Genomic DNA, 72,089 nt, shown 5'->3' with positions numbered 1-72,089 from the left:
CTCATCTCCGAATCCGTAAGGTTCTGGGTTGGAGTCCCCACCCTAGGGTTTAAGGATTAAAAACCGAAGCTGGCATTCCAGTGCAATACTGAGGGAGTGCTGCACTGTCAGAGGTGCTATCTTTTGGATGGGATGTCAAACTGATGTCCCAGTGGATGTAAATATCCCGGAGCACTATTTTGAAGGAATTATCCCTGTTACTCTGGCCAATATTTATCCCTCGATCAACATCACAGAAACAGATTATCAGGGTCTTTAGCACATCGCTGTTTGTGGAGGCTTGGTGTTTGTATATGGGCTGCCATGTTTTCTACATCACAACAGCGACTCCACTTTAAAAAGTACTTCATTGACTTTAAAATGCCTTGAGACATCGGGTGGTCATGAAAAGGGCTGTATAAATGCAAACCTTTCTTTTTAACTGAAATGGGCCCAGTGTATTTGTTTACCGATCGTGTCAGAGAGAACACAGAATACAAGTGTGATTCTGCACACAGTGAGAGTCTTCAGTCTCCACGGGACAGGCTGCTGAATGGAGGGCAGAACCTTTATGAAAGAGGGGCCGGAAAGGGAAGAAAGGGGTATCCAATGGGAAGTGGAGACCAGTTTGAGAGCGGCAGTAGCAATAGTGCAGAGCAGGATCACCTGACTCTAAAACAAAAGCAAAATACTGCAGATGCTGGAAATCTGAAATAAAAACAACTGGTTCTGCCATTAACACATTGTGCTATCTTACCATTATTAGCATCTTCTTTAGTCTTTAACATAACCATTAACACTCCCTTTGTCTTGTGTCCATTATATCTTTTGTCAATCTCCTCTGAGCTCCCACCTATCCCTGACCTGCACTCTTGCTCCAATCCCTCTTAAACAGTATAAAATCCATCACATTCCTGCTTCTCTTTAGGCCTGAAGTCATTGAGTCATACAGACTCAAAACGTTAAACTCCCAAAGAGAAGGCTGTCAGGCCTGCTGAGTTTTTCCAGCATTCCCTGTTTTTATTTCATCCGATTCTAAGTTGAAACAGTCACCAAGTAGCATCAGTGGCCTATTTCCGATTTGGTGTTGATTTTTTAACTGAGCATTCTGTTTTAAACAGTGAGTGCAGGCGGCGCTATCGAAGTTAAGAATGATTGAGCCACGCCACACACGGGACTGGAATTAAATGCGCAGTTCAATTATAAAGACTTGTGAAGCATCCTGGGTTAATAATTGCGTCTGTGGTTGTTAATCCAGCTCCCTCTCACTGTCAGGCTCAGTAACCCCCCTCCAGAGCCATGGGTGATGTCATCGCCAGTTTAAACAAATGAGGCAATCTGCAGCCAGCAAAAATTAAAACATTTCAAGAGTTTATCATAATTCATCCAGTCCTGAAAGGGATGGCAAGAATGTTTTTTTTTACGAATGCTAATATTTAATTATTTTGTTAAGTATCTTGGCCATTTTGACAGTAATAAGTGACTGACAACAGCCAGCAACTTGGATACAATGCACTGAAGCTGAATTTGCAGGCAACACGTATCTGTGATTTCTCTCTGCCACTGTCACTGTGCTTTATGTGTTGTTTCAACCCGGGCCAGGTTCCTGTTTTCAGCCAGTCCGCTAAAGATGGAGATTAAAAACTCCAAGGTGCTGGAATTCTGGCATGAAAATTAACAGAAAACCCTGGAAACAACGATTGTACCAGTAGCATCTGCAAGAGAAAAGCAGCAGTTAACCTTTTGGATAGAGACCCTTGTCCACCTGGCATGATGACCTGACAGTTCACTGTTCTAGTGGAGCTCAATGTAAACTGGGGGGAACAGCGCCCCATCTTTCGATTAGGCACCTTACAGCCTTCCGGACTCAGCTTTGAGCTCCGCAATTTCAGACCCACAATCTCGGTGCCCCTTTTGTTTCCTTTCCTTTGCTTGATTCGCTTTCTCCTCTTGTTTTTTATGAGAGGCGACCTTATTGAAACATGTAAGATTCTGAGGGGGCTTGGCAGGGTAGATGCTGAGAGGTTGTTTCCCCCTGTGGGAGAGTCTAGGACCAGAGGGCATAATCTCAGAGTAAGGGGGCGCCCATTTAAGACAGAGATGAGGAGGAATTTCTTCTCTCAGAGGGTGATGAATCTGTGGAATTCTTTACCGCAGAGGGCTGTAGAGACTGGGTCATTAAGTGTATTCAGGACTGAGATTGACAGATTTTTAATCAGTGAGGGAATCAACGGTTATGGGGAAAAGGCAGGAAAGTGGAGTTGAGGATTATCAGATCAGCCATGATCTCATTGAATGGCGGAGCAGACTCGATGGGCTGAATGGTCTACTTCTGCTCTTATGGTCTTATTTTTGCTCGTAGTTGGCAGCAGCGCCTCCTCCAGGCACAGCTTTGTTTCGTTGTTTCCTTTCTTGCCCCATCATCACTCCCTTTGGCCCTGGAAGACTAACTCTCCTGTGGTTCAATCTCTCCTGTTTTCCACCCTATCACAGACCTTCCCTTTTGTCCTTGTCCCACTCACCCCTGGCTCAAAACTGATTGTGTTCTTAACTTCTCCCAGTTCTAATGAAGGCTGGTGATGGGCCTGAAAGTGTTAACTCCGTTTCCCTCTCCACAGGTGCTGCCATAACCCTCTGGGCTTCTCCAGCATTTTCTGTTCTTACTTCAGATTTCCAGCATCCACAATATCCTGCTTTCGATTTTTGATAAGCTCCCCATTGTCTTGCAGATGCAGATTGGAAGAAAAGTAGCAGGGTGCGCACAGCGTCCGAGCATCCTCAATGTTTTAATTGCCAGTTAATCAACATCCCTTTGCCCCCTGGGCTGGGGGAGGGCGGGTGTTGAAGGGGAAGGGAGAGACAAGAAGGAAATTCTTCTCCAGTCAGGTCTTTTTTCATGAGGTACTTTCCTCTCCAGCACCTTTGATTTTGGTTAAGTGTGAGGTGAAGGTGGATGGAGGGGCCTCCCCACCCCCCACAATGGTGGAGCCTTGGCGCTTTAAGCACGTGACTGCATTTCTGACCCTGTGTTGTTTGGGCAGCATCATCTCTTGGTGGAATCTATCAAAGTGAAACCAGTCCCCATTGTCTTCAGGAAAAGAGAAGGGGTGAGCAACTTGAAAATCACATCAGATTTCAAACACCAGAAACAAATACCTCGCTGGAAATTATTTGTTTTTTTTTTAAAAAAACAGACCTTTTTTTTAATAATAGCATTCCTTAAATAGGTTGAAAATGCCAAATATTGGAAATGATGTTTCCAATAGAGGCTTAAAAATCGAGAATTTGAGGAGTCACAATATTAAAATTTTTCTCTCTGTTTGTCATCTGGAGTTTAATATTTTTTAATATAAGATTTTAGAGTTTTGAGATCCCAAGTCAATGTACAAATGTTTACTGCACTGCAACAGCATGCAAATTGCAATGTACAATAGTATTATAAAAACTGGACTGTCTCCTGAGCAATTTCCAACTGACTTTAATATCCACATTCGCTTTCATATCAGCATGCTATCTGAACACCAGGGTATTTAATCATTCACTTCCCATTCAGCCTGTAGAATGATCCACTCATCAATTGCACCCAAGCCCAGAGCATTTTAATGCAAGTCAGTGGAATAATGTTGTGTCTGTCTTTGCGGAGAGGATATACAAAATATGGAATAGCAGGAGGGAGAGGATTCCCTCTTCTATCAGTCCTTCGTGATATTATTTATGAACCTTTAGCAGCCAAAGTTCTTAACAACAGCATTTTACAAACGGCAGGTTAAAATTAATCAGTTGTCTCAGGACATGTGCGGAGTATTGGGTCTTTGAATTGATGTCGTTGTTTTGGTACAGTTGGATATCTGGGTGATGAGTGTTTTTTTGTGGCATGCACTTCACCGTGGTGGCACAGTGAACTGGGATAGGCGACTGTGCTTCAGTTATCACCAGGAAACACCGTCAAGACCAGCAATCAGCCTCACGAGTGGGAGTTAAAAAGACAGCGCCATTCTGAGAGGTGACGGATATCCCATTTATAACCGTGCAGTGAAGTGATACCAAGCATCACTGACATTTAAAATCACTTGGGTGAGACCATGAGCTCCCATTCCCCCGCTGTAATCTGTGATACCACTGGTCCGGTGTCAGAGAAACACTGGCAGAGCCCTGACACCAGCTTAGTTCAATGAGATTCGCTCTCAACTAGCATTGGTCCATAGTGCCAGGATACCAAGAACAAGCACGTCATTAAAAAAAAACCAAACGCAGCCTGATAGTTAGGTGCATTTGCGCAATGCACTGACAGGGAGGGGTTGTGGGTGCAGGAAACAAGTACAAAATTATCAGGATCACGTTAAGCAGGGTATCATCTACTCAATGGACGAAAATGGTGTTTGGGGCCTGTGGTAATCTGATGTGTAAATGTACCTTTAAGAAGAGCGTTATTATGGAAGATCACATGATCTTAGTATCCAATAGCAGAGTAGTGCGGGCTACTTCTGTAGTTAGTAGTCGGTAGTCAGTGGTTAGTAGTTAGGAGAGTGTGTGCCGATAGAGTTTGAAGTGTAAACACACGTTTAGTTGCTGCTGAATACCTTTGTAAATAAACAGAGTTTCTATCAATGAAGCGTCTGCTACTCAACTCTATCACTAGTACCAAACCGGCCACCCCTTACAACAAGCGTGCGAACAGGATCCAACAATCTGGGGTCCAACAGGGCCTGTAAGAGTGACTGAAAGAGATCAGGCGGTTTGAGAATGGAGAGTTTTGCTCTTCTTTTGTTTTGAATATTACCCTTACTCTCAGTGTTTGCATTCTTTTGGAGAAAAGACGTTTGCCTGTCACCTATTCCCTGAAAGGTTATGCAATGAGCTCTTTCCCCCACATTTACAGAGTGTGCGAGGGAAGGTCTCCGTTTACCACGTTTACAAATGGAATACGTTTGCTGCACTAACAAAACCTTTAGCCTGTCTTCGTGTGGCCGTACAGTTGTGCGTCTGCCTGCGCTGTGCGGGTGCCCTGTCACTCAATAATAAACGATATAAAACTTTGATGAGGGAATGGACCAATTGTGGAACCAAAGCTTAAACGATTGCGGCAGACACTTCAAGCCACTGCCCCTGTGTCTGTCACCACTGGCAGGTCTCAGTAAAATACAGAAACTTTTCCCCAGCTGTACACTGCCCTTGGCATGGCTCACACTGTGATAGCCATAGACCTCACAATAAAGCCTGCAGCTTGCTTAACCCATCAGCCAGACAGAGAGGCAAGCGATACAATGATCTTAAATGCCTGTATTTTTCTAGGAAACTTAGGATTCTCCTTTCAGGAGGAATGGATGTCAGTGATATGGAGATAAATTTCAAAAATCCTTGGCAGTTACAGATGTTTGTACTGTTTACACGATCCTCCTGATTTATTCCTCACTTCACCTTACAGCCGCATCCATTTTGTTGCTGTTGGTATCTTCAGAAGCGGAGAGGGTGGGGGGAGGGAGGTGGGGAGTACAGGAGCAGGTCCCTATTGATTTCCCATCATTCCCACTGTGGACATTTTATGGTCTATTATGCAGCAGTCATTGCTTATTCCCATCACAGTTGTAAAGAAAAAATATGGGCAGTCTGACCTTGGCAATATGTAGATATTGAAATAATATTAACAGCCTGAGTTGAAGGATCTTGAACTGGCCTTTAAATAAAGTGCCAGCCTGCGTACAACAAGCATTTGCTAAAAGTTGCAAAGATAAATGGATTATTTCTTACTCAAATTTTTCTTAAAAACTCAAATGTACAGGAGCACGTACACTTCCTCGCAGCTATTTATTAATGCATTGAATGTCGTTTTAAGAATCTTTGTATTATTTGTGAGAGAACGAGTGAAGGACAATCTTTAGAAACATATTAAAGAACGTGCAAGTACTTTAGGAATTGCTTTTGCGCAAATGTTTGTTTAAGACAATCGAGCATGTTTGTTTACCCTCTCCCGATGGGTCCAGTCCTGATGTGATACAGGCCAGAAAATCTCAGCTCCCATTCCCACTCTGTGCTGAAATCATCGATTTCAGACTGAACACTAGAATTGATATAAAAACAAAAAGCTAAAAGCTACTGCGGATGCTGGAAATCCAAAACAAAAACAGAATTACCTGGAAAAACTCAGCAAGTCTGGCAGCATCGGCGGAGAAGAAATCAGTTAACGTTTCGAGCCTTCATGGCCCTTCGGCAGAACTGCAGCATAGTTTCAACAAGGGAGAAATATAAATTGGTTTAAGGTGGGTGGGGGGGGGGGGTAAGTGACACATTGAGGGTGTGGTGTGATGATTGTGGAGATGAGCAGATAATCAAAAGATGTCACAGACAAAAGGGTCAAAGAGGTGTTGAAGGTGGTGGTCTTTGTCTGAGAAAAGTGCTAATTAAGAATGGAAGACAGGATATTCAAAGTACAGCTCTAGTGGGGGTGGGGTGGAAAGACTAAAGGTTTTAGTTTTAGATTTAAAAATAATGGAAATAGGTGGGGAAAGAAGAATCTATATAAATTATTGAAAGAAAAGCGGGGGGGGGGAAGAAACGGGGTGGGGATGGGGGGAGGGGGAGTTTAAGATCTAAAGTTGTTGAATTCAATATTCAGCCCGGAGGGCTGTAAAGTGCCTAGTCGGAAGATGAGGTGCTGTTCCTCCAGTTTGCGTTGGGCTTCACTAGAACAATGCAGCAAGCCAAGGACAGACATGTTGGCAAGAGAACAGGGTGGAGTGTTAAAATGGCAAGCGACAGGGAGGTTTGGGTCTTTCTTGCGGACAGACCGCAGGTGTTCCGCAAAACGGTCGCCCAGTTTGCGTTTGGTCTCTCCAATGATGAGTGAGTGATATAAACAGTGAAGGAGAGTATGATGAGAGAGTGATGTAAACAGTGACGGAGAGTATGATGAGACAGTGATATAAACAGTGAAGGTGAGTATGATGAGTGAGAGTGATATAAACAGTGAAGGAGAGTATGATGAGCGAGAGTGATATAAACAGTGAAGGAGAGTATAATGAGAGAGTGATATAAACAGTGAAGGACAGTATGATGAGCGAGAGTGGTATAAACAGTGAAGGAGAGTATAATGAGAGAGTTATATAAACAGTGAAGGAGAGTATGATGAGAGAGTGATATAAACAGTGAAGGACAGTATGATGAGCGAGAGTGGTATAAACAGTGAAGGAGAGTATGATTGGAGAGTGATATAAACAGTGATATGGTAGTCCTGAGTGAGAGAAACGGTCTAAAAAAAAATCAGCCAGGGTTCCACTCGCTGATTAGTGGGCGATATCCCTTTGCTGGACAATGTGCACAGTGTGCAAAGGGTTGGGCTCAGCTGGAATGTCCTCCGTTGTCAGTCAACCTGTCAACTCTGTCAGTGCGTGAAGAATGGACACGTGGGCCAGATACCAGGGGGTTTCTGTGCCCATGGGCCTATACCACATCAAGAAATAGCTTTGCTGAGGAGCGAAGAGAAGAAAGGAAAAAATATTGGAATTTGTTCTCTGCCCAACCATTGAAAATAGGACTTCTTAACCAGTGAATTGTTTGTGGCATTTGCCCAAGGTCCATTATGAATATATATTTTTAAAATATATATGAGATCACAACAAAGTCGAGAGGCACTTGTTCCACAGAGCCACCCAATGGCTGAAGGTTGCAATGGCATTGTGACAGTTGACATAGGAAATGCCAGCACAGAATGTGACTAAATATTGTAATGATGTGGCTTAAAAATTTTCTAAACAGGAAGTGCGTTCCCTGCATTGGGTTTTTAGTGATATATTTGTACAGCACTTAACACTCATTAGTCAGAAGCACCTGGAGGAATGAAAATTATTTAAAATATAGTACAAACATAGTAAGAAATACCAAGCTTGGATTTAGAAAGTGAAGATTTTGCCTGACAAATCTTATTGACTTCATAGGTACTACGGATAAACTGGGCCGTGGCACATGGTATTATAATAGCCCAGGAATATGGGGGGGGAAAATAACTGTGAGTTAAAGGCACATGCCATTATAAATGTGTTAGCTGAGCAATTTGTGGCGAGTAGGAGATATGCGAATGTAAATGATATTGCAAATCACCACAATTTGTTGGATGTTTACTTCATTCTGCCTCTCAAAATCCAAAAATCGACCTTAATCTCACTTAATCTCGAGTTTCAAGTAATTGCTGCTTTGCACCGTGAAAACAAATGAAACTCACCACAGAAACTTAGGACTGGTATTTCACCATATATATCTCATCATTAAAAGATTCCTTATGTTCCTGCAATGTCACTCAACTTCTCCTGCCCAGAAAAGGAATAATTGAAATGTGGAGTCATGTCCCTGCGGGTAGTAAATAGTCCCTGGGGGTTTTAAAATTTTTACTTTTTATATTTTTTTCTTTCTTTTCCTTTCCATCTCTTTCTTTTTTCTCTCCTTCGTAATTTAATTTTTCTTGCCCTATCTTTATTTCTCTTTCTGCACCTGATTTGACCTTTGTTATGATCCCCACAGAAACTGATAACTTTTCAAAAGAAATTCTAATGTAGAGTGACTGAAACAACGAGATTTCAAGTTTAAGACTTTTACTGTAACAAACTAACACAGAAGTAACAGTGACTAAATGTTATTTCAGTAGGCAACTTATACTCTAAACTACAGATAAGTTTCCCATTAACTTTTTAAATGACCAGAAATCAACGCCCCCCCCACTCCTTCCCCGCATAGTTTATACTTTATTCTTTTCCCTAAGTGAACACTTCATTCTTCAGGTATCAATCCAACATGATTCCTAAATTCTACAGGCTTGCTCCCTTTTTTCCTTTTCCAGGGGGCAATTCCTAATCCTAGATATGGACTTTAACAGCAAGGGATGAATTGGAGAATTATCCCTCTTCAAGCTAGATGAATCTTCCAATCCTGTGTAAATCCTCGCAAACTCGGTATCTTCAATCTGAGCAAAAGCTCCCACCCGTGTTTCGCATGGTAACTGACAGAGCCATCATTTTCTCTGCTTAGGGTGTAGGACTAGCTGCATCTATCTCTCTCTGGCTTCTCCCTCTCTCTTTCTCTCTCTCTCTCTCAGCTTCTTGCAGACTGCCCATCTGAGAGGTTCAGGATACCTTAAGAAAGCCCTCTAAGCCAATACTACAATGGGATTCTATGGCCTGTTCCCAGTTTCAAAGCCCAATCTCATGGCAACGCGAATCACATAGGCCTTGTATCCAGGTAGAAATGCTGATTAACCATCTTCTAAGCCCTCAACTCCATTATATCTTAGAATGAAGTAAACAGTTTAAAGCCTAACCATTTGAAAAATCTCACATTCCTATCATCTCCCTGTGGCTTGGAGGCTAACAGTCAATCCATTGACTTCAACATAGCTGCCCTGATCATTGTTTACAGTTGTGAATATCTCCCACCTTGTTCCCAATAAGACAAGCTTCATATTTGTAACACATTGAATTCACCCCCTTTAGTTTGCCCTCCTTTTCAGTCCTTTCTGTGTTTATTTTCTAATCCTTAAATCCTATTGATTTTAGAGATACTGTGTTGGTTGCTCTGTTCACTCATGTGCTAGATGTCCTGTTCTCCCTTGCTGTGTCGTTATCAGCTCGAACTTTCAGGAAATTGTGGGTAATAGTTTTTTGAGCTAAAGCAAGTCTAACACTCCTGTAGACAGTAAACTCCCTGAGGAGGTTTCTAAAATGTAATTTTTTTCTTACTTTTCCTTTGCCTTTTTCCTTTCTCTTTTTCTGTCCCTCTCTATTTCTCTCTCTGCATTTTATTTGACTTTAATTCGCCATATAAACGTATGAAGGCCTACAGCGTCGTAATTATTTCCTTTGCTCCTTTCTCTATCCTTAATCTTCATCGGTTGCTCACCAAACCCCCAGGTGGCCCATTGACCTCATCGCTTCCAACAATTTGCAGCACCAGAAATCTGAGCTGAAGTATGAAGAAAAATATCCAAATCACCCGGCACTCCACAAGATGCCCCAATCCAGCAAATCGGGGCCTATAGTTGCCTTTGGGCTTTCAGAAACTTTGGACTAAGTCATATATGGAAGAATGTTAATAAAGCTTCAAAAAGGATGATGAGCAGAGAATGCTTGCACATCATATCGTTTTGGGGGAGGTATTGATTGGAGAGTTGAAAGGATTAGTGCTTGGTTTGTCCTCAATCGATGATAATGGCCAGAGTATCAAAACCAAATGTAAAGATGGAAAATTCACCAATGACACTAAAATAGGGAGATTAGTGGGAGCAGAGAATGTAGCAAAATACTGAGAATAGTTGAGTAATTGGTGTGACAAATAATATTACATTTAATATTGATAAATGCAAGGCATGATACATCGATCAAAAATGTGTTTCATAAATATAAAATGAATTAAATTGGCAGGTGGAGACTTTGAAAAAGACTCGGGAGTGAGGGTACTCTCTTCGCATTCAATGTCTGGTCAATGTGGTGGAGCATTTGAAAAAGCAAATGGTCTGCTGGCGTGGTTATAAGTTACAGCAAAGTCAAAGTCTCCAGGGGTTATGCCAGGACTTAATGCAATAGTCAGATGACTCACTCTGTCCAATCCTGGTTACTGAGACAAGGAAACTGCATTCAAATATTGGTAAAGGTGCTGAGATGAACACCTAGAAAACCAAAAGTGCGGCGAGGGTCTAAAGAAGCTTCAACATTGTGTATAGTTGAGAAAGGAGGTGGTCAGGGAGGGATTCCTATAAATGTAACAGTGAAAATTCAAACTATGATATCAGAAAGAATTTCTTCGCTCAAAGAGTGATAAATGTTTGGAATAGCCTGCTCAGTGATTTGATGGAAGCAAAACATTAGGGGCATTCAAAGTGCTGCTGGTGCGATAATGGGAAGAGTTTGGTACTCAAGGGATGAACATCAATAAACACTGGTGTCCTTATATTATACTTGACTTCTCTTCCATTCTCTGACTGAGGGGGCACATTATTCTAAAACATTTGGCATATCTATTTATAAACATATCTATTTAATTGAACATTCAGCCCGTTTGCAACATGCCAATGCATTTGGAAATTTCATCATTCAACCTCATCTTCATCTCAGGTGTTGAAGTTTAATAGAAATATATGTTGCCTTTTTCAGATTGCTACCAAAACTACAACTGAAAGCTGAAACTGAGGCGTGGTGACTTAAAAAAATATCACTATGTCTGAAGTATGCAGGACAATTCAGTATCAGAATTGAGAAAATCTAAAACGATATCTCCCCCGCCATTTTCTGACGAGCATTAACATCACTTTATTGATACAAGATGTGGTAAAGTGGAGTATCATGTACCTTTAAGAGGATGCAAGTGGACTAACCGTGTGACAGTACTGACCAATCACTGTAGAGTACGAGCTACTGGTTAACTGTAAGTCTAGAGCTGAAGGTGGTTGTGGGAGCACGCAAGGATTTAGTGCTTTGCCTTCTGTTGCAATAAACAATCACAGTTTGTTCTCATGTCAGTCTCTGTCCGCTATTGATAGCGAGCATCAACTAACAGGTGTATATGAAGGTGTGCAATTCGAGTTTACTCAACTAGTGAACTCATGGACCCAAGACAAAAAAAAACTAGCTTTCTCCTTTTGTGAGGCACATGACAAGTTCGTGCACCACCTGATCCACAACACACCAATGCTTGGTTAACGTTTGATCCTTGCACAGGGGCAATGCTGCAAGACCTCAGTTAGTGCCAATCCTTAGTTGCCCTAAGAAGATGATGGTGGAGCTTCTATATCAATTGTTTTTTATAACTCAGTATCTTGTTAGAGCACTTTAAACAGCGACAGTGAAGGAATGGCAACATAGTTCCAATTGAGGATGGTGTCTGACTTTGAGGGGAACTTGCACCTTGCTCTTCTTGCTTGTAGAGGTTGTGTTTGGAAGGTGCTGTCGAAGGAGCCTCAGCAAGTTGCTGCAGTGCACCTTGTAGATGTTTACACTGATGTCATTGTAAGCTGGTGGTGGAGGGATAGAATGTTTAAGGTAGCAGATGGGGTGCCGATGAAATGGGTTGATTTGTCCTGGACGATGTCAAACTTCTCGAGTGCTGATGGAGCTGCACTCATCCAGGCAAGTGGGGAGTATTCCATCACACTCCTGACTTGTGCCGTGTAGATGGTGGACAGGCTTTGGGGAGTCAGGAGGTGAGTTACTCACCGCAGGATTCCCAGGTTCATTTGTAGCCATATATTTATATTTATAACTAGTTAAGTTTCTGATCAATGGTAGCCCCAGGATGCTGTTGGTGGTGTTTCAGCAATGGTCATCTTTTTGGATGTCATAGGGAGGTAGTTAGATTCTCTCTTGTTGGAGATGTTCATTGCCTGCCACTCGTGTGGCACAAATGTTTCTTGCCACGTATCAGCCTAAGCCTGAACGTTGTCCGGGTCTTGCTGCATGTAGGCACAGGCTGCTCCCTTACCTGATGAGTTGTGTATGCGACTGAACACTGCGGAATCATCAGCAAAGGTCCCAACTTCTGAAGATTGGGCCTGTAACACTCGCCTAAAGAACACCAGCAATGGTATCTTGGGAATGAGATCATTTGCCTCCAGCAACCACCACCATCTTCCTTTGTGCTAGGTATGAGACCAGCCAGTGGAAACTTTTCCCCAATTCCCATTGGCTTCAGTTTTACTAAGGTCACTTGGTGCCACACTCAGTCAAATGCTGCCTTAATGTCAAGGGCAGTCACTCTCAGATCAACCCTGGAGTTCAGCCCTTTTGTCCATGTTTGGACTAAGCTGTAATAAGGTTTGGAGCCGAATGGTGGTGGAACTTAAACTGAGCTTCAGTGAGCAGGTGAATGATGAGTAAGTGTTGCTTGATGTCCACCTTCCATCACTTTGCTGATGATTGAGGGTAGACTGATGGGGCAGTAGTTGGATTGGATTTGTCCTGCTTTTAGTGGACAGGGCACACCTGGGCAATTGTTCACTTTGTCCGATAGATGCCAGTGTTCAATTGGAACAGCTTGGATAGGGGTGCGGCTAGTCCTGGAGTAGAAGGTCTTCAGCACTACAGCCGGGATGCTGTCAGGGTCCATTGGCTTTGCTACATCCAATGCTCCCAGCTGTTTCTTGATATCACCACGTGGGGAATATTGAGTTGGCTGAAGACTGGCATCTGTGATGCTGGGGACCTCCTGAGAAAGCAGGTGGATCATCCACTTGAGCCTCCTGGCTGCAGTTTTGTCTTTTGCTTTCACATGCTGAACTCTGCCATCACTGAGGGAGTGTCATCTTCCCATCAGCTGTTTATGTGTCCATCATAATTCACGATCGAATGCAGCAGGACTGCAGAGCTTTGATCTGATCCATTGGTTGTGCAATCACTGTAGGATCCTATTTGGCATGCATGTAGTCCAGTGTCATCGCTTCATTAACTCGGTACCTGATTTTTAGGTATTAGGTGTGCCTGGTGTTACTCCTGGCATTCTCCTGCACTCCTCATTAAACCAGGGTCAATCCTCTGGCTTGATGGGAATGGTAGAGTGAGCTATGAGGTTATAGATCGGTGCTGCAGACAGTTTGCTGCTGCTGCTGATGGCTCATAGTGTCTCACAGAAGCATAATTTGGAGCTGCTGGATCGGGTCTAAGTCTATCCCATTTGGCACAGTGGTAGTGCCACACAACATGACGGAGGGCTTCCTCAGTTTGAAGGCAGGACTGTCTCCACAAGGGCTTTGTGCTGGGTTATTCCTACCAATATTGTTAGGGACAGATGTACCAGCGACACATGGATTGGTGAGGATGAGGTCAAACAGGTTTATCTTTCACACTGTTTCTTTCACCACTTGCCACAGTCCGAATCTGACAGCCGTGTTCATCAGGACGCAACCAGTCTGGTTAATAATGGTGCTACAGAGCTCCTTGTGATGTCGTGGGACTGGATGTTTACGCTGCTGGCTACCCAGCCTCTGCAGATAGGAGGGAAGCCAAGCAAGGCAGCCCCGATCTAAGGCCACTTTCCCCAGCACCGTGAGCGACGATAGCGACATCCACCCCGGTCACTACGGCCATTCCTGGGCCGGCAGCACCACCACGGGGCTGAAGCCTGGCTGGGTCAGCAGCGTGGCTATAGGGATCTGGCTGCTCGGAGGAGGAGGCAGCTGGACAGGCGATGGAGCCAAGATCTGCACCAACACCGGAGGAAATGGAGGAGGAGCAGGTGGCGGTGGCCCTGTCTCAGCTGCTAACGGTTACGAGGAGATGGGAGGAGGGCCAGGCGCCCAAGGGCAGCAACTCAGTTTGTGCTTGAGGGAGGGCAGCATCGCGGTCACTTCACTGACCCACTCGTTCACTGACCCACTCATTGCCCCTTCACTGACCCACTCGCTGCCCCTTCACTGACCCACTCGTTCACTGACCCACTCGCTGCCCCTTCACTGACCCACTCGCTGCCCCTTCACTGACCCACTCGCTGCTCCTTCACTGACCCACTCGCTGCCCCTTCACTGACCCACTCGCTGCCCCTTCACTAACCCACTCGCTGCCCCTTCACTGACCCACTCGCTACCCCTTCACTGACCCACTCGTTCACTGACCCACTCGCTGCCCCTTCACTGACCCACTCGCTGCCCCTTCACTGACCCACTCGCTGCTCCTTCACTGACCCACTCGCTGCCCCTTCACTGACCCACTCGCTGCTCCTTCACTGACCCACTCGCTGCCCCTTCACTGACCCACTCGCTGCCCCTTCACTGACCCACTCGCTGCCCCTTCACTGACCCACTCGCTGCCCCTTCACTGACCCACTCGCTACCCCTTCACTGACCCACTCGTTCACTGACCCACTCGCTGCCCCTTCACTGACCCACTCGCTGCCCCTTCACTGACCCACTCGCTGCCTCTTCACTGACCCACTCGCTGCCCCTTCACTGACCCACTCGCTGCCCCTTCACTGACCCACTCGCTACCCCTTCACTGACCCACTCGTTCACTGACCCACTCACTGCCCCTTCACTGACCCACTCGCTGCCCCTTCACTGACCCACTCGTTCACTGACCCGCTCGCTGCCCCTTCACTGACCCACTCGCTGCCCCTTCACTGACCCACTCGCTGCCCCTTCACTGACCCACTCGCTGTTATTTCACTGACCCAGTGGTTTCAAGTGCCCAGGTAGCTTCTGAAGAGGAGGAGATGCACTTTATAAAGTCTCACAGCAAAACCGTGACTCTCCTACAAAGATGATGGGCTGAGTAAAGAAGCTGGAGAATCTGTAATCTGTTTCGAGGGACTTCTGCAAGGAGACACAATAGCCTGACTTTCTTGTCTTTGTATCTACCATAAAAACATTCCTTCTGTGTTAGCATGAGTGACAGCTCACCTCCATCCTCTCCTACCATGGGAAAGGCAGGCACACTGAACAAGACCAAGGTCCCAGAAGGAGGGAGAAGCTGGTGCCTTCACTGCCAAGTTACCGGAGACTGAACTGGGTGACCATTGCTTCTCACATCTCTGGGAAAATTTCCCTGGAAGACTTTTGCCTTTCTACCCTGCCTCTCCTCTCCCAGCCCTCATGCCAAAAAGAGGAATTTGTTTGTGTATTGTCTGTGAACCTAGAAATAAGTTGGCACTGCAAGAGATTTTACATTGCTCATTTGTGATGTAGTTTTATTTTTAATAGGTAGTTATTTGTTTGTGTGTGATTTTTAATAAATGAGCAGTGTACCTGCAATGAATTTCTGAATGGATCATAAATATTTGAAATGAATTCAATTGATGGATATTGAAGTCCCCCACATTCTGAACATATTCTGTGCCCTTGCCACCCTCGCCGCTTCCCCCAAGTGGTGTTCAACATGGAGGGGCACTGATTCATCAGCTGAGGGAGGGCGGTAGGTGGTAAACAGCAGGAGGTTTCCCTGCCCGTGTTTGACCTGATGCCATGAGACCTCATGGGGTTTGAAGCCAACGTTGAGGATTCTCAGGACCGCCCGCTGTATGCCAGTGTGCCACCACCTCTGATGGATCTGTACTGCCGGTAGAAAGGACTTACCCAGGGATGGTGATGGGGGACTGAGACTTTGGCTGAAATGTGTGATTCTGTGAGTATGACAATGTCAGGTTATTGCTTGAATACTCTGTGGGACAGCTCTCCCAGTTTTGGCACAAGCCCCCAGATGTTAGTGAGGTGAACTTTTAACTCTCCACTTCTGGGAGTTGTCAGTCCACAGCTGCAACCATTACGTTACCCTTTGTTTGAAACAAAATTAGCATTAGTTCAACATCCGTTGTCATAATACCATGCAGGTACTGATAGAGAAATATCAACATTTAACGGTGAGTATAAATAGCACGATTCTACCACCCTTGGTACTGCACAATGTGACAAAGCTGAGCACATGAGGAGAGCTACAGAAGTAATTACAGAACCAGTCTCACATCTTAATAATCCAATTTTATTAAAAGAGCAGAATTATAATTTGTGAAAACACTGAATATTTCAGCAGCATGCCATCTAATGCTCTTTCCCAGTTTCATCAGATCAATCTAAAACTCAAAGGCACAATTAACAAGTCAGCAGGTATTAACATAGATCTTCAAGACAGACATTTTGAAAAGCCCGGCAATGTTTTGATCGCTTTGGTATTTCCATTGTTGTTGGAAGTTTCATTTTCAATGGATTTTCTACAACCTGTGACCATATCCCAGCCTCAGAAACAGGAATTCAACCTAATTTGTGCCTAAACTGGGTGCAGTAAAAACCAACAGGGACTTCCTCCTGATCTAAACAAGGATCTGGGTCACTACTAAATTGGCCGGGCCCTTTTTCTCCAGTGAAGGTTTTTTTTTATTCATTCATGGGATGTGGGTGTTGCCGGCCAGACCAGCATTTATTACCCATCCCTTGTTGCCCCCTGGTTCACAGGGTATTTAAGAGTCGACCACATTGCTGTGGGTCAGGAGTCACATGTAGGCCAGACCAGGTAAGGACAGCAGATTTCCATTAGTGAACCAGATGGGTTTTTACAACAATCGACAATGGTTTCATGGTCATCGTTAGACTTTTAATTCGAGATTTTTATTGAATTCAAATTCCACCATCTACCATGGTGGGATTTGAACTCAGGTCCCCAGAGCATTACCCTGGGTCTCTGGATTACTAGTCCAGTGACAATACCACTATGCCATCGCCTCCCCACGAAATGAGTTCCTGCAATGATTTTTGACTCAGACTACGATTAATTTTGCCCAGTCAGAGTGGCCCAAGCTCTTATGAGTATTTTGGATTTTGAGTCATCCAACGACCTTTACAAGGGGCCACTGGAGGTCACTTAAAAGAGGCCCTGGAAACCGTTCAGCAGTTTGTGGAAGAAGCAAGAGTGTTCCCCTGGTTCTGCTTTACAACTGCCGGCCACTACTGGCCCACCCTTCCTTCACCCAGGTGATGGGCATTATTGTCTTCGAGCACGTATAAGTGGGGGAATTGCTGGAACACTGGTTAGAATGAGAGGAGAGCTGTGAGGCCAAACAAGCCAATAAACACTCTCAATAAAGTACAGCTCTGTGTCTTGGTTTCAGCCTCACCAACCGGCTTGGATCCCATTAACATTGATCACCTCCCCTCACCCCTGCATTTACCTGTGAACCTCAGTGATGGCTGAAATTTATAAGACTTCAACAGATGACCTGCCTGGGTGGGTATGTGGTTGATTCCTGCTGCTGGCTCAATGTATTCTGAAAGCCCAAGGGAAAATCTACTTCAGTCCTTGCTTTTCTCCATTCAGGTGAATAAGCATCAGGGCAGAGAAGCACAGGGACTGTAGTCAGTTCCGATCAGGCACTGCCACGATCTCACCCAATTTGGGGTGCTAAGGGATTTAGGCCCCGAAATACCTCATTTCTCAGTTACACCTCTAGAGGAGTTTCCTCCTAGATTTTTTCTAGCTCCTTACCAACTTTGAAGTAAAAGTTTCTCACACAAGAATCCTTTAGCCTCTTAGCAAGTCTGTTTACAAGGTATAGTGGGTGGGTTGGCTGCAGAGACAATGTTAAGGGATTACAGCATTTCTAAAAAAAAATCCAACCTGCGGACAATCATCATATAGTGAGCTCAGTAATACTTACATGCATAATACTAATTTTTTTAGCACAATATACATTAACTGGATTCGCTGCACAAAGAAATAGAGGTTAGTCATTCTCCTCTCATATTGCAGACTGTAGGAGGGGCTGTTTATTTGCTATTGCTGCCATCTCTGGGACCGCGGCAGCTCAAAAATATTGATCTCACTTTGGCAGCCCAACCCAAATATGAATAGGGATGAGGGGCTTCTTGAGTTTGAGAATGATGGTTCACAGCAAGACACAAAAGGAATAGACCCAGGTCAAAGCAGCCTGGGTAATGCAGTAGTCAGGAGAGCAGCTTGGCCTGGGGGTTCCCACACCCGCGCAAAATGCGCATTGTGGCAGGTCAGCAATGGTGCATCACCGGGAGACGAATGGATATAATTGTGGGCTGGAATATCCCAATCAACCCAACTGTAGAGGATGTGGAAGATGGGGATGGGGGTAGAACTGAGGCAAACATATTAAAATAAATCAAGTTGAAGATAGCCCTCCTTACAAAGATAAAGACCATGTGCTACGAAGTGACTACAGTTGGAGAACACTTTTGACTTACCCAAAGACCAGCCCTCTAAGGGCTGGTAAATATAAATGATGTTGACCATTTAAGAGAGGTTCCCAAAGTGTGCCCAACCACCCAAAAAAGGTGCCAATCTTTTCTATTTGCATGGCATGGCATGGTAAAACTTTAAAGTGACTTTATCCTCCCACCACCACCCCCCACCCCCCTCCCAAGTGAAAACAAGCTACAACAAATAATTTCACAATGTGAGACCCAAGTCTTTGCTCTCAGTTAGATCCACAAATCAAGTCAAATGAAAGTACACTGAGAGAAAATAATGCAATTTAGAATAAAACCTAAGGAATTCGCAGCTTAAGTAGGAGGTGAGCAGGACTAACAGCTGTTTTCCATTTTGTCATTAAAAGCATTCCCTCTTTTTAATTTTTTTTTTGCTTCACGCTCATACTCATAAATATATTACACGTAAATGATACATCACTGTGAGGGATCGGCACCAGCCCATTTGTAACGCCGACATTTTGACGTCAGATTTTTAAAATTCCTAAGTAATCTTTTTGATTTATTAAAAGGTGTCCGGGTTTATCGAATGTGATTTCAGATTTATCATATCCTGTTCAGATTTATTAATGATTTTCAATTTGTAAATCTGATGCTGGTGTGTCAGAGCCCTGACAGCAGAATCACACCACACCGGGCTCAGAAGAGTGCTGTGCGCAAGCCACAGGTTTGACCAAAAAAAACTAACTTGTGTTATTTAGGGGGCAATTTTTAAATTTTTTTTTTTTGCTTTAAAAACAGACCCCCTGCAAAATACACTTTCCAATCTACGGCTGAATTTTCTTTTCTCTGTGAAATAAGGATTGGGAAAAGGACGCAGCTCCCCTCGCCATAACTTTTGTCCATTGTTTTGAACGTGGATTGCGAAACATACACATCTAATAAACAGGAGCATGGGACTAATTAGTTCCCAGTCAGCTATTTCTTCAGTATTTTGTCAGAGTGAAGAACAGCAAAAGACAGGGGACTCATTGTCACATTGGGGCAGGAATATGAAACGATCTGTTTCACAGAAGACTATGGAAAACAATAAAAACTTGCTGAAGGCAAAGGCTCTGAAGAAGAGTCACACGGACTCGAAACGTTGACTCTGTCTTTCTCTCCACAGATGCTGTCAGACCTGCTGAGTTTTTTCCAGCAATTTTTGTTTGTTTGTGAATAAAAACTTGCTTCTATGTTTAGCAAATAACAAAGTTGCTTGACTTGCGAAGCATGACAGAGCCAGGTCGGTATTTGGGTGAACGAAAAGGGTCCACAGAGAACTTGTTGCTCAGCGGGTAGCGTCCATGCCTTTGAGCCAGAAGCTCTGGATTCAAGTCCGACTCCCAGACTTGGTGGCCACAGAAAGAACATAAGAACGAGGAGCAGGAGTAGGCCATTCAGCCCCTCGAGCCTGCCCCGCCATTCATTACGATCATGGCTGATCTCATTTCGGCCTCAACTCCAATTTCTCACCCTCTCCCCATAACCTTTCAACCCGTTACTAATTAAAAATCTGTCTATCTCCTCCTTAAATTTACTCAGCGTCCCAGCATCTACTGCACTCTGAGGTAGTGAATTTCACAGATTCACGACCCTTTGAGAAAAGTAATTCCTCCTCATCTCTGATTTAAATCTACCACCCCTTAGCCTAAAACTATGGCCTAGAATGCCCCAGAAGGGGAAACATCCACTCCACGTCTACTTTGTCTATCCCCTTTAGCATCTTATATACCTCAATTAGATCTCCTCTCATCCTTCTAAACTCTAGTGAGTATAGGCCTAAACTGCTCAATCTCTCCTCATAAAACAAGCCCCACATCTCTGGAATCAATCTAGTGAACCTCCTCTGAACCGCCCCCATGCACTTCTGACTTCGGAGTGAAGCTGGACCACACACTAACCTTCCACAACCAGATGAGGAATGTGGCTGCCCGAATGAAGATAAGGGTCAACCTGGTCCAGAAAGTGTCCGGACAACCCTCAACCACATCTGCACAAACCGTGGCAGATGAACATATATGATGTACAAATAGAGAATTGGAAACTGTCCACTGAGTGACTGTGGTCAGATCAATGAATATATAATGACTCAATGCTCACAAATACAAAGGAGGCATTACAGCGATAGACTCCGCTACTCCTGAAGCAATTATCTGGCTTCACCACCCCAGTGCAAGTGCTTTGTACCTACATCAGCCATAAGCCAAGAGAGATCACCTCATAGATCATCAACCAATGGCAAAATGTAGGGAAATAGCCTCTCTGAGGAGTGAGGCAGATTTGTTTGGCACCCCTCACACCTGTTAAACTAACGGCAAGTTTAAAACGAAGGTTGCAGCAGAAATCTTACACTGGACCATCTGAGGTATGTTTGCGTCAATGAGTGAGTGTCCTTTTTAAATGATTCCATCCGTTACAGTTTGGGGCGGTTTCCAAGCAATTATTGTTGGAATGACCCAGTCCGAAGCCACAACTTTACGACTCATCAATTAGGTCAAAGGCTGCTTTAGACCTGGTGTCTTCTGCAGCCTAATCAAACCCTGATAAAAGGTAGCTGATAAATTTGTTATTTTGTTTTGAATGTCAGACATGATGAGCGTTGCAGTGAAATCCTCACAGCGCTAAGTGCTGATATTTTTTTTTTAAAAAGGGTTGCAAATCTGAAATAGAGCAGAAACTGGAAACTAAGCCAAGCAAACATCTGAGAGAGAAAAGAAAGGTTTCAATAAGGGTGGGGTTTCATCAGAGGAGCTCACACCTGAAATGCTTCTCTTTCTCTTTCACGTGTCGATTTGACTACCCGCATATTGCCAGCACTTTTTACACTGACATAGTTATCTGCTTCTGTTTGGCAGCTTAGTAAAACGGCATGTGGGTCACCTTAATTCTGCTCCTTTAAATAGCTCAGTTACAAGAAACTGTGATTCACTTCAACAGATCTTTATTGTGATCTGGGCTAATTTCGGTTGGAGTATTTTTTGTTCAACGCAATGAGAACTCTTGAGTTATTGAAGCTGGCAGCCTGAGGAGCTGGACTGACATCGGTAGAGATGCATCGACCCAGGAGGTGCAGCGGTGTTAACTGCGCCTGTTAAATTCAGCTTGTTCACACCATCCGACTGCCACCTTCCCAGGATTAATATCGCTGACATCGTCGAGGTTTAGAAGGTCCAAGCCCAAAACCTTCCACCAAAAACGATTCACACAAGCAAAATGAAACCAAACAATTAAGCAATTTTTAAAACTTTTTTTCCCATTCTCCCCAATTTATAAAAAGCTTTCCCCATTAACTTCACACACAAAATATAGGCCTGGTTTATGACAAAACATAGATTTCTAATTTTGAACTTTTTCAGGGTGAATTATGACCCATGATCGAATGAAAAGAAATTCCAATTAACGTTTAAAAATAACCTTATAGACTTGTAAGCAGTTCAACCTCAACCTCAAGATTCCCAACTCTAGTGCCCTGGCTGGAACAAGCTGCATTAAACTAATTGGTTAATTGATATATTCTGATTGTTGAGCCTCTAATTTACACTCAAATTTGTCTGAAACACTGACTTATTGAATATGATGCCTCTATATCATTCCACAAATGTTCCTGAGGGTGAAGCTCACTTTAAGTAATTCTAAAAAGTATAATTGTGATGTTTTAATTTCCGACACAGTGAACTATGGCCTAGAAATTCGATGATACTGTGTCCATGTTACAGGCATGAAATGGGCACAGAAACGCTTTTCCCAATAAGCGCCAGCCAAAGTGAGCTTGGTGAATTTTCAACAATTAATTCATCTCAGCATTTATTTCTTTTCTGGGAAATCGAACCTTTTGATAGGAAAAGTGAACATTTCTAATCTGTAATTGCACTTACGCCTCATTCTACATGAAGGAGAGTCAGCCAGGGTCAGGCACGTCAGATTAGTACATGGTTGGCAAGGCTAAGCTGGTCACTTCCAAGGCTGAAGCACTCACGGTTGTCCCCTTAGTCTTGCATTGTACACCTACAGCTGCCCCCGTGGCCAACTAGGTAATGACTTCACCAGGCACAACCCTATATAGATCAGCTGAGGTCAGATTTCCAGCCTGTGCTGATCTCAGGTGGGAATTGCAGACGTGTGTTGCAATTGGCCTCAGCACTCCTGGGCTGAAGACAGGGTGATTAAATCAGTCTGGTTTCCCCATTCCATACCATTATCCTTCACTTCCTGCTGTAGGTGGACAGGGAGCAGGCAGGAAAGGATCAAGATCGACTGTGACACTCCATCAGTCATCAAACTCACCACCCAGGGCCACACATTAAAAATGTCCATTCAGGGTAGCTACAATGCCTTTTGCCACTTTAACAGTTTCCTGTTTCCTGGCCCTAACCATCTCCTCTTACTATGGATCTTGCCACAATCCCCCTGCACTTCAACCCCCCCAGCAGGGCAAGCTGAGGGCCTCCACTCCTTCCCTGACAGAGGCCCAACTACCCCACCCTCCTCCACCTGGCTGAACTTGGTCTCCTTTGACACCCTTCACTCCCTCCAAACAAGTGGTGTTGCTGCAGGAACCCCTGTGGATCCTGAGCAATGGCTGCCTTCTTATGGGTTATGTGGAACATTCTTTGTTCTAGTTCTACTCAGATCGCCTCCCTTACCTCTTTAACCTGTACATTGATGACTGTATCGGTGCCATTTCTGCTCTTTCCCTGAACTACTGGAAAATTTCATTGGCCTTGCTTCCAATTTCCACCCTTCTCTCACCTCCACGCAGTCCATATCCAGCTTTTCCCTTCCTTTCCATGACTTCTCTATCTCCATTTCTGGGGATAGACTAACAGTTAATATCCACCATAAATCCACTGACATCCACAACTCCCTTGACTACACTTCCTCCCACTCTGCCTCCTGTAAGGATTCCATTCCATTCTATTTTCTTCCTCTCTGTCACATCTGTTCTGGCAATGCACCCTCCATACCAGTGCCTGCTATGTCTTTCTTTTTCATCAATCAAGAATTCCTGTGCAACTCCTGCCCTTTTACCCCCTCACTTCCCACCATTCATGGTCCCAAGTACTCCCTTCTAGATGTAACAGTGATTTATTTGTACTTCTTTCAATTTGGTGTACTGTATTTGTTGCTCACCATGCTGTCCCCTCTACATTGAGGAGACCAGATATACACTTGGTGACTCCATTCAGCCTGCAAGCGTGAATTCAGAAATCTGGAGTGCAAAGGGACTTGGGAGTCCTAGTCCAGGATTCTCTTAAGGTTAACTTGCAGGTTGATTCGGTAGTTAGGAAGGCAAATGCAATATTGGCATTTATTTCAAGAGGACTAGAATATAAAAGCAGGGATGTGCTGCTGAGGCTTTATAAGGCTCTGGTCAGACCACATTTAGAATATTGTGAGCAATTTTGGGCCCCGTATCTCAGGAAGGATGTGCTGGCCCTGGAGAGGGTCCAGAGGAGGTTCACGGGAATGATCCCAGGAATGAAAGGTTTAACACATGAGGAACGTTTGAGGACTCTGGGTCTATACTCGATGGAGTTTAGAAGGATGAGGGGGGATCTGATTGAACCTTACAGAATACTGAAAGGCCTGGATAGAGTGGACGTGGGGAAGATGTTTCCATTAGTAGGAGAGACTAGGACCCGAGGGCACAGCCTCAGAGTAAAGGGAAGACCTTTTAGAATAGAGATGAGGAGAAACTTCTTTAGCCAGAGAGTGGTGAATCTATGGAATTCATTGCCACAGAAGGCTGTGGAGGCCAGGTCATTGAGTGTATTTAAGACCGAGATAGATAGGTTCTTGATTGGTAAGGGGATCAAAGGTTACAGGGAGAAGGCAGGAGAATGGGGTTGAAAAACTTACCAGCCATGATTGAATGGTGGAGCAGACTCGATGGGCCGAATGGCCTAATTTCTGCTCCTATGTCTTATGGTCTTATGGACTCCAAGCTTCTGTTCACCTGTCATTTTAATTCACCGTCCCACTCCCACTCTGACCACCTCGTCCTTCACCTCCTACACTGTTCTAATGAATCTCAATGTAAGTCCAAGGGACAGTACCTCATATGCCAATGAGGAACTTTACAGCCTTCCAGACTCAACATCGGTTTCAACAATTTCAGGTCAATAAGCTCTGCTCCCATTTTGTTTACAGACAGCAGCTGTTGGTAATGATTCTGCTACTTCCATTTACGCCTCCTCTAGACTCTCCTTCCCCTTTCCTTACTTGGCTCATTACCATCCCTTTTTGGCCTTGCACCCTCATCCCTTTTATCAATTAATCTCTCCAGCCTTACTCTCTAGCTCAGACCTCTCCTTTCCTCCCCTCTCCCCTTTGCCCGTCTCTGTACTTACTTAAAACCTGTTACATGCCTAATTTTTTGCCAGTTCTGAAGAAAGGTTGTCACCCAGAAACATTGGGCTGAATCTTCCCGACCCCTTAGTTTTGGACTTGGAGGCAGGCCAGGAAAATAATGGGGAACAGCACTGGTCAACTCCCGACACCTTCCTACCACCAACAAAATTTCCTGGGGCAGCCTGGGAAGCGGACTGACCACCCACTCAGCGGGGGCAGGCAGCCAACTTGGTGGCAGGTCACACCATCCTGACTTTCAACTATGTCACTGTTCCTTCACTGGGTCAAAATCCTGGAACTCCCTTCCTAACAGCACTGTGGATTTTTCTACAACACAGGGTCTGCAGCGGTTCAAGAAGGCGGCTCACCACCACCACCTTCTCAAGGGCAACAAGGGATGAACAATCAACACTGATCTAGCCAGCAATGCCTTCATCCCATGAATGAATAAATCTTTTAAAAAGGGATCATTTGAGCCAGAGGTACCCATCAATGGGGAAGCTGCACTAATAAATAATCACAATTACCAGGGCCCAGTACTGTGGTGGTGGGTGGGACCTCCCCGCTCCTGTACAACGGCCCAATTCCATTCGGCCCTTCTCAAATCCCCAATTTGTGGCTGGCGACCAGAGATTGCGCTTTCCCACATACCTCAGCAGCGCCCACCCCTGACAGCGGCACTGCAGAGGCTCTAGAGATGCCAGCCTTCTGATTGGGCATCAACATGGGACCCCACCTGCCACCCTTAATAAGCGGAGAAGCGGTCAATTAGGGGGCCACCCTTCAGGAAGAAGGCAAGGCCAATCTCGCTGTCGGCAAGTGCGGCCTTGGGAGCTCAGTTTGATCTCGATTTTGGGTTCCCAAAGCCTGTGGAGAAATCTTGCCTATTAACTCTGTTTCTCTCTTCACAGATGCTGGCTGACCTGCTGAGCATTTCCAGCATTCTCAGTGGATAAGGTACATTTGTAATGCCGGAACAGGCATCCTCCCATGGCCTCGTAGCTCAGGCTGGGAAAACTCTGGTGTAGCAGCTCATACTGGAAATGTGTTTTCCAGAACATGTGAATGAGTGTAAACATTTAACCTGCTGACATCTGGAAACCCAAACTCTCAATAGTGGCCTTGCTTTTGACTTATTTCCCCATCTTTAATCTCTTGTTCTTCTCCACCACACTGGTACTCAGTACAGTTGTGTAGTTGGGAGACAAGCAGGAGGACACACATACAGCTTCAACCAATGATAGAAAGCTAAAGCAGAAATGTAAGAAAGCAAATTGATTTGTTGGATTCTCAATACTGGCAAAACATTTAATGAGGCTACAAGTTTATTGGGGCAAAGCCTCCAGGTCTGAGTGCAAGATTTCTTCCAAGTATTTGCAAAAAGTTTCATTAAGTTTGTTAAATGTATCATTTTTATTTTTCTGTAACTTGCTTGTTCCAAATTCTCTCCGTTTTGTAAATTCAGCAACATTGATCCCATTGGAACGAGATAAATTGGCAGTGAGAAATGGACAACTTGTCTGTGGCATGGTGGGCTTGCATTCTTTGTAACTGCACATTCAATACCTTTCTTTAAATAACACTGAGCTCCCTAAAGGAGAGCCAGTGAGGAGCCCGCAAGGAACTCTGTGTGGGAATAACGGATAACTTTTTGCCTTCAGTCTCCTGCATTTGAAAATTAACACTGTTTGGCCCTTCTAAGTGGCCCCATGAACCATCCTCTTCTTAAGTTATTTGTTCAGAACACGTGAGTGTCATTGTGAAGCGTTTATTGCCATCTTGAATTGCCCTTGAGAAGTTGGTGGTGAGCAGATGAGTGGATTACCAGTTTTGGGACTCTGGCCCGGATTTCAGGGAGGTGGGGGCAGTTAAAAAGAGGGCACCGACATTCCCATCCATCAATCCCTCTGTGTCCCAATATTAACCTGCGCTGTAGAGCAGGCGAACAGAGCCTCCTCAGGAAGGCAGTCGGGTCCTGCTACACATATGCAGATTGGATCTCAGGGACATCATCGGGGCCTCATCTGCAATTTTAATTGGAGGCCTGATTGGGGTCGGGGGAATGATGATGGCTTCCCTGTCAGGCCAAAGCTGGATAAAGAGGCCCAGCAGGATACATTGTGAATTTGTGAATTGTCCCTTCAGGCCTACACAAAGCAGCGTTGGGTCTCCCTTAACTCCCCCAATTGTGTTCAGAGGGCATCCCCACTACTTGCCTGACTAGTGGGAACTCATTCCCATTGGCCTCCAGATGCAGCCTCCTGTCTCAGCTCTCAGTTGCATGCAGGTAGACAGTCCACTCCTGGGCCTCGTGCACATCATTCCCACCCCCTCCCCTATTAAAGTCAAGTCCACTATCTCTATTGCCCTGGAACCAGCTACTGGATCACTCCAAAAGAAGGGACATGCCTGCAAACCTCAGAGATCATGGAGACTGTTATGAAATCCATTTTTTCTGTGTCTGTGTGCTAAGTTGACGGCCTGTGGAGATTATATCAACAATGCTATCAAGCAGCACTTGTTTAGCAATAACCTGCTCACTGATGCTCAGTTTGGGTTCCACCAGGGTCACTCAGCTCCTGACCTCATTACAGCCTTGGTTCAAACATGGACAATAGAGCTGAACTCCAGAGATGAGGTGAGAGTGACTGCCCTTGACATCAAGGCCGCATTTGACTGAGTGTGACATCAAGGTGCCCTAGCAAAGCTGGAGCTAATGGGAATCAGGGGGAAAACTCTCCGCTGGTTGGAGTCATACCTAGTACAAAGGAAGATGGTTGTGGTTGTTGGAGGTCAATCATCTCAGTTCCAGGACATCACTGCAGGAGTTCCTCAGGGTAGTGTCCTAGGCCCAATCATCTTTAGCTATTTCATCAATGACCTTCCTTCCATCATAAGGTCAGAATTGGGGATGTTCGCTGATGTTTGCACAATGTTTAGCACCATTCATGACTCCTCAGATACTGAAGCAGTCCATTTCCAAATGCAGCAAGACCTGGATAATATCCAGGCTTGGGTTGACAAGTGGCAAGTAACATTCACGCCACACAAGTGCCAGGCAATGACCATCTCCAACAAGAGAGAATCTAACCATCGCCCTTCACATTCAATGACATCACCATCGCTGATTCCCCTACTATCAACATTCTGGGGTTACTATTGACCAGAAACTGAACTGGACAAGCCATATAAATACCATGGCTACAAGAGCAGGTCAGAGACTAGGGATCCTGTGGCAAGTAACTCACCTCCTGACTCCCCAAAGCCTGTCCACTATCCACGAGGCACAAGTCAGGAGTGTGATGGAATGCTCCCCACTTGCCTGGATGGGTGCAGCTCCAACAACACTCAAGAAGCTCAACACCATCCAGGACAAAGCAGCCCGCTTGATTGACACCAATACCATAAACATTCACTCCCTCACCACTGACAAAAGGTGACAGTAGTGTGTACCATCTCCAAGATGTGCTGCAGAAACTCACTAAGGCTCTTTAGAAAACACCTTCCAAACCCATGACTGCTACATCTAGAAGGACAAGGGCAACAGATACATGGGAACACCACCACCTGGAAGTTCCTTTCCAAGCCATTCACCATCCTGGCTTGGAAATATACCGTTCCTTCACTGTCACTGGGTCAAAATCCTGGAACTCTCTCCCTAACAGCACTGTGGGTGTACCTACACCACATGGACTGCTGCAGTTCAAGAGGTCAGCTCACCACCATCTTCTCAAGGGCAATTAGGGATGGGAAATAAATGCTGGCCTAGCCAGTGACACCCATATCACGTCAATGAACAAAAAAAAAATAAGGTACAGGATGTTCCAATGCTTTCTACATTTGTTCCTGTCTAATTACAAGGGTGGAACCCTCTTGGACCATTTTGATAGGCCACCAGGTCAGTTCAAGGGTCAATGAACAGTCAGTTTGAGTCAGCCAGCAAGTGTCCCAGGTGAGGGACAAAGACGAGGGACAGCAACAGGTCCCAGATAAGTTTTTTAAAAAGAGCAGAGAAGCTGGCTCCGAGTTAGAGGAAGGGTTGCAGGGAGCAAACTTTAAGTGAAGTGGGCTTGAGAGAAGCCCAAGAAGATCCATGAAGGCAGCCAAAGTCTGTTGGCTCCGTGCTGTGTGCCGCTGGAGCAGAAGTACCACTTTGGAGGAGATGTGTTTTGCTTGGCACAGCCGAAAAGCTGAAATTGTGCTTGTGATAGTGTTTGAGAGTATTCAGGAATCCAAGGGAATGGAATCTCGGAAGGAAAGGATTGAAGCCCTGTGAGATGGGCTGTCATTGAAGCTATCCCAGTTGGAGCGATTTACGGAGAGATAGATGCTAACGGCTTTTTAACACTTGTAAGATCTTAAAAAAATGCCTGCCCTTACACACAGCCTTTTCTCCTTTATACATATTTTCCCCTTTGAATGCAAATACCCATTGTTTCACTATGTCTTTGGACTTTATCTTCCTGATAATAAAAACCTCTCATAGCGCTAAGTTTTACCAATAATATGGGAAAAATAAACATACTGCTTCTATACTTTACCTGGCTAGGTGATACATTTCACCCCTCCCTTGAAAACAACAATGGCTTATTTAAAAATGCAAAGTTCCCTTGACACCTATGTTTTTAAACTTCCCCATGTTTACCTAATTAACATTTCAAACCTAACCTCTCTTCTTACATCAAAGCACCCAGACTGGCTGCCTCTAATTCAATTAAGTCTCACCCACACACACACAAACAGACACCTATAGGCATATAGTCACGTCCCACTATTACTGTATTTTACAATAAATTCCAATAATATTATGAGAATTATTATATCTTCCTGACATTGAATCATACTGTGACTAATGTTGGTTAATTCACATGTATCTCATACTTACCCTGAATGTTAGAATGTTAAGATAGATATTGTAAATTGTTTTATCTTTCTGGCCTTGTATTGTAAAGTTTATTTATGTTCATTCAGCTCAAGAGGTCAGCTCACCACCATCTTCTCAAGGGCAATTAGGGATGGGAAATAAATGCTGGCCTAGCCAGTGACACCCATATCCCATCAATGAACAAAAAAAAATAAGGTACAGGATGTTCCAATGCTTTCTACATTTGTCCCTGTCTAATTACAAGGGTGGAACCCTCTTGGACCATTTTGGTAGGTCACCAGGTCAGTTCAAGGGTCAGGGAACAATCAGTTTGAGTCAACCAGCAAGTGTCCCAGGTGAGGGACAAAGACGAGGGACAGCAACGGGTCCCAGATAAGTTTTTAGTGGAATCTTGTGATTTTCTTCACTTAGTAAGTGTCTTGAGTCTCAAACTTTGTCTACTTTACAAGCCTACCGACTCCCACAGCTACCTCAACTACAGCTCCTCACACCCTGCTTCCTGTAAGGACTCCATCCCAATCTCTCAGTTCCTGCGCCTCCATCGCATCTGCTCTGATGATGCTACTTTCAAAAACAGTTCCTCTGACATGTCTTCCTTCTTCCTTAACCGAGGTTTTCCACCCACGGTGGTTGACAGGGCCCTCAACCGTGTCTGGCCCATCTCCCGCGCATCCACCCTCACACCTTCCTCTCCCTCCCAGAACCATGATAGGGTAGCCCTTGTCCTCACTTATCACCCCACCAGCCTCCGCATTCAAAGGATCATCCTCCGCCATTTCCGCCAACTCCAGCATGATGCCACCACCAAACACATCCTCCCTTCACCCCCGCCCCCGGCGGCATTCCGTAGGGATCGTTCCCTCCGGGACATCCTGGTCCACTCGTCCATCACCCCCAACTCCTCAACCCCCTCCCACGGCACCTTCCCATGCAACCGCAGAAGGTGCAACACCTGCCCCTTTACTTCCCCTCTCCTCACTGTCCAAGGGCCCAAACACTCCTTTCAAGAGAAGCAGCATTTCACTTGCACTTCCCTCAATTTAATCTACTGCATTTGTTGCTCCCAATGTGGTTTCCTCTACATTGGAGAGACCAAATGCAGACTGGGTGACCGCTTTGCAGAACACCTTCGGTCTGTCCGCAAGCATGACCCAGTCCTCCCTGTCGCTTGCCATTTCAACACTCCACCCTGCTCTCATGCCCACATGTCCGTCCTTGGTCTGCTGCAATGTTCCAGTGAAGCTCAACGCAAACTGGAGGAACAGCACCACATCTTCCGACTATGCACTTTACAGCCTTCCGGACTGAATATTTAGTTCAACAATTTTAGATCATGAACTCTTTCCTCCATCCCCACCCCCTTTCCGATCCCTCCCTTTTTTTTCCAATAATTTATATAGATTTTTCTTTTCCCACCTATTTCCATTATTTTTAAGTATATTTCCATCCATTGTTTTATCTCTACCTTTTAGCCTTTTTCGATTCCTTCACCCTACCCCACCCCCACTAGGCCTATCTGTACCTTGCTTGTCCTGCTTTCTACCCTTAATTAGCACATTCCTTTAGATAATATCACCACCTTCAACACCTCTTTGTCCTTTTGTCTGTGACATCTTTTGGTTATCTCCACCTATCACTGGCCCTCTATCCAGCTCTACCCGTCCCCCCCCCCACCCCCCGCCCTTAAACCAGCTTATATTTCACCTCTTTTCTATTTTTCCTTAGTTCTGTTGAAGAGTCATACGGACTCAAAACGTTAACTGTGTTCCTCTCCGCAGATGCTGCCAGACCTGCTGAGTTTTTCCAGGTATTTTTATTTTTGTTTTGGATTTCCAGCATCCGCAGTTTTTTGCTTTGAAACAAAACATTATTGGTCTCTAACTGGACCTCACCAACAACTTGGAGTCTGGCCAAGGATCACAACAAGGTTAGTAATTGTAGTTCACGTGAGGGTGGCAATTACTGTAAAATTTCTGAATTTAAGTATTTTAGTGAAAAAAATCAAAAGAAAGATCTGCATTTATACGGCGCCTTTCACGGCCTCAGGAGGTCTCAGTGCGCTATACAGCCAAAGTGGGTAAATTTGAAGCGTAGGCATTGTTGTAACATAGGAAGCGCGGCAGCCAAATTGTGCACAGCAAGATCCCACAAACAGCAATGTATTAATGACTAGATATTCTGTTTTAGTGTTGTTGTTGAGGAATAAATCATGCCCCTTCTTCAAAAGTACCCTGGGCTGGGGGAGGGGCGGGGGGGTCTTTCACACAAGGACAATTCAAAGCTGTAATACTTTCTTAGCCTCTAAATAAAGTTCCTGGACTTCCATATTGACATTAACAAGGAGTGGGAAAGTTCGTAACCAGAACCATTGTCAACTGCTAATGCATCTCAAAGCAATGCGAGTGCAGAATCTAAGGCTGCCGCAGGTGGAATTTTACAACCCCTCCCCCACCGGCGGGATTTCCTGGTCCCGCCGAAGTCAATGGGCGTTTGAACGGCTCGCTGCATTCCACGCCCCCGCTGCGATGGGCCATAAAATTCCACCCATGGCGCCTGATGTTTCGCGTTTCTCAACCACATGCCTCACGCTTTACTCCAAATGGATCGTAGGCTGTTACTGCACCAAAACAGGCTGATCGCTCTGTCAAGACTGCACTTGTAGCTTTCTCCGCCTGAACGAACTATTCTAATCCCACTCTTCTAATCACTGCCCGTGCTCTTTTAATATTTCTATTTAAACAACCACCTTAATTCCTTCAAAGTGATTAGAGTCTGTTTTAATAAAGGTTTGTGGTGGAGAATTTCACATTCAAATTGCAACGGAATTTTAACGAACCTCCCCCTTTAATCCCGTGCGCATTTACCCTAAATTTGTGCCCTCTTGTCAGCATCTCACTGGCCAGTGAATATAATTGATTGCTATTTACTTAACGCAACTCTTCATAATGGCAAAGGCCTCAGGCCCTCCCTGCAACTCGAGTGGAAAAGCCCTCATTTCCAGGATGGATTGTCAGAAAAACAACTCATGTCAGTTCCAGGGAGGCCCCTCCAGAATCCACCAGTCTGACCGCACTCATTGCCAAGTCTCACGTGAGGAGAAAGGTTACCTGGCTAATGCTGCAGGAGGGTTGCCACTCGCGTGTGGAATTGCGCACCAGAATAAGCCGGGGTCTTTTAGGAGAGGAAGGGGCAAAAATTGGCGAGGGAAGGAAAGTGGGTGCACGATATGGGCCAAAATGCATGAAGCACTCCCCCCAGGGAAGCTGGTCCCGCTCAACATAGATGAATTCACCGTAAAAATCTATCTCCAAGAACCCAGATTACTGCTTGCGTTCTTGCTGCTCATTTTATTTCCATGTGTTACTGGGGTCTCTCTGCAACACACTCTACTTCCTTGCACAATGGTCCCTTGTTTACTGCTTTCTGTTTAAGTGCCTGGGGAGCTGGAGTCTTCCTGGAGGTAATTAGGAAAGATGGAGAGGTGGCAGCAATTACTGTTAGAATTAACACCCAAGACTGCCATCTTCTCAGCGGAACAAGGACTCGGTTACTTTCCTGGGTGTCAGTCAGTGAAGCAAATTGCTAAATGACTAAATCAGTGTCACACATCACACACACATTCCACACATCAAGCTTTTGTTTAAAGCCTTTATAATCTTAAAACAAACCCTCAGAGACCCAGCCTTGTGTTCATCTACAGCATTGCCAAAAAGGATTTTCAATATATTAAAAATGCTTTTTTTTATTTAAATCAAAGGCATTATCATCCCTCGATTTCAGCATATTCCTTGTAAAATTTCTACAATCTCACATCAGTTACACCCAAGATACATAGGAATGTTTTCCACATCGGAAAAGCTGAATATTGCTTATGATTTCCATTTGAAAATCAAAGCGACTTTGGTGTGTGTCTCACATCTGGTGATCTTGAAGATTTTAGCAATGCATGGAATATTTTATCACATATCTACAAACACATACACACTTGCAGTTGAATTACAACAAGGATATTGAAAGGTCTTATTTAATTAAGCCGCCATCACTTCTTATTTTGCATCAGTTTAAAATAAAAACAGTCAGTTTCTTCAGAAAAATGCACTTTTTTTGAACAGTGTACCCATTGGTGTCAAGTACTTTTGACACTGATGGGTAATATGAACAGACACAGTAATGATAGCTGCACTAAATTCATATTAACAGTAATCTTGTCTGACATCATCATTTTAAAGGGCATTGTCATCTCAATGGCTGTTTGGGGCATACACATGATCAGTGACTGTTTCCATGGGAATAGCATCCTTGTGATGTCACTATTAACTCTGACCAGGAACACAGCCCACAGCCCAATAGACTCATCATGTCCCTCGCGTGAGAACTGTGATGTTTATCATCGGAACTTCTGGCTTCTTACTGTGGCTACCAGAGCAGGTCAGAGGCTGGCTATTCTTCAACAAAGGAATCACTTAACTCATCAAAGCCTCTCCACCGCCTACAAGACACATCAGGAGTCTAGTAGAATACACTCCATTTTGCCTGGAAGGGTACAGTTGCAACAACACTCAAGAGACTCAACTCCATCTAGGATGAAGCAGTCCATTTAATCAGCGCCCATCTATTGATTAAGCATCTGCTGCCTCCACCACTGACATACTGTAGTGCACACTGCAGTTATCTACAGGATGCACTGCAGCAACTCACCAAGGCACCTTCCACAGCACATCCCAAACCTGTGACTTCCCGCCACCTAGAAAGACATGGGTAGGCGGTACAAGGGAACACCATTACCTCTAATTCCCCTCTAAGCCACACACCATCTTGACTTGGACGTATAATCGCTATTCCCCGTGGTCACAGGTTTAAAACCCAGGAGTTTCCTACCAGGCAGCATTATGGGAGCACCTTCACCACACGGACTGCAGTGATTTCAGACAGGTGGACCACTATCATCTCAAGGGAAAGGGGGGCAGCCAGCAATGCCTACATCTTAAAGAATGGTTTCTTTAAAAACTTCCTCTCTATCTTATACCTCTTTGGGACCAACGCAGGGTTCTCACCCCTCCATTATATTCCGATATCGCCGATGCAAGAGTTTCCTACCATGTATAGGTCTCCCATCCATACAGGCAGCTCTCATTTCACAGGCCCACCAGTACAGCTGTATAACTGGATGGTTATGTGTAGGCTCACTGCCCTTTCTATTTTTACATGTCCCCACCCACTTGACACCAGCCTTGAATCATTACCCCCTAAGGATGGCACTCAGCTTCAGGAGCCTGAAAGTACAAACTAAAGCCCCCCAGCTCTTTGGCTGACTGAGATGTGTTGTTATCGGGCCACCAATTAGCTGAGTATTCTTCCCTGCGAAAATAAAGCAGACCCTGAACTGCACAGTGACATACCATGTAAGAATAGATAGTTTCAAGGTTGTCACACATCAGAATCTACAAGAGCAAAGTCAGTGGTGGTCTGAATGATCAACATGGTCAGAATCCCAGGCCCCAGGTTCCAATCTCCAAATCACTTGTCATTTTTTATTGTAGGCCATTCAATAACTTCATTTTTTAAAAGTGTAATAAAAACATTGCTGACCTAAAGTGTTCTTTCCTATGTTGACAGCAGATGATGAATAAAGAAGGGAACAACATAGAATCACATAATGGTAACTGCACAGAAGGGGGTCACTCTGCCCATCGTGTCTGTGCTGACTCTCTGAAGGAGCAATTCACCTAGTGCCATGCCCCCACCTTCTCCCTGTGGATCTGCACATCCTTCCTCTGCAGACAATAACCCAATTTCCTTCTGAACTTGAGATTTTGCTGCCACTGCTTTACCCGGAAGGCGTTTCCAGTATTAAACACCATCTGTGCGAAGGAATGCCTCCAGTCATCAATCCTAAAGTTGCATTTCATTGCTTTGTATCAAAGTTATCCTTATCCTGAAGGGTGTAGTGGAAGCAAAGAGTATAGAAGCATTTAAGGGGAAGCTAGACATGAAGGTGAAGGGTATGGAGGGTTACGATGATGGATGTAGATGTCAAAAGATGGGAGGAGGCGCTAGTGGAAACATAAATGACAGTATGGACTGGTTGGGCTGAATGGTCCCTTTCTGTGCCGTTATACCCTATGTAGTTTTATACACAATTAAAAGAGTAACTTTTGAGGTAAAGTCATGATGAAGCCACGTTGAGAACGAATAGTGCGGCTAGAAGGTTTGGTATTGGAACTGCTGTTACAAGAGATGCAGCAAGAGCTGGTTGCCCCAATGTTCCCCCCAAGGCACCCTGCCCCCAGCAGAATGGTTTAGACAACCCACGAGGAAGTGGAAAACATGGTGAGTGTCAACATGGAAATAGAACCTGAAAGAAATGAACCAGTCATCAAAAATTCCAGCAAAGGAAGGTTACTCAATAGATCCCTATGCCAAGGAAATTGGCAAAGTGCACATACCACGGAGTTTTCCAGCACCCTGTTACAGATTGTTCTGTATGCATCTGGAGTCAATCAGACAACCCGAAACCCGTTTACATACGTTCCCACAGTACTGTAGGCCACGCTGCCCCCTACAGGTTGCAACCGGAAACCTGGTCTCCTATAATAGTTAGCCATGGGGAAAAAAACCCCTTCCAATGAAACCTAATGCACGTTCACTTACTCACACATGACACCCTGGGGTGCAGAATGGGCCCTTGGGAGTCACTTCATTTCCTGTTAAAACTATCAACTTTTCAACACTACTTGTCAGCTTGTAGGAGAAAACAAAAGCGCACTGGAGGCGGCCTTGGGGTTTTATGCTCCAGCGCCTTTGGGGTATCACCTGGTGAAACGTGTGGTGATGGGGGTCGAAGTGAGTGAATCTAGAGGCCTTCCCAGACCCGTGAGCTAGCGCCATCCATTTCCTGTTATTCTTTTTCCCTTTATCAATCACCCCCACACAGGCACACACTCCAGAACAATATCCTGCCACTGGGATCCAAACCCAGTGGAAATGCATTAGTTAACTTTCTCTATTTAAAAGTTAGAAGTCTTTCTATATTAGATCTGCTTTTGATTTGTTACACATTGAAGAACTAAAGCCCCCTATACACTTGTTCATCAATGGGGCTCGTTAAACTATTACCACATCTTTCAAATTAGAAGGATTTGCAATGGCCTATTGGAGGTCCCGGCTCATCAGACAGTATATCAACATGCAAGTACAATCTGAAAGGTTGCCATACAGCCAGCAATCCAACATGTGTCCCTCTCCTGTATCTATGGGCCACCATCTACAAGTTCCCCAGTTACCTATGAAGTCACCTTTGAAGCAGCACCACAGGTCCACCATCCAACCTGAACCTGACCTCCTGCTGGTCAGTGGGCATTCGGAGGCAGAGTACAACACAAGTGGCATGAAGAGTATCCATCTTCGCGATGCCATCCTCTCTGCTGAAGATAGTTTGTGTCCTTTCTGGCCTGCTCACCTCCAGGGCCAGGATGACAGCACCCCTGCAGTGACAGTGCTGCCTGGTGGAAGGTCACGTCATGGCTCTGAAGCCCCGAGATAAGGGGCGGCTCAGTCCCAAGAGGTTTGTGATATCACAGCACAGTCAAACATCACTGACATCCCTGGTTCTAGGGTAGTACCATAGTGTAGCATCACAACAGGGATAAGAATAGTGCAGAAAGACACCAGGGTTCAGTACAGTTAAAGAAATAGAATCACTTTCTGCAAATATATATGTGCACTTAGATACAAAGTCCACTATACTGAAATGTTTTTGAGAGGGCGTTTGGAGGTCCATTTAGGACAGGGCACAGGCTACCCTCTGTGCTGCCTAACTGAACAATTGCCTCCCTATGCAGACTTTTTCTGAGACATTATCAAAAAGGTTCAGCATGGTCTGTAGACTCTGGCCGAGTGCTTTCTAGTTGGTCTTCTCCTTTGCTGCAACTTCATCCTGTATGCCTCTGTCATTTCCTCTTCCTCCTGCTTCTGCTCTTCCTCCATTGTAAAGATTTATATAGGGATGCTCATAACCAATGCCCATGGTAAGGGCTCCAGGTAAACATCTGGTGTGTCTGACTCATGCTTCAAGTTCTGGTCCGAGTGAATTCTGGTCCTTACTGAAGTGGGTGAGAGTTATGACCCACGTAAAGACCAATAACTTTTTAAAAAGAAAGGAATCCCCACGACACCAATGGGAAAAAAAATGCTGGACAAGGTTCCACTTTTTAAAACTTTTGCTGTAACAAACCAACTAAAGCCAACATAACCCAAACATTAATTAACCAGTGAAGGATATTTCAAATATGTCACGGGTATGTCTGTTATCAAAGTGTTTTAATGTGTGAGGCTAGTGTGTGTTCTTACCCTTAGAGTTGTTTGCCCCCAATTTAAATGATTCCAGCAACAAACTATTTTGTGAGTTTAAAAATAAAGATTATTTAACATCTCGCACTTGCTCCAGAGGTTTAACATGACATCTCACACACAGGGTGGGATTTTCTGGTCCCTCCCACCGCAGGGATTGTCGCAGGCAGGATGGAAAATTTTACAGACCAACAAAAGGTCATTGACCTTGGGCGGGAATTTCTGATTTGCCCACAATATCAAACACACAAAAATTAGATACTTCCCATCCAACTGTTTTGGCTAGAGTCACATTCACCAGCAGCTGTATTCCACCTGAAGTCCCCAGATACAGTTACCACCAATAAGCCGCAGGTCTACAAACCTTTTCTCACTTGGGTCACAACGGACCTGATGGTCCAGAATCCCCAGAGACTCCCTTCTCCAAACCCTTTAAACAGTCTGAGGGCTTTTGGCACAACTCCAACAGCAGCAATCATTATTGTTTGATCCACAATCCTTTGCTCTTCCTGTCTTCAGTGTTCTGTCCTTTCCAACTACGTAACATGCACAGTAACACAGACTCAGCTCTATTCTCAGAGACCTGCTTCAACACCAGGATCTTTTTGAAGACTGCCAAATAGAAAACCATTTCAGAGAGAGCCAATTTTGTTTTCTCTTTGCACAAATTCCCAGTCTTCTGAATTCTCAAACAGAAAAACAGGCTGAAATCCCACTGCAATTAGCTTTCTATTTACCCTTTGTACCCTTTGCCTCTTAGCTGTTCATCCCTTGGCAACCCCAGGTCACATGGCCATTTCTTGGCACCGAACGATGTCATAATCATGAAACCAATTAATCCTGTTTCAAAATGCTTCCCAGTCCACTTTGTTCTTAAAGGGACATTGCACAAAAGAAAATAATAGACTTTTCCAAACACATGGGTCATCATAGTGAGGAATTATCATGGCAACCTGCACCTGCAAAATTGTTTTAATGGAATGTCATTTCAGGGGAAAGGAAATTGAAATTGGATAGTGAGGTTTAGTTTAATATTATCAGTGAATTGTGAAAGTATAAAATAACCAATTTGTGAAAAACATCTAAAGCACTCAACAATGAGGAGGAGATAAAAATGAACAGAGAAACCATGACAAAAACAAGACAATTACTTTTTTTTAAATTATAGTTAAGCAACACATCTCTGTATGATTTTGCAACTCACTGGGCAAATTTCCAACCACATGATGAGTTTCATTTTTAAACAAACAATCTTTCAAGATGTTTTTGTAATGACAATTTCTGATGGATATCACAGAATCTTCACAGTGCAGAAGGAAGCCATTTGGCCCATCGAGTCTGCACCAGCTCTCCGAAAGAGCATTTTGTTATATAATTCCCCTGCTCTGAATTTTCATTTGCACTTCTTTTTTCAAATGTGTTTCCTTAAACTGATTTCTTAATTACATATTCTACAGGGGGGGGGCATGAAAAAGTATGAGCAAGTGAAATCAAGGAAAACCCAAAGATGTTGATAAATACGCAAGGAGAAAGAGGATAACGAAGGAAAGAGTGGGAGCCTATTAGAGACCAAAAAGGTAACTTGTGTGTGGAGGAGAAAGGCTGCGGGAATGGTTCATAAAGAATACTTTGCAAGTGCTTTCACAAAAGAGGAGGCAATGATGTCGACATTATAATTAAGGAGGAGGAATGTGAAATATTGGATGAGGAAAAACAGAGGGAGAAAATATCAAGGGGGTTTTTTAGCATCTTTTAAACTAGGTAAAATAACCAGGTCCGGATGAAGTAGATCCTAGGCTGTTGAGAAGCAAGGGAGGAAATAACAGAGGCTCTAAAATCATTTTCCAATCCTCTCCGGTTATAGATGTGGTGCCATAGGACTTGAGGATTGCTGACATTGCACTATTGCTTAAAAAGGGGAAGGGATGGACCAAGTAAATTTTAGCTATGAGGAAAGATTGGACAGGCTTGGGTCATTTTCTTACAGAGGAGGTTAAAGCAATATTTAATCGAGGTGTATAAAAATTACATGGCCGAGATAGAGAGGATGGGAAAGACCTGTTTTCTCTTGGCAAAAAGGTCAATAACCAGGGGCACAGATTTAAAGTAGTTAGTAGAAAGATTAGAGTGAAGTTGAGGAAATATTTTTCCCCCGGGGGTGGTGGGGGGCTGGGACTCATTATCTGAAGAAATTTAGCGGCAGAAACTCTCATCGCATTTAAAAGGTACTTGGATAGGCATTTGCAGTGCTATAACCTACAAGGCTAAGGTCCAAGAACTGGAAAGTTGGATGAGGTTGGATAGCTCTTTTTTGGCCAGTACAGACTCGATGGGCTAAATGGCCGCCTCTGTGCATAAATTTCTATGATTCAATCAGATTTCTTTTCACTAAATGTCAACTTGGCTTAGTAGCCAAAAAATCGTGTGTTTAAATGCCGCTACCGAACTACACCGCGGTTCAGTGCTGCACTGTCAGAGGTGCCACGTTTCAGGTGGGGTGTTAAGTCGCGGCCTTGTTCAGATGGAAGTAAAAGGTTTCGTGGCACTAAGTGAAAAAGAGTGTGGGTACTCTTCCTGTGTCCTAGTCAACATTAACCCTCAGCCAAAACAAATGAACTAGTCACTTATGTCATGGTGTATGAGTCTTTGCCACACACAAATTGGCTGCTGCGTTTCTGACGTAACACTGACAATTCTTCAAAATCATTTCTGGATGCCCAGAGGATGTGAACAGCACTATATAAATTCAAGTCCTTTCTTACTGCATTTACCCGAGATTATTAAGCAGATTGATGTTTCAGTAAGTAAGACATACACAATATGGACAGCAAGAGTAATTTGGCAAGGTTCAAGCACAATCTTGTTTCCTCCTGACCAAACAAGCAATTTTTTCCTCCATTACTATTACATTTTTATAAAGGCATCCAATTATTTTTGTTGTAAATCCATTTATTTTTGTTCAATTCCACTTTGCTTGAGAGCAGGAGCAGTAGGGCCATTCTCAGAATGAAAATAAACACTTTCTTGACAGTATAATGAGTGGACAATGTCTCAATGTATGAGCAGTGATGGTAATGGTGAATGGCTACCGTGCAATAGAAGATGAAGGGCCTGGAGCTTTCCAGAGACCCACAGACATTGTAGAGTCTTTCGGACTATAAGGAACAAGCAGTTTTTTTGTTTAAAAATCCTTTCCTGTGTAAATGTTGTGCTAGGAAATGCTGATGAAGGAGACAAAACCCCATTTAGGTTTGGTCTTTAACCAGAAATGAAACATAGGTGCACCTCAAAAATGAACTTCGACCAATGCAGCTGGGTCCACTTTAGCGGTGATTACATTCCTGCCGAATATTTTTTCTTTTGATTTGTGGACATGCAAAACTGATGTGGTGGCCAGTGAAATTATAAACAAAGCCATCGAGTGAAGGGTTTTATATATAGGCTCCCTTCCCAGGTGGTCTGCAGTTTAAATCTGAGGGAGTGAAGCTGGGGGTTGGGGGTGGGGTGGGGAGGGGGTGGGGGTGGCGGTGGCTGGGGGAAGGGAGGCAGTCATCCTGACCTTGTTCCCTCATAATGAGCAGTTCAGTGTCTGAAGCAATAAGCTATCACATCTGACAGTGAACCCAACCCAGACGACCTTGCAGTATCCAATGCCACTCAACAACAGACTTTTTCAGAGTGGGAAGAACACAATGATTAATTGAGGCTGAGTTGCCTTAAAACCTTATTTGAAAAACCAGCTTTAGAACATGAGGTGGGTGATGCTTTTCTGCTAACCCAGCGATGGGCAAATTACATTTACATTTATGAAGGGTTTGGCTTTAAAATCTGTTAACTGTTTGCTGTGTTTTGAAAAATTGTAAAATACATATTATATAGTCTTTTAAATCTCAGGAGATTTCAACTGTGACTAGGACAAAAAAGATTGCAAGATTACTGGACCTAACGGAGATAATCTCATGGATGAATGATTGTTTGCCAAAGTTAATAATCTCAGGATCAGAAGACGATTGCATATGTCAAGGAAGACATTTTGGAGTTTCAGGTAAACGGTGATCAGCTCCTGACTTTTAAGAACAAAGGGAAGCTCTCACCCACAGTTTTAAACATTGGAAAACTGAGCAACGGTGCGGGGATTTTGCGAGATCGAGTGTAGGAATACTGCAGGAATGTTGAAAAAATCTGTACCCTAACACTTACTGTTGGCCTGTGGAATGGGCTTCCAAGGTTTATATGTAAGTGGAAGGTCAAGGGCATCTCAATTCATGCTTATTTCTGTCAAACTTCGCAGCATTTTTAAAAAAAAACAGAAAGGCAAGCAGCAGTAACTCCATCCCACGTGCAATTACTCTTTGACCAGAGTGCTGCGGCAAAGGGACAGCAATCAACAGGGGAAATTGTAGGAGATGGCCAGATCATCAAGATATTTTGACAACAGTCTCACCCATTACTTAAATGAAGTCAGTGGCAAAACTGCTGCATTGTCCTCACTCCTAGTAAATGGCTATGTACATTAATCTGCAATTGTGACAGCAAGCTGAAAAGAATTGCACAGCAAATGCGGTTAGAAGAGGGGAAAATTGATTTACTGGACATATGAGTTATTTTTGAGTGAAGGAGCAAGATGGCTACATGACATGTTCACATATGCCTTAAGATTGCTTTTTTTTAAGGAGATGTCATTCAATTTGTTTTAAATAAGGTTTTAACTGCCACTTACAAATAGACATGTTCTGGCAGCATTTATATCCATCAGGTGGGAAATATAAAATTATGATCTGTTCAGAAAAGATGTTGTTCTCAATTTTAAATCATATCCACCATCAGTGGTTAACTTCTATTTTCAGGTCACTGTCACTGTAATTCCACTGCTAACAATGACTGCTGCTATGTTGGTGCCAAAATCTCAATGATCTGCAGTCTATTGTAGTAATTCATAGTTGCCTCAGGCAACATTGAAGGGAAGGTGAAAACCATTGTTTTGTTTAAGTGCTACTTATTTATCTTATATATGTTACACACAGGTGTGCGCACACACACACTCACACAGACACACAGACGCACACGTACATATACACACACACACTCATGTATGGTATTTTTTGTGTCATGTTTTTAAGTAAAGTCGTTTATATAGATTTAGGGCTCCTGCTGAAATCTTCGGTAGTTTTAGTGGGCGGGGGGTAGTTGGGAGAAGCTGCTGATTGCAAAGGAAAGGTCTCAATTTGCACTTGGAAGAAATTGCTTGTTTAAGGGAAGGCAGACCTGCCAATGCTCAGTGTGGTGATGTGTGTTCCCCCAGCCCTGTGGTACCAGGGGTACCACGAGTTGACAGCACAGAGATGCATGAACAGAAACAAGATAGGAAGTTAGCCAGAGAACATGCGCCTTCAGAAAATGATTTTATCATACTCAATTTTTCGAAGCCTTTTCCCCAGTTCCTCCTCTGCAGTGGGAGATAAAGTGCGTGCTTTGTCAGCAACAATTGCAATCTCATTCAAAATGTTCTCCAGCTGATTTCTCCAGCTCATTCCTTTCACACCCCAGCAACAATTTGTGTCGTCTGATAATATTCAGTCACAAAACAAAGACGATTTGAGACATGTCATCTCCATTGTCATAGCTGTGGGTTGCTAAACAGGCTTTAAACCACAGAGGAAATGGACGAACTTTATTGGTGCATTCAACAAATTTCATTAAAACAGCCACATGTTCTCATTTGTCACAGGAAATCTATAAGGAATGAGTAGGTAATGTTGACCCCACGAGCAAGAAAACAGCACTGATTACAGCAAAGAAGGTACATTTAAGAAAATGCGTTTTCAATAAAAGAAAAAAAAAATTGCTGTAGTCATTATTATTATGGTGCAAGATGTATAAGAAAAAAATGGCAGACAGACAGACAGACAGATCAGCTCTCTTTGTGTGCACTGTATGTTCATAACTTACAATTAAGCCACAGGTCTGCCCCACAATGAAAGAGAGTCTCGAAACTGTATTACATTGCTCAGAAATCAATAAGATGAGTGGCTAATGTACCAGCTGGATTTGTAGGAAGTTTCATTTAACGTGATTCTGCTTTCCATTGTAGCAGCCCCAGCCTAGCTACTGCAGTTAGTGGCATTCACTGCAGTGGAAATTAAAGGCATCACATGAGAGACAGCACCTGAAGTTATTGTCTAGTTTCACAGGGTCAGAAAGGAACAAAAACAAAACATCTCTGTGCTGCCCAGTTACCAAACCCAACAAAAACTCATCAAGACTGGGATGAATAAATCAGTTCAGGCTGTTGATCATGACATTTTCTTAAATACGGAGTCTGGGAAGGGAGCATCAGAAAAGCTAGAATTGTTTCAAATAGTCTGCAAGCAGACTGTGATGTCCAGCAGAATAAAGCACAAGTAATGGTGAAATTCAATGGGTGGTTTGCAACTCTGCAACCATTTTAAAGCTCTGTATTAATGGTGTGAATTACAAGGGTATGTTTACCTCAGTGCATCTGGTTTAAAATAACACAAAACTGCATGAACCACCCATTAGTATCCTAGTTCAGAAAGGATCCACTTCTTCAGCCATCACATTTCCTCCCTCTCCGAAGCCAAGGCAGTCTTCGTTTCATCTTCCAAACTCACTGAATCAACCACTCAACTTCCCTTCTCAATCCAAAGTAGAACTCCTCCATTCATTGATTCCCTTCTCTCTCACTTGGAACAAGCGAATCATTTCTCCCCTCTGCCTATGGGGTGACCCAAGAGGACTTGACAGGGTGGATGTTGTGGGAGAGGCTAAAACCGAGTGGCACAGTTTAAAAATAAGGGGTTTCCCACTTATAACGGAGATACATATGAACATACGAACAAGGAGCAGGAATAGGCCATTCAGCCCCTTGAGCCTGCTCCTCCATTTAATAAGATCATGGCTGATCTGATAGTAACCTGAAATCTGCATCCCACCGACCGCTGATTACCTATCATCCCCTCGCTTACCAACAATCTATCCACCTCCTTAAAAATATTCAAAGACTCTGCTTCCACCAGCTTTTTAGGAAGAGAGTTCCAAAGACTCACAACCCTCGGTGAAAACATTTCCCCTCATCTCTGTTTAAAATGGGTGGCCCCCTATTTCTAAACATCTTCTCCACATCAACCCTGTCAAGTCCCCTCAGGATCTTATATGTTTCAATCAAGTCGCCTCTTACTCTTCTAAACTCCAGTGGATACAAGCCTAGCCTGTGCAACCTTTCCTCATAAGACAACCCACCCATTCCAGGTATTAGTCTGGTAAACCTTCCCTGGACTACTTTCAACGCATTTACATCCTTCCTTAAATAATGTGACCAATACTGTATACACTACTCCAAATGTGGTCTCACTAGTGCCCTGTACAACTGAAGCATAACCCTCCTACTTTTGTATTCAATTCCCCTCACAATAAACAATAACATTCTATTAGCTTTTCTAATTACCTGCTGTACCTGCACACTGGCCTTTTGTGATTCATGCACTAAGAGATGAGGAGAAATGTTTTTCTCTCTGACAGTTGAGGGTCTGTGGAACTCTTTTCTCAGAGAGCAGTGGAGGCAGGGTCATTGAATATTTTTAAGGCTGTGTTAGGTAGATTCTTGATTGTCAAGGGAGTCAAAGGGTGTAGGAAGGAAAGTATAAGTGAGGCCACAGTCAGATCAGCCATGATCTTACTGAGTGGTGGAGCAAGTTTGAGGGGCTGAATGGCCTACTCCCGCTCCTGGTTCATATGTTCATATAATCGATATAAGAAGAATAGAGCTAGGAGCAGGAGTGGGAAAAACGACCCCTTGAATCTGCTCCATGATTCAACAAGATGACCATGGCTGGTTCAGCTCCACTTTCCTGCCCTATTCCCATTACCCTCGATTCCTTGAGTGCCCAAAAACCTATCAATCTCAGTCCTGAATATACTCAATGGCTGAGCATTGACAGCCCACTGAGGTGGAGATTTCCAAAGCGTCAGAACCATCTGAGTGAAGAAATTTCTCACCTCAGTCCTAAATGGCCAACCTTATCCTGAGATTATGACATCCAGTTCGAGACTCTCCAGAGGGAAATCAGCCTCTCAGCATCTGCCCTGTCAAAGCCTCTTGGAATTTCATACATTTCAATGAGAACACCTCTCATTCTTCTCATCTCCTTCTCCTTACTCAGGCAGATAGGTTTCAAACGTGAATAGATTAAAAAGGAAATAATTGCGGATAGGGAAAAGTTAATAGAAGGCACTAGAAAGGTAAGAAATTGGAGTATTTTGTAGCTACAGTTAAATAATCTATCAAGATCCCCATAGCTACAAATTATTTTAATAACTTCGCCACCAAAACTATTAAACACAGAGCAGGAGATATACACAGATTTGTACACCAACATATAATTTTTAAAAATATTCTTCAGGAGGAAGCTTATTCTCACATTGATAGGTGCAATTTATTTTAGCTAGTACTCTACTTAATTTTAATGCAGGACACCACATAGTTTTAATTGTACACATGTACAATCTCTTTAATGTATCATGTTTAAAATAATCCCTTTACCGAACCAAGATGTTTATCTTGATTAATTATTTTAAATCTTTGAAGCACCAGCATTTCCTTGTTTAAGAATTTACCTGAAGGAACAAATTATTCACACAAAAAAGGAAAGCTCATGAAAGGAAAGCCTTATCTAATCTTTCCTTACCCTCTGTCTTACACCAAATTAATGCCAAGTAAAATGATCCCTCTTGGCGCTAAGATTTTGATTCAGGGCTGGACACAATGGCCTCACCAACTCTTTGCCACGAAACCGGGGATTACTTAATGAAGACAACTTCAACAAAGAACCAATGGATCCTGCCAAGGAGATGATAAATTGAAACCTACTATTTAAACGACAAAGGGGTACATAGCTAGTGACCAAACAAAACCATGAAACCAGCAAGGCATAGGTTACACCCAAAGGAGCAGGCATTGGGAGTTTATAAATTCTTAAACTTACTTTGCTTGCCTTGCAAATTCTCTTGTTGAGAAATTTGACCTTTTTTTTAAAAAAAACTATTTTTGCTGAATTTTAAGCTGATCAAAGTAAGAGATTTTAGCTTTGGGGAAAGGAACATTTTCTATTTCGGGCAAACGATGATAGTGTCAAGTGTTTCCAAACCACGTAGATCATGGTTCGATGCAGAGTAAAGTTCCCCTGACTGCTATCCCCTGCTGCACCAGGTGTGAATTATATTTGTTTTATTTCTCACACATGTGACTTGAGAGAGATTACTAATTTACTGTCAAATTTGAGACAGTTTTGAATCGTGGAATTGGTTTGAGATAGACCATATTTACTTCACGTAGGATCCTTATAATGATCAGGACGGAGAAATATTTCATCATAGTAGCCAGAACTGGAATTCAACCCAGGACCCAAAGCTAAAAGGCCAGCCTGAACCTCTGCACCATCAGGTACTTCCTAGATCATTTAAATTACCGTATTGAAAGGCTATTGGAAGTGGTCAATAAAAAAAATTGCCAGCAAAAAGAGGTCTCATTTACATTAAAACAAGCATCTCTTTACTACACAATATCATTGGGTTGGAATTCACAGTCAGCAGCAAAGCAGAGGTGCTCACTGCTGACCTTAAATAAAGTTACCTACCGAGATCCAGTGATTTCTGTGGCATGGATTTCACCTTTCCCAACATCAGGTGGATCTCCATGTGTCTAGCAATAGCCATATCATCAAACAGGGGTAACCATCCAATCACATTGAAGTATTCTCACTAACAGCAAGCCAGGAAGTTAAAAAAAAAACATTGGACTCCCCTCACTTTTAGCTTTAAATTTTATAGATGATGTAATAAATGATTGGAACAAGCACATAAGGTTAAGGTGGAAGCTAAAATATCATAAACTTTTAAAACAATTATTTTATACATGCGGAATTTCAATAACAGCTAGTATTTATATAGCACCTTTAACATAATGAAAGATCCCAAAGCACTTCACAGGAGCATTATGCAGCAAACTTTGACACCAAGTCCCACATTAGGGTAGATGGCCAATAGCTTCGTCAAAGAGGAAGGTTTCAAGGAGCATCTTAAGGGAGGGAAAAAAAGAAGTGGAGAGGCAGAGAAGTTTAGAAAGGGTGTTCCAGAGCTTAGGACCTCAGCAGCTGAAAGCATGGTTACCGCTGGTGGAGCAACTAAAATCAGGGATCCTTAAGAGTTATAATTAGACAAGTGCAGATATCGCTGAGGGTTGAGAGGTTGGGGCTAGGGGAGATAACAGAGGTAGGGAAGGGTGGAGGAATGGAGGGACTTGAAAATAAAGATGAGAATTTTAATATCAAGGTGTTGCTTGACCAGGAGCTCATGTAGATCAGCGAGCAATGGGATGATGGGTAACATGGCTTGGTGTGAATAAGGACACAGGCTGCAGAATTTTGAATGGCCTCAAGTTTATGGAGGATAGAATTTGGGGGGGATCATCACGGAGAAACTTGACACTAAACAAGCATAAAATTACTCTTTCAGGGCCAATGAGGATGTTTAGCAGCGAATATAAACTTAAGGCAGCATTAAAAACCCAATTTCACCTGATTCACCAAGATATGCAAATGACATTGTCGTGTGGCCAAAGTCGAAAGTGCTGCTTCACTCTGTAACCTGCTCCCATGGTCCAGCAGGTCACCAAGCCTCACCATCCAGGCTCACGTGAGACTAAAAACACTCACTCAAGCAAGGTACAAGAGGGCTACCGCCCTCTGTGGAACCGTACTCTGACCAGGATCATTGCATTGAGGGGATAGTGAGGGGAAAAAATCAACTTGAAAGGAAAGGCTGGGTTTTTTTTCTCTTTATTTACAGTAACAAACTATAGTCTGGAAATTTGATGGCACCATGCGTTTCTCACAGGCATAAAACTGGTGTTTGAGCGTCCAATGTGGTAGGTGTCACGCATGTTTACATTCAGTGCCCAAAATGCCATGTTCAGCATATCAGTAAAGGCTCCAGTACAGAAGCACAGGGCCCACACTTGAAACTGGTCCTTTAAATAGGCAAACAGAGGGCCAAGACCTGCTCTAGGACACCTTCTCAAAATGGACCACTCTGGACGTAGCTCATGCTGGAATTGATCGAATGCAACAAAATTAATGGACCTTAAATGGACCACGGGAGGCTGTCACTAAGATGATAAGTTGTGTGAAAAATATTTGCCTGAATGGGGAGAACTGAGAAGCAGTTGTGCTTCTCCTGGCTGCACAGCAGTGACGACAACTATTGCCAGTCCCCAAATTCCCTCCCAGGATCACTGCATTACCTTGGGTTGCACAGCAAGTGGTTGCAGGATGCCAGTCCAATTTAGCTGAGGCCTGAGGTCCAAGTTCAAACGCACCTCAGTGCCCACCTTTTCCAGTTCAAGGGTCATTCCCTGCACCATGTTACATCAACAGGGACTCTTATAGGTGCAGGCCCAGGTCTCCTTTACTGGAGCCTTAACCAATATGGTGAGAAGGGTTCCTCGAGCGCAAAATGAAAGTTTAGTCTATTGAACTTTATCCAATTTCTTCACTTAACTTTTTAAACACATTTCACGATACCCACCACTAGCCCATACTGAGCAGGCAGGCAAGCAATCGGTTCCTGAAGCCAAGCAACACGGAAGCAATTAGGAACACAGGAAACGGGAGCAGGAGAAGACCATTTGGCCCCTCAAGCCTCCTCTGTCATTCAGTTAGATCATGACTGATCTTCCACCTCAACATTGTTTTCCCACACTATCCCGACATCCCTTGATGCCTTTACTATATAGAAATCTCTCAATCTCAGTCTTGAACATACTCAATGACTGAGCCTCTACAGACCTCTGGGATAGAGAATTCCAAAGATTTACCACCCCCTGAGTGAAGAAATTCCTCCTCATCTCAGTCGTAAATGGCCTACACTCTTATTATGAGATTGTGTCCCCTCATTCTTGACACCCACCAGACAAGGGAAACATCCTTCCTGCATCTATCTTGTTGAGCCCTGTAAGAATTTTGTATGTTTCAATGAGATCGTCCCTCATTCTTCTAAATGCAAGAGAATACAAGCCCAGTCCCCTCAATCTCTCCTCATAGGACAATCCCAGAAATCAGTCGGGTGAACCTTCATGCACTCCCTCTATGGCAAGTATATCCTTCCTTAGGCAAGGAGACCAAAACTCTGGGTAATACTCCAAGTGCGGTCTCACCAAGGCTCCATACAATTGCAGCAAGACATCTTTACCCCTGTACTCAAATCCTCTTCCAATAACGGCCAACGTACAATTTGCCTTCCTAAATGCTTGATGCACACACATGTTTGCTTTCAGTGACTCATGAACTGTGGCTCCTAAGAGAGCTGAATTTGAAAGATAAACTTTATCAATGCCGGAATGAACTCATTACTTTATGAATTTCAATTGGTCATTTGACAGCCGCATTAGGCTTTGAGAATTTTTTTTAAATAACTTAATACCTTATCAGCTATTGTTCAGCAATTAGCTGTTATTTTCAGCAGTGTGGATTGTGGGGATGCCAAAGAAAGAGGAAAAAAAATCTATTAAAGAGGTTTTAACACAACTTTTTTCCGGAATTGATATTAATGATGGAGTTTTCCCATCCCACTCGCAGCAGGTTTCGTGACGGGCCGGAGCGGAGAATCCAGCGGCCGGCAAAAAGTCGGAAATCCACCAGCGTAAAAAGACAGGTTGCAATTCTCCCGATGGTGTGTTTCTGGCAGGTCGGTTATCCCGCCGACTAGTGGCGTGAACGCCATTTGCCTTCATTGGCATGTCACGGATGCTCATTAAAACAGCTGCTCGCTGGAATCTGGTCAGCTTTCCAATCTTGTGTCACGTCAGTGGGAAAGTGCATCGGCCTCAAGCCCATTTGAAAAGAGGTGACCTGCACAAGTCAAAACTCAGTTCGCTGGTGACTCCGAGGTGAGTGTAACATACATAACCTGCCCACCATAGCCCTGTGCCGGTCTTGTTGCGATGAACAACACCCCTGCTGGGGCTGTAGGGTGGGTCTGCTCCTGCTCTTTGCCTACATTGCCCCCAAAGAACACCCACTGTGCTGTGGTACCCATGCAGGCCTCCACTTTCAAAGATTAGTGCTTCAACCAGGGGTGGGCTGTGAGGCGAGGGTGGGATTGATGGACACGAGGCGGAGGGGGGGGAAACAGGAAGGTAAGGCTGAGGAATGACTGTGAGAGGGAAGGGCGAACACGAGGGGGCTTTTCTGGGGTCACCCTGTAACCTCTTGTTGCTACAGGAGTGCGCAGGAGTCTGCTTAGAAAGAAAGGAGGAAGACCTCCTTGCAATAAAAGCCACTGAAAGCCAATGGCTTCATTAGCACTGTTAAAGGGCTACTCAGAACTCAGTGGCTACACATCACAGTCGCTGCATCTCGAGAGTAACACATAGGAATGTAGAATTTGGGAATGCAGGCAATAGTGAGGGAGACACAGCTGTATCATATATGACATTCCATCAATGAAGGCCTGACACACGTTCACTAGAATTAACACTCCTAATGGGCCAAAGGGCATCCACTCATTGACTGTGAGCAACTGATTGGTCATTAAAATGCCACATCAGAGATTGGAGCACAGAGCGAGGTTGGGTCAATCATCTCATTTAAATTCTAGCATCCCACGCAGGGCTCAAGATGTTACATATCTGCGATGTCATCTTGATCACCTCGATGTGTGTGCTAGTGTCTCAGGGACAAGGCGGCATCAGCCACCATGCAAGTAGGGCAGGAAAAACTTTGGACCCTTACAGTCTCCAAACGTGTCATCCTCTGAGCTTCGCTTTCTTGCCCCTTGAATCATTAATGTCTCCAATGTTTCCTTTCATAGAGAAGGCAAAAGCAGATATGGATCCAGGGCTCAATGCTGCCTTTGTCAGGGTCCTAATGCAATGGAGGAGGCGAAGGAGGAAGAGGCGTCTCTGCGCACAGCTCCAGCAGGAGGAACATGGTCAAGCAGAGCCACAGCATGAACAGGAAAGTCAGGAGGAAAGAACCCAGACAACAGGGGCGACTCGCCAGACCTATGGTTTATCATTCAAGAGTCTCCTATTTACAATTGAGTGAGAGGCAATGCTGTGCACGTCTGCGCTTGTCCCGAGGTCTGGTACATTATATATGCCACATTCTTCATTGAGACCTGACGCCACAGGGAGTTGGAAGCTATCCCCTGCCAGTGGCTTGGAAGGTGACCGCTGCACTCAATTTCTTGGCCTCTGGTGCTTTCCAAGGATGAACAGGCGGCCTGTGCGGCATCTATCAGTCCACAACACATCGATGCATAACAGATGTCACAGATGCCCCTTACAGGACATCATTATGTCAGGTTTGCTCTGGATGAAGATAGCCAGGCTGCAAGATTCATTGGCTTCGCTGCCACCTAACAATGCCAACAATGCTGTGTCTGAGATGTGGACATGCCTAGGGATCTCCTCCTCTGTGCATGTCTTTTCTCCGGCCACTACCACTGAGGAGACACACATGCCACTAGTTTATCAATGCTGATGAACTGCCCTCACTCAACGGTGATCCTTGAGGAAGGAGGGTTAGAAACGCTTACATCACACACTTCCAATAAAGATTTAAACACATCTCCCTGACATCACACAAGGCGTGCAGATACTAGTTCAACTGAGGTTGACATCACAGGAATGTGAATCTCTCAGTGGGACATTATCACTGAGTGGGAGGGAGGCTAAACCTCGAAATAAGAGGATTCCAAAGTACAAAATCACTATGCCTTCAGGTACCAAAAACATTCACCATCAAATGTATTCACAAAGTGCAATTTCTTTATACGTCCAGCACACCCGCGATCCAAAAGTGACATCAATTTTTCTTAACTTTCCTAACTCTAGCGCTATGTCTGGGTGCAGCCCCGACATCCGCAGCAGAGGTGAAGGCAGCCTGCTGACTGCTATGTCCTGATGTCTGTGATAACCTTGGTGGACGTCCTCTGGTGGCCCGTGGCCAGGAGGGCGCTGGCCTGACAAGGGTCACCTGCTCGGGGCAGAAACTCCCCCAGCGGCCTGAGAAGCTGGAGTGGATGGGGTCACAGGCAAAGGGGATTGTGAGCGGCTGCACACCCTTGCAGTGTCCTGAGAGGAGGCCTCTGGGGTGTCCAGCTGACGCTCATCTTCCTTGTGGGTGCCGAGGGCCCTGCCCTGACTCCTGCAGGAGATGGTGCACCCGTAGCAAGGTCAAGGTGCCTCGTCCCTATGTCGCCTACACCCTGATTGTGCCCGCTAGGGTGTGAGTGCAGGGCTGAGCACAAATCCGACAAGACCTGCCGGACCAAGGTCTCCATGGTGGTTGTCAGCCTTCCCATGGTGACCTCGAGGCGCTTGCATGTCGGAGCCATGATACCAGGCAGAACAATGATGGACTCCTCCATCGTTCACTCTGGTCTGCTGAGCGACTGCCGAATCTCTGCCTGATGTTCCGCTATCTGTTGTTGCATCTCCAGCATAGATTTGGCAGCTGCTTCCAGAGGCTCATCATCTGACTCGGGCCGAGCGGGTGGCTGGTCTCCTGCAGCCCTCCGAGTGCCGGAGACCTGGGCTGTCACTGCCTCCGGCTGCTGCGGGGACGTGTCAGTGAGGTGTTCCCCAGAAAGTGACCCCGAGCCTAATCTACATCTGTGCCCCTCCGACATGTGTGTGTCCCTGAGCTGGTGGAGGGTGCGTGTGAGTGCCGTGATGGTTCTTCCAGAGCTTCCTCGTCCGCCGTGGTCTGGGGGCTCACACTGGTACAGGACTGGCTTGGGGGCCCTGATCTGCTGGTGCCTAGAAAGTAGAGCTTTAGTTAATGAGCATGAGCTAGATAAGACTGTATGTGAGTCCCTGTGACTGTCAGGATTTGATGTGCTGATGGAGCTGTGACCCGTACTAGTTTGGTTGGAGAGGCCGATCTCCCCTTCCCCACAGGAGTGATCCCTGTCATCCCCAGCCAGCTCGACTGCAGACTCCTCTAATTCACTGAGGGCGAGGATGCCAGGCGTCCCTCCCCTGGTCTACGCTCTCTTGTGCCTGTTGTGCGCCAGCTTGGCCTGTGTGAAGAAGAAAGAAAGGCTTGTGATGAGTACAGATGGAGCAGGGGTTGGGTGAGATGCATGTCCCCTGTGTGTGATGAGCCCTCCCCAGAAGGGCCAGAGGATGGAGTGTGAGCAACATGGTAGATGGGATGGTGGTGATGTGAACGTCTCGATGAGACAACGAGTGTTGATATATGTCCCCCAGCTAATGGTTGTATGAGATCCCTGAAAAGAGGAGCCATTTGAGTGGGCGATGCCATTTTGAGAATTTGATATTGGAGGGAGCTGAAGGATGACTTACCCTGGCGGAGCAGGTGAGATCATTCATCTTCTTCCTGCACCGGATGGCGTTTCGGGCGTGGTTCCCAGCCACGCTGACCTGCTCTCCGACGGCCTCCCGAGCCAGAGAGGCGAGGCTGCTATGCATCCTGCAGCCATTCCTGGGATAGAGCGCTTGCCTGTGCGCCTGTACCCGCTCTGATCAAGGCCTGGTGGGTGTAGCAGGGATGCTGCCTTCTTCTCGAGGCTGTCGACCTTCCTCTTCCGGCTGCCGGACACCCCAGGTCGGGCTGGAGAGAGTGAGATTGTATGTTGGGCTGGCCTTTAAATATGGCGCCTGGACCTTCGAACCCGCCAGCTGATGGCGGGCGGACGAATCAGCTCCCGAGCCGTCAGGTGATTCGGACTGATACGTGCCTGTGAATAATTAATGACCCTCCAAGCGCGGAACGAGGCGCGAGTTCCCGCCATTCCGGCCCACGGGGAGGGCGCTGCTAAAACCGGCCCCCCCACCGCAATTAGTCTCATTCATGGAAAATTCCACTCTCAGTGTCTCCCACCCAAACCTCCTAAGAAGTATGAATGAAGCATGTGCTGGAGAATGTGCTCACATTCAGTGCAGCCACCTTCCAATTCCATTTTCCAGCCCATTTTCTTCTCTTCAAGTCCAACCTCCCCCCAATTTATCAACAGCCCCATTCCTCTTCCCTCCAGCTCCAGCTTCCTCTGGCTCCGTCCAGTTCCAGTCATTCAGACTTTCTTTCAACGCTTCCTTGCTGCATCTGATCCTTGTGAAAATTCCTTCCGCTCCTTGTTTTTAAACCAAATAGATCTCGTATCTTTCCTTCAGGATTAAATTTCTCCTGGTTAAAGGAACAGTTTTTGGTAAGTTTAGTCGTTTGAACAAATTAGACACCCCAGCACAATTACTTTGAGAAACATTTTCCAACGCTGCTCCCCGATATTCCTGTTCAGTTGACTTTTATCCCTTAAAAACTGAATATTTGTAACTGATTAAATATTGGCCCAGATCTTCTGGTCTCCCAATCGTCTGAGATGACCCAAAATGTGCATCGGGACCCAGTGGAAGTCCAAGTGCGCTGATCTCGTGGGAATTGCCTGACAGAGTCAGCATGGATTTACGAAAGGGAAATCATGCTTGACAAATCTACTGGGATTTTTCGGGGATGTAACTAGTAGGGTTGATGAGGGGGAGCCAGTGGATGTGATTTATTTGGACTTTCAGAAGGCTTTCGACAAAGTCCCACATAAGAGATTGGCGTGTAAAATTAAAGCGCATGGGACTGGGGGTAGTGTATTGAGATGGATAGAAAACTGGTTGGCAGACAGGAAACAAAAAGTAGGAATAAACGGGTCTTTTTCCGAATGGCAGGCAGTGACTAGTGGGGTACCGCAGGGATCGGTGCTGGGACCCCAGCTATTCACAATATATATTAATGATTTAGATGAGGGAACTAAATGTAATATCTCCAGATTTGCAACTGACAGAAAGCTGGGTGGGAGGGTGAGCTGTGAGGAGGATGCAGAGATGCTTCAGTGTGATTTGGACAAGCTGAGTGAGTGGGCAAATGCATGGCAGATGCAGTATAATGTGGATAAATGTGAGGTTATCCACTTTGGTAGCAAAAACAGGAAGGCAGATTATTATCTAAATGGCTATAAATTGAGAGAAGGGAATGTGCAACGAGACCTGGGTGTCCTCGTACACCAGTCGCTGAAGGTAAGCATGCAGGTGCAGCAGGCGGTAAAGAAGGCAAATGGTATGTTGGCCTTCATAGCCAGAGGATTCGCGTACGGGAGCAGGGATGAAATTATACAGGGCATTGGTGAGACCACACCTGGAATATTGTGTGCAGTTTTGGTCTCCTTATCTGAGGAAGGATGTTCTTGCTATAGAGGGAGTGTAGTGAAGTTTTATCAGACTGATTCCTGGGATGGCGGAGTTGACATATGAGGAAAGATTGAGTCGGTTAGGATTATATTCGCTGGAGTTCAGAAGAATGAGGGGGATCTTATAGAAACCTATAAAATTCTAACAGGACTAGACAGGGTAGATGCAGGAAGGATGTTCCCGATGGTGGGGGAGTCCAGAACCAGGGGTCAAAGTCTGAGGATATGGGGTGGACCATTTAGGACTGAGATGAGGAGAAATTTCTTCACCCAGAGAGTGGTGAGCCTGTGGAATTCGCTACCACAGAAAGTAGTTGAGGCCAAAACATTGTATGTTTTCAAGAAGGAGTTAGATATAGCTCTTGGGGCGAAAGGGATCAAAGAATATGGGGAGAAAGCAGGAGCAGGCTATTGAGTTGGATGATCAGCCATGATCATAATGAATGGCGGAGCAGGCTTGAAGGGCCGAATGGCCTGCTCCTGTTCCTATTTTCTATGTTTCTATGCTTCTATAAGAAGTTTCAACTTGAGCAAATCCCCTACTCCCTGGACCCTCTGCAAACGTCTCCGACTCTGGGCTAGAGTCGGAGACTTCGGACAATTCCGAGGGACTTACCTGAATAGTTACCCAGGAAATGTTGGACAGAAAAATCCCAGACTAATTCCTGGGTAACAACAGAACTGACCTCCAATCACACACACTGTCCCCCCAACTCCCCACTCAACCCACAAACTACCCCCGACACTGACCCGACAACTCCTACCACCCGACTAACTCCTGACCCGACCTGACTACCCCCGCCAACCCACCTGCCACCCTACCCACCTGCTTCCTCGCCCACCTACCATCTCACTCACCCTACCCACTTACCTCACCCACCCTATCACTCTGCCCATTTACTCATTCATCCACTCCCCCATTTACCCATTCACGACCCATTCACTAACTTTCACACTGCACCTTAAAACTTACCACACGGCAGCTAGTGCCATAAAAAGGGGTGTGCCTTGTCCTCCCTCATGACGCTACAGCACTGCGATGGGCTTCTCTGATGGACTGCGCACTCCACATTTGCAGAGAAGCAGGGCAGGGTCCAGGTGTGGCAAAGTTTGAGCGGAGCGGAAATCCGATGATGATTTCAGCTTCTCAGAAGATCCCGGCCATTGCTCTCTGCTGCCTGTTATCAATTTACCAGAGAACTTCTCATCAAGATCAGAAAATTAACTGCAGCCCTGATCCCTGCAACCTTACTATTTCGGACCAACAGCCAAAGTGCTGAGGATTGGCAAAGAGCCTAGATTACAGCAGCATTGTTGATAGTCATTCATTAACCTGTCCAATCGATGAGTTCATTGTTGGACAGACCCCTGTGAACCAACTTCAGCGCTAAAGCAAAATTGCCAATGACATCAGCATACATATGCACATCAGGAATTCAATTAATAACCAAAAATTGTTTTATTGCCCAGTTTTCCCCTCCAACTTTCTCCATTAGCTCTTCCAAGACATATTGGTAATTAATTAAGCAGCAGCATGATTTGAGTGGCTGTCTTTAACGTTGGGTACTTATACAATCTCAGTTCAAAGGCGAGAGGCAGAAGATGTGAATAATGTTTTCATTCCACGTGATTTTGACTAAGTTCGTTTTTGAGCATCTATCCTAATATCTCCTCTTGTAGTTCTAACAAGCTAAATCTGACAACACTCCTGTGAAGCCTTGCAATGTTTCATTACGTTAAAAGGTGCTATGTAAGCGCAAGTTGGTGAAGCATTAGAGAATAAATAATGTCACTGGGCCCTACTCCACCATGAGAAGATAAAACCTGTGGGGTGGATCAGCATGGATGTGAACTGTGAAACAGGTGTGAACACTCTTATAATCAAACACAAACCACCCCATCCCAACCCCAACCCCACCCTCTTCAATTGGTGAACTGTCTGATCTTTCCTTTATTCTTCCATGCGATGCGGGCATCACTGGCAAGACCGCCTTTGTTGTCCATCCCAGATTGCCCTTGAACTGCATGGCTTGTAAGGCCACTTCAGAGGGCAGTTGAGAGTCAACCACTTTGCTGTGGGTCTGGAGTCACATGTAGGCCAGACCAGGGTAAGGGCAGCAGATTTCCTTCCCTAAAGGACATTAGTGAGCAGGCTAGGTTTTTATGACAATCAATAATAGCTTCATGATCACCATCACTGAGACTAACTTTCAATTCTAGATTTATTCATTAAAATTCCAGATTTATTAATTGAACTTAAAGTCCACCAGCTGCTCTGGTGGGGTTTTAACCCATGTCCCCATGACATTAGCCGGGGCCTCTGAATTACTAGCCCAGTGATATAACCACAGCACCATCATCTGCCCGTGTGATAATGAAATTAGCCTCCTGTCCATGGGTTGACATGGAAGGAGGTCAGAAGCCTATCAATTCACCCAATTCTTAAACCACATGGTAGTGCCACAGTTTTAATTCAATTGCGCTACTTCCTTTCAAAATTCCTTCTATTGCTCCCATTTATCAATATGTAGTGTGTGTTTATTCTGCGGACAGTGTGTGCAAACTGTTTAATTCATGAAATGCAGCACTCCCAACTCAGCTAGAGAGAATACATGAATAAGTGGGAACACTGAATTTCGTGAATTAAGCCGGGTCTGTCGACTGTTCACTGAACAAACACACACAATGCAATTTGATAAATGGGACCAGCAAAAAGGTGCCTTAAAAGAATTTGGAATAATTACCATAAAACTGGGTCTATCTTCAAACTGGTCCGGGTCAGGTGACTGTCCCTTGTTCTGGATCTACATCCTGAACAGCCTGGGCAGCAAGTCCTTATTGTGTTGCACGAGACATGCTCCCTTAACGCTGTAAAAGTGAAGACGATGTTACAAAGCTGGAACAGTGGTCCTGAGGACTTTATAAACACACAAGCTTATATTAGTTATATCATCTACACTAATAACTGTCACAACTGTGTAACACCACAGATGTGTTGCAACTCTATATAATCCTCCATATGAACAGTTAAGTTTCCCTTTTAACTGCTATGGCCCAAACTCAAACTTTGCCCCGACTCAAATGAAGGGAAATCATATCTCTCCTTTATCTGTCAAAAGGTCCTAACTGAATGGGTTCCAGCAATGGGTTTCAGGTGATTTGACCTAATTGGAGCATGTCTACAGTGGAAAGTAGTCCCCAAGGTTAGAAATCAGCACCATTTCTGATATTAATTTCCTGTCCAAGCAACATCAATTCACAGGGTCAAACTTAACCTTTGTACAAGTCCCGTTGAGTAAGACCATGGAAGCCCAGTGGAACTACATCGTATTTTACAGCAAAGGCCATTCAGCTGTTTCTTCTCCACACAAGCCTCCTCCCACTTCCATCTCAATCTTTCAACCTATCCTTTCTCCCATATCTACTTATCTAGCTTTGCCTGAAATGCATTTATGATAATCACCTCAGCCACTCCATGCGCCAGTGAGTTCCCCATTCCTACCTCTCTCTGAGTAAGGACATTTCTGCTGAATCCCTGATTGGATGATAGTCACTAATAAATCCATTTGTGGCACCTCGCTTTGGACTCGCCCTACAAGTGGAAACATCTCCTTGTCTACCTGATTAAACCCTGTCATAAATTTTGAAGGCCTCTATCAGGTCAGCTCTATTCCTCAAACCAAAATGAACCACCCTCTCACTTAACTATGTTGAAAATAATTTGCCATTTGCATGGCTATTCAGTGGTGTTATGATGTGGCAGGTTATGATGTACCAGGCAGACCAAATCCACAAGGGAAACTTGGCCATGCTCTCACAATGGTTTTGCAATTTATATTTATTACGAGAAGATTTGTGCACTGATTTCAGAAGTAATGAATCCACTAACACCTGCAGAGATTTTAAAAACTAAATTAAAACATTTATTAACAAAAGGAAAGGTTTCAAGCACATACATAAGATTGCAGTTACTTAATACTATAACAAATCTCCAAATTCCTAATTAACCTGACTCCCAGCTACACGCCCCCATTAAGGCAACAGCATTAAAATAGATTTTAAATTTAAAAAGCATGCCAACAAGTTTACCACAGCACCCACTCGACAGTGGAATTCCAAAGGCTTTCCTCCACTTTTGGTTACTGGACACAGCAGACCTCTGTTAAAGTGACTGGAGGCTTCCCCAAGGCTGTTTTACATGGTCCTCTTAGATCTTACATGGCCCTCCAACATAGCCTTCCATTCGCTTTATATATGTTTCTGCCTCTTTAATCTGTAAATTCCATTGTTCTATATGTCTTTGGAAATTTACTTTTCCCATAATATAAAAATCTTTCATATTGCCAATATGGTCAGTACCGTTGGGAAAAATAAAGACACTGCATGGCCTTGCTTACCTTGTTAGTTGTAACATCCTATCATCCTAAACAACCCCTTCACGTATCTAAAAATATAAATTTCCTTCACACCTTATACGCTAAGACCTCATCCATGTTTACCCATTAACATTTCAAATGCCTTTTACCCCTAACTTCTTATGAAAATTTCAAAGCTTGCAGTCTACCTGACTCTAATTCAATTAAATCACACAGACAGAACTATCTACACTCAGACCCATAAACCTACTTTACAATAAACCACAATAACATAATGAAAAAATGTCAGTTTCATGACAGTAGGTAAGCTTGTTAATGTCTTCTTGTATTTTGTCACAGTCTTGCTCATTATTAACTATACCCCATAATTCGATATCTAGCGCAAATTCTGAAATTGCATTCCCAATTCCCAAGTCCAATCATTTATGTAAATAGTGAATAACAGTGGATGCCAGCGCCAATCCTAGAGGATCACAACTTCCCAGTCTGAGTAACTGCGTTTCAGCCTTATGTTTTGCAGCCTTGCTATCCATTCTGCTACTTTGCCCCTGATTCCAATGGTTACAACCTAATCAATCAGAAGCCAATAACACTCTTAGAAGAAAAGTTTGTTTTTTAAGTAAAGTTTGCTGATAAATTCTCAAAATATGAATTTGGGGAAATAATTTCGAAAGCGGTTATTCAAAATACAGCGCAACTAAAATAACCGTGCCAAGTTCCTTTTGATTAAAAAGCTTTTGGCAGCGTCTATAAATAATGCCAGCATCGCTGCACTTCAGTGAGTGTACTTTAATCAGGTCTGTAAATATTCAGACTTTAAAAAGACCATAGACACATTTGACTCATGAATACCCTTAGTTTTACAGAGCAGTCAGGCAGCACCTTCAGCTTTGATGTTGCTGCTATTTCTGAAAACTCAGGTGATTTGACTAGTGAGGCGTTTCCTCTCCTTTTCCTCCTCCCCTCTCGTCTATACAAACAGGCGAGGTAAACAATTGTACTAACAGGACGACATGGGCAAAGCTACACTTTTTTTGCACATCCCTTGGTCCATTCGATATTGGTAGCTCTGTTCTATTACTGAAATCATTCCAAACAACACAAACAGGATTGTAGTTTGTCCATTGCATTGAGACTAAGGGTGTCAGAATGTTCCAGTGTGTTAGATGTTTGCCGTATAAATTCGGCAGGACCAGTGAAAAGAAGGTTATTGATTTCCTGAATGCTAAGCTGTACCAAGGTCAGGACTCGTGTCTGTAAGTGCCAGAAGTGCTGTGCAATTCTCCAGTTCAAGCTGGGTGGCTTTAATCAGCTCTCAGCCAGACCAGTGGTCAGAGCACCAGGTGGTAGCAAAGCATTGAGAACTAGCAAAATCTAACGCTGTTCTATTCTCACATCATCCCTCAGTAAATAGCAGGCTGCTGTGAATGGACACACTGGAAATGCCAAATACTATTGGGAAAGCTAAAACTTTCATCTTCAGAACCTGCCGCAAAACCTGGCCCCTCGCCACCAATTCCACTCCCCCTCCATTTCAGATTAAACCAGACTGCTATCAACCTCTGCCAAGTTTCCAACTCCATATGCTCTCCAGCGCAAAGATCACCGATTTTCACCACCGTATTGTCACTCACCTCCACACAATCGCTGCTGAAACCCTCGTTCATACCTGTTAGCGCCAGACCCGACCTTTCCAGTGATCTCCCGGGTGACCAGCCATTCTCTGCCACCTGAAAACTGCGGCTCACCAATACTCTGCTGGCCGAGATCCAATTCTGCACCAAATCTCACTCACCCAGCACCTCTGCTAACTGTATAATAATTGAGTATCTGTATTCAGGTGGTGGGCACTAACTGGGGTTTCACTTTTGTGCTCCCTGTATCTAGGAGCAGACTGAAAGTGTGGTGGTTGGGCTTAGAGTTTGTAACCTCGGTAAATGAAAGTTTATAAAGTGTGTACAGGTTGGCCTCCTGCAGTTCTATCCTTCACCACCTGACTTTCTGGAGTAAAACAACCCAATTTCTGGTGACCTACATTGTCCCCCAAAGGCTCAGTTTCAAGACTCTCATCCTCATGCTTAAATCCTTTAAGGCTTCACCCCTCCCTCTGTCTGCTCCACCCCAACAATCCCACTCTCCACCCCCACCAAACACTCCTCATTTTTCTCACTTTAACCTCTTCCCTTGGCCCTACAATCGGCAGCCATGTTTTCAGCCTCCTAGGTTCGAATTTCTGTAACTCCCTCTCTTAAACCCCTCTGCCTCTCCACCCAACCTCCCTCTCTTCCTTTAAAACCTTTCTTAAAACTCAACTCCGACCAACCTTTTGATCACCGGGCCAAATATCCCCTCTCTGTCTCATTAGCATTCTTTTCCTTATGCCTCTGTGAGGCATGTTGTGTTGATTTTATGCATCAAAAGTGTTACAGGATGGCAAGCCGGTGTCTTTTTGGAACAACCCATGTCAGTCTCCTCAGTGGAATAGATAAAGCAGGGCAAGCAGTATCCAGAGAGGGCATTTTCTTTCAAAAAAGCACAACACAAGCAAGCGTTTGACAGATATAAATGCTAAAGATGCATATCCAATGTTTAAATATAATCTGCATGGTAAGAGTACTCATCCTATTGTCCCATTTTTGTTATTCTGACATAAAAAGGGACAATTTCTGTATGAAAATAATGGGGATTTAGGTGATCATAATTTAAAGTTCATCTACAGCCTAGATTGTAGAGAGAACATTCTCTAGACATCTCCAAAGAAACTTCTCATCAAACTGTCCTCCTCACCCAGGATGTTGAAGACATAGTCCAGCTCAATGTTACTGTCATGATGAATGTTTACAGAACTCACCAAAAGACACCCCACCCTCTCCTTCCATTTCCTAAGCAGCCAAACAGAGACCTACGTTTGTCATATGATGTTTTGTGTACCTGCATGCCATTGTGATGTAAAGGTACTGGGCAAAGCAAGGGCTAACATGGGACTGGAGAGTAGCACTGCCCAAGGTATGATGTATAGAGTCACATGGTATTAGACTCATAGGACACTCTAGAAGGAGCCTGCAAGGAGACAGCAGCACCATGCATGGCAATACCTGGGATCTGTACATAGTTAAAGACTACAAATAAAGTGCTCATGTTTAAACATACAAGGTCAAGATTTCATCATTGAGACATCAAACAAACACATAACACAACAACATTCACCTCCCTGGGAGGAATATAATTGTGAATGTGCTGTCAGCTGACATTAAGATTCAAACTCCTAACCCTGGTTGAAGGGACGATGAATGCAGTGCTGTAGTTACCAGACCAAACAGATTATATCTATGTATATACTTCTAACAACGTCATTCTCAAAGTTGTCTCTCCGAGTGGATTTCAGAGTGATGAATTAGCTGCTGAAACGGCTGGCTTCCTCTAATGACGTTTAGGAAACTGTGTCTCAGAGAAAGAAAAAAAATCAATTTAAATTCCAATACTTTGGCTCCATGCAAATGCAGCATACAAGTGACAACGTCCATAGGGGCAGTATCATCCAGATTCCAGGGATTTCTCATTTGATAAGTTAAAAACCAATCAGCATGGAGCCCAATGGGAGGGTGGCCATAGCGCCAGGATTGTCCTGAGGGCTTCATGAATTAAAGATTCATCTCCAGGACACTTGTTGCAAGCATCCCTAGAGAAAACACACAGGGGTGTTAAAGCCAATTTCACTTTCACTGTTTTGCCAACAGTCGAGGCGAATCAAATTGGGTAACAAAAGGTGTGTCCCATTTCCAATTGGACAGGGAAGGAGGCATCGCTGAAGGACCAACCAATGACGGGCATGAGGTGGCTCAAGATGGGAGGGGTCATGAGATGAAACCTCTAAGAATTCACCCACCCAGTATAGGCAATTCTGCCTTGGGACATGAACAATGTAATAATGAAATGTTAGCACATCACTGACCTTTGTAGGCATCAATGTCAATAAATGGTTGCAGATTGGTTTATTTAATTTAGTAAGAATAATTTTAGATAAAATGTTGATTGTTCAAACTTCTATTTCACCATGAAGCACAATGGAGAGCTCAATCTGCCCAGTGGATTTCAATGGGAATATGTAGATCACCTGTCTAGATGTCCTAATGATGCAATGGGCTAAATATTAACACATTATGGCACAGAGCACTGAAAGGGGGATTGGCCCCTGTGAAGTTCCCGATCCTCGCTATGTGGTGACATGGAGGGAAGACAATGGAAAAGGAGAGGAAAAACATCAAGGGTGAAGAAATGCCTCACCGAAAGAAATGGTGAAGGGAAACAGGACAGCTAACAATCTGGGCAGCTCACTCTTTCATGATGACTCCAGTTTTAAATATCCTGTAGGCAAATTCCTGGTTACTTCCACTCAGTCATGGAGGTGGTGTATTACCAGTGACCTAAAGGGGAAGAAGGAGAATGAAGTGCACAAGAATAAATACAATGTGACATGACTCCGGCTTCAGAAGGAGGATTCCATCTGGAACAAGCATCACCACACAGCACATCAAGCGCCCAGAAAGCCAGGTGAGCCCAAGCACACTGTAGCTGGAAAATCTAACCAAGCAAATACGGTGCACATTATAATACAAAAGGAATTATTGCTTCAAATAGTGGGTGACCATATGAAGAAATAAGCTGATGAGTGGAAATCTGTCCAAAGTAATTACACACATACACCACACCACACACACAGACATGCACACACACACACACACACACACACAAACAAACACACACGCACACACAAACACACAGGCATACACACACAAACACACAGGCATACACACACACGCACACACAAACAAACACACATGCACATACAAACACACAGGCATACACACACAGACACACACAAACACACAGGCATACACACACACACAGGCATACACACACGCGCACACACAAACAAACACACATGCACATACAAACACACAGGCATACACACACAGACACACACAAACACACAGGCATACACACACACACAGGCATACACACACACAAACAAACACACACACACGAACACACAGGCATACACACACACAGGCATACACACACACAAACACACAGACACACACAAACACATAGGCATACACACACGCACACACACACAGGCATACACACATGTACAAAGACACACACACAAACACATACCTCTTGTTTCACTACCCAACATAGCCAGATGGAATTTTTTCTTGCCTTTATCTTTTTTCTGAAGCAATGCACAAAGTTAAATCTGAATCGCTTTCACAAACAGGGACTTCTTAAAAGTCCTGGGTTGCTTTATAATCCTTTAACTCAAAGTACAGCTGTTTGTCTGCAGTCTGTTTATGTCCCACACTGAGTTATATTCACTGATCTTTCAACTTCTTTCATCCCTAATTCCATTTATGTTCTCCCGCACCACCACCATTTTAGATTAGATAAAACTGAAGCCGTTACATAAGGCTGTGTGAACACAATGACTCACTTCAGTTGGAACTGGTTTAATTTCAACCCCCTTCCCAAACGTTCCACCTCGTGACAACTCCGAAATCATTGCCTCAAGTGAGCTCTATGTTTTTGGTTATCAGGGATTTCAGCAACTTCAGTGACAGTTTCACACTTGGGGGCCCTTGCTTCACAGGGCTGCAAACCTATTCCATCACAAACACAGCAAGTCCACTTCACTCATGTAAACAGGACATTAGGTATTTTTCCTTGCTTCTCCTCCTTCCAAGCTGTTTCCTTTCCATGTATCCTCCCACAACACGAGGCTGGCAAAAAGCCCACACACTCCTCTGTGATTTCAGAAACCATTCCTATTCGCTATCAGCGTCAGCAGAAACCTCAAGTCTCCTTTTTCCAAATGCAGAATCATACAGACCAGTTTATTTCACATTAATGCAAAACAAGTACCTAATTGTTATGTTACCATAAATATTTTATAGTTACTGGTAAGCCTTGTGCTCAGGGTAAGGAATCTTACTGTTTGGGAATGGAACCCCTTTCTTCCAAATTTTAATGTCAGTGTGAAGCCAGTCCCAGGAGGTGTTATGGTCAAAGCTCCTTCTACAATGCCCTGATAAAGTGCCTGTGCTCCAACCTTAAAAAAGAACACTTACTGTTGCATCCATTTCACATTTCCCTTTTCTGTCTTTCAGATGAGACATTAAGCCAGACAGTGTCTGCCTTTTCAGGTGGGTGTGAAACATCCCATCCCACTGTTCCGAGGAAGTACATGGGAGTCACCCCCACGCTCAGGTCACCCTCCAATCAACATCACAAAAACAGATTAATGCTAGAAATACTCAGCAGGTTCTGGCAGCCTCTGTGGAGAGAGAAACCGGGTTAACCTCTCAGGTCAAGGGCCTTTCTTCAGAAGTGAAGGAAAATAGAAATGAAATAGGTTCTGTACAAGTGAGAGTTGGGGTGGAGGAATGAAAGGCAAGGCCTGCAATAGGGTAGAGGTTACAGTCTACGTATTTAGTTCAACAATTCAGACTGTAAACTGTGTCCCTCCCATTTATCTTTGTTTTTTTTTTGCAAGTGCCAATCTTAACCTTGTTTTTCATAATTTTGCTTTCGGACACAGCTGTTCATTATTCTGTCATTCACACCCACTCTGGACAAATCTCTTGTTTCTTTACTACAACCGTTACCACTCCCTTTGGTCTTTTGTACCATGAAACGTTCTGTCCTGTCCTGTCCTCTACCCTATCACAGACCCATTCCTATTGTTCTTCCTCCCCACCCACCTTCACTTGCACAAAACCTATTACATTTCCATTTATCGACAGTTCTTGACCCGAAACGTTAACTCTGTTTCTCCCTCCACAGATGCTGCCAGGCCTGCTGAGTATTTCCAGCACTTTCTGTTTTTATTTCAGGTTTCCGGCATCTGCAGTATTTTGCTTTTGTCACAAAAGCAGATTTTTTTATGCATTATCACGTACCTGTTGTGGGAGCTTTCTATGTGCAAATTGGCTGTCACATTTCCTGCATTACAACTTCAGAAGCACCTCATTGGTTGTAAAGGCTTTGGGATGTCCTAAGGATCTGAAAAGGACTATACAAATGCAAGTCCTTCTTTCTATCCCTATATTAGCCATTCTCCAGCATGTCTAGAGGAGATTCCAATATATTAGCATTTAATGGTGACCGAGGGGATGGGGTGCCCAGAATCACTTCGGAATGGATCCTCACTGAAAATAGGGATGTTCATCCCAACAGTTGAAATTGGATTTGGACCCCAACACAGACCCAAAAGACCAGTAACGGGGAATGGACGCAGCAACCTAGCCCATCATGTTGGAACTTCGATGTGCTGGGCCATTGAAGTTAAAGTTGCCGATTTGTCCCTGTGCTTTTACCCCTTTGACCAGTTCCTGATCTCAGCTGCCCTATCTCCAGAGGGAAAAGGCCCAATCACACCCCAGCTATTTATTGAGCAACACAGCAATCAGGTTGAAAGTAGACCCTTGCCTACATTTGTAAGTGGGAACGGCAGAGGAAACGCAAGAGGAGAGATGGAGAAAATGTATAAATATTTGAAGAAATAATTACAGCGCACTGTTGGACAACTTGTCTGTCACACAGCAGTGTATTCCAGCATGCATTGTTCAAGCCCTTGTAAATGTAAACATATATTTATAAATGGCTGCTATGTTTTAAACGAATGAAAATATAAACATCTTTTCTGTGGTTTATAATGCGGCAATTAAATAGCTAAACAAGTAACCACCAACCATAAAAAAGCAAGCAGATTTACATCACGGAAAGTGTGCTAATCTTCAAGAACATTAAGTTATCCCACATGGAGCTATCGGCCGTACTCCTTTTTTGTAACATAGCAGAGTTCCTGGAGCCTCACCTGAGTACCACAGCAACGGTTCAAGGCTGCATCAAGAGCAATTTGCAACAAACCTGCAGATTTGTGTTCAACAATAAATAGTAACATCACTCAGAAGAAATCAAGGACTTGCATCCAAAATATGAGACAACGCGGTACAGTGAAGAGAATACTCCTGACAGAAAGCATCGAGTATAAGGCAGCACCTCTCCCAACAGAGACTCAAGTATCAAAGTCATCTTTAACTTAGCTGAATAACCATTTACAACAATTTTATAACAACTCACTTATTTGTCAGTGCAATGTCCCATAGTAAAATACTGACATGCATTCCGAGCAATACATTTTTCATGCTTTTGAAATCCTTCCAGTCTGACAGAAAAATGACATTAATCTAATACAATGTATACTTTCCTATGATTCAGACATAAGCCATGTGTTGCAGATAATCATTCTCAATACATCTGTAAAAGAGCAACTCAGGTATTTAAACCGCATGTAAGGCATGCAATAATTGTGCACAGATGGCGCAGCTACAGATGTTGGTATTCATACATTAAAATAAAGATCATTGTAAAGGGGAAAATAGAATTTGTACACTTCAACACTGCAATTAGTTGAGAGAAAATCTGAAGTATTTTATCTTCCCCGTAGCATTGACAAGCAGGAGAAATGTCCTTACCTTAGATGTTTAACCATCTGCAGATGTTTGACATGCCCAGACTGTACACTGCAGATAGTGGTCTTGCCTTCTCAGATCATATGTCAAAGTACTTTAGCAGTAAAAAGCATCCCATGATTCATGACATGCCTCAGCTGTGAGGTAAAGACAGCACATGGTTCCTGTCAGAATCCTGCACAGCCTCTATTATCAAACCTTCTGAAGTAAACCAAAACTAGGAGTTTGGGAAGGGGGTGACGCACAGCACTTTCCTCGGTCAATATCTCCCCGAGAAAAACCAGGATATGGCAGCAGACGGATTCCAAACGATTTGCGAGTACGTTTCAACCAGAAACCTTCGTTGCAGTTCATGCCTGTTAAACACTGGCTTCGAACTGTCAAACTACAGTATTGTGCACCAAGTGTGCCCAAGCCATCACTTCCAGTAAATAAGTTCCACAAAGGCCAGAGGTACTTTTCCATGCGTAACACACACCAACCAAAATCTGAGTCTCTTCCTTTTGCCTCCATCCCATTTCAGTTCACTTGCTGCTCTTATCGCCGTCTGACAGATTCACTTCCCTTTTTGAATGAGCCTTGTCAAATAAATATGCCAACATTTACAAAACAATATACAGGGAAGTCTGCAGCAGTCAGGTCTAAATACTGTGAGATGGAAGGCAGAATTAGCCATGAGCTATCAATGGGGCAGAGGGGAAAATACACACACAAGCCACTGGAGAAAATATATCCAAGTCTCACAGGAACGCAGACACAGTTATACTTACCGTAGGAGTTGCTGTTCTTACAAAACGCTCCAGACAGACAGCAGTCTTGCCAAGGAGCTCCCCATCATTTTCCATTTACATGACCCATACATTTTAAAATTCTGAACCAATCTATGGCACGTTACTGGGGCTACTGTCATTTATCATTCAGACTCTCCTAAAGTCTTCTGCGTTATTTGGCAATACAGAGACGGTAAGAAGCTGCTTAGTCTGGCAATTCTCAAAGTGCGTTCCGCGGACTGCTACTGGTGATCCGCCAAGGTCCTCCGGGTGGTCCGTGGGCTGGTCCAAAATACATGCAACACCACAGCCGAGGCCATATGAGAGAAGAGGCCAGAACTCTCATATCTATCAGTCACGTGACTTCACACAACCAGACCAGCTCTTGCATGTGTGGCACCAATCGCCAGCAACGGCAACGCATATGTTACAGGCAAGATTTACGTTACTGTTACAACTGCCCTTGTGGCACTGAAAACAAGGGGCAGCCAGGCTGAACATGGAGCCTGACATGAGACTGAAGCTCTCCGGCTTGGAAGCAGAAATCACCTCACTGGTATCTCGTCAAAAGCAGCACCATCCTTCCCGTTAACCCTGACTTTTTTTTTGTGTAGTGGCAAGAGAAAGTGGGTGGGGTGAGGCCGGTAGGTGGTCTGTGGGGTATTTTGCCCCACCTGAATGATCCACGGGCAAAAAAACAAACGTTGAGAACCACTGGTTTAGTCCATTACACCAGCTCCATAAACTGAGTGCATCAGGCAACCATTGCTGTCCTCCCAGATTGCGGTGGTCAAAATCTCAGCTCATTCAACATCCAGACTTATGCCCTCTTATAACAGTAATTGGTCACCTTTGAAAGCATTCTGAGAATGTGGACCACTGCCTGTTTATTCCACAAACTAACTCAATGCCCAAATGTTTCCCATCCTTTCGATCAACTGGTATTTGAAAGCCGACTCAGGTTCCACACTCTATATTCCAGTTTTTAGGAACTAAAGGGTAAATTCCCCAATACCCTGGGTTTGGTCTTTTTAAGCCAAGTTCCTTTCAATTTTCCAGCTGTCTGCAGCCTTGCTTTCACAAAAATTGTGAGAAGATCTCATTAAGAGAAGTAGTTTATTTTAAAACATTTAACTCAGTAGAAAAGACATAATTTCCTTGGTTTTTGGTGGTGTCACATTTCCCTTTCTAAATCATGGGCTCCACAGGAGATCCATGTGTGATGAAGCTCTTAAAGGGCCAGAGGTTTTCCGTGGATTTCCCCCCAAATTGTCCAAGTTTTTAGTGCATTTTTCCAAAACGTTTGCCAAAAATTCAAACTCATCCAACTATAGCCAGGTTCCCCATATAAAGCACGTACATCAAGGGTAGGCCAGCCGTATCTAATGAACCTAACCGAATGTTTTGAGGAAGTGACTAGTAAACAGGGCAATGTCTGCAGGCCCACAATCGTTCATAATTATCCATCATAATATGGACTTCCAGAAGGCACTTGACAAAGTTCCATGTGAAAGACTTAGCTACAATTAAAGCTCATGGATGTGAAAACAAAATGTTGACCTGGTTATGCTGAATGAGTGTGCGCTTGAACCAGAGGGAAGTGACTAGCGGTGGCCTGTAAGAACCCCAATTATTTAAGATATTCATTAATAGCTTAGAAACACAATAGAGGGCCAAATGTCCAAGTTTGCCAATGACACCAACATTGGTGGTGAAGGAAAAATCAATAGATCAATTGAACTGGCAAAATTATGGCAGATGGAGTTCAACACGGGTAAATGTGAAGTCATTCATTTTGAACCAAAAATGTCTGAGTATCTTTTTAAATGGTGAAAAACAAGGAGCAGTGGGGGGCTCCAAAGAGATTCAGGGTCCATGTACACAGATCACTAAAATGTA

The sequence above is a fragment of the Cetorhinus maximus genome, chromosome 10, assembly GCF_964194155.1.
Source record: "Cetorhinus maximus chromosome 10, sCetMax3.hap1.1, whole genome shotgun sequence".
NCBI lineage: Eukaryota > Metazoa > Chordata > Chondrichthyes > Lamniformes > Cetorhinidae > Cetorhinus > Cetorhinus maximus.
This window is presented reverse-complemented; position numbering follows the sequence as displayed.